The following is a 72089-nucleotide window of genomic DNA, read 5'->3' as shown; positions in this document are numbered from 1 at the left end:
TGGCCTGCCTGGAGTTAAGCCGCTTCGCACTCCGAATGTAAGAGAGATTCTTATGGTCCGTCCAAACCACAAACGGCTGTTCCGCCCCCTCCAACCAGTGACGCCACTCTTCCAAAGCCAGCTTAACCGCCAGCAGCTCACGATTACCCACGTCATAGTTCCGCTCAGCCGGAGAAAACCGCCGCGAAAAAACCGCGCACGGATGGAGACGGCCATCATTGGGCGAGCACTGCGACAACACCGCCCCCGCACCCACATCAGAAGCATCCACCTCCACAACAAACTGTCTGGCACCATCTGGGTGGGCGAGAATGGGCGCGGAACAAAACAACTCCTTCAACCGAGCAAACGCCTGCTCGGCCTCAGGAGACCAACTGAAAACTCGAGCCGGGGACGTAAGCCGGGTGAGCGGAAGGGTGATCTGACTGAAGTTCTTAATAAATCGGCGATAAAAATTAGCAAACCCCAAAAACCTCTGCAGGTGTTTGCGCGAGGAAGGAGTCAGCCAATCCGCGATCGCTCTGATTTTACCAGGATCAGGCCCCACCTGCCCCTTAGCAAGGACATAGCCCAGGAACGACACAGAACGAGCATGAAACTCACACTTCTCCGCTTTCACAAAAAGTTTGTTTTCCAGAAGCCGCTGCAAAACGCTGCGCACCTGCTGAACATGGTCCTCAAAAGACCGCGAAAAAACAAGGATGTCATCCAAATAAACGAACACACACCGATTCAAAAAGTCCCGAAGCACATCATTAATCAATGCTTGAAACACCGCCGGCGCATTCGTCAGCCCAAAAGGCATTACCAGATATTCGTAATGTCCACGATGAGTGTTAAAGGCCGTTTTCCACTCATCTCCCTGGCGCATGCGCACCAGATGAGGTGCGCATTGTGAAGGTCCAGCTTCGTAAAAATGACCGCGTCCTGTAAAGGTTCAAAAGCAGAAGAGATCAGGGGAAGAGGGTATTTGTTCTTCACAGTAATGTCATTAAGACCCCGAAAATCAATGCAGGGTCAGAGAGATCCATCTTTCTTATCCACAAAGAAAAAACCCGCCGCCAACGGCGAAGACGACGGACGAATCAAGCCCGCCTCCAGTGACTCCATGATATACCTCTCCATGGCCGCCTTCTCCGGACCAGAGAGGTTATACAGCCGGCTGGTGGGCAAAGGAGCTCCCGGTAACAGTTCAATGCCACAATCATAAGGACGATGGGGGGGAAGCGAGAGCGCACAGCGTTTACTGAAAACCACTCCCAGATCATGATATTGTTCAGGTACAGACGAAAGATCCACCTCCTCGGGCGCCAGCTTAGACGAGCAGACAGGCGAAGGTGGAAGAGCACACTGTAAACAGTGGGACAAGCAGTGGCTACTCCAACTCTCAATTTCAGGAGGTCCAGACCAGGTCCACTGCCAGTTCAGATAGAGGGAGAGGAGGTGGAGGTGGTCAACACATACAAGTACCTCGGGCTGTAGGTGGACAACAAACTGGACTGGTCATGCAAAACGCAGCACCTGTATAAAAAAAAAGGCCAAAGCCGACTACTTCCTCAGGAGGCTGAGGTCTTTCAACATCTGCAGGAAGCTCCTGAGGATGTTTTACCAGTCAGTGGTCGCAGGAGTCCTTTTCTATGGCGTGGTGTGCTGGGGGAGCAGCACAGCAAAGAGGGACTCATCCAGACTGGAGAAACTAATCATGAAGGTGGGCTCTGTGGTCGGCATGAAGCTGGACACTCTGGTGACAGTGGCAGAGAAAAGGACATTAAAGAAACTGATGGACATTATGAACAATGCCAGGCATCCTCTGCACACGGTCGTAAACAATCAGAGGACCCTATTCAGCAACAGGCTGCTTCTCCCAAAGTCAAAAACCACCAGACTTAAAAACTCCTTTGTCCCACACGCCATCAGACTGTTTAACTCCTCACTGGAGGGGAGAGGGAGGAGAAACAGGAGGACAAAGGAGGGGGGAACAACTGAGTTGTAGGAGCTTTTCTACACTGTGCAATATTTGCAATATTTGTTTTTTGTTTTTTGTTTTGTCTTTTTTCTTATATTTGACTGTGCAATAATCACTGTGCAATATACTCACTCAAATGAGCAATCCTATTTATCCATATTGTATATTCTGTATCTATATATGTGTATATTTGTATATATGGTGTATTTATGCTTATATCCTTACTCTCATTCCCCTTAATATATCTGTAACATGCAACTTCTTACGGTGCTTTGCAACTGGAAACTGAATTTCCCGGAGGAACCCACCCGAGGGATTAATAAAGTTTCATCTAATCTAATCTAACTTGGCGTTGCAAAACGTGCAGATAGGACGCTCACTCCCATCACGTTCCGTGATACATGTGAATCTATATTGTACATATTTGTTCAACCACTTTCTTCTTTTGCCCGACATGGTTAGTATGGATTAAAACATTAACAAAAAAAAAAAAAAAAAAAAAAAAAAAAAAAAAAATCACACGAAGTACTACCATGACAGTCACATGTTGACTACTGAGCGCGCTAAATTCCCCACAGCACTGATTGGCCAAGCAGTGTAGCATGATCATCTGCAGCCAGTGATGGCCAAATGGGGCGGCCCCTAGGGTTCGGTCGAACCCAGGTTAAGAACCTCGGTTTTAAAAGCTTCTGAAATGTCCCGAGTCTCAAGTTCTGTTAACAGTAAATCCGATGGAATGAACTCATATTTAGAACAAGAACAGGGGAGTTTAGGTGTTTTAAATCCTAATGCTCAGACATTCAAACCTGTGTTACCAGAGCGACCCTGTCAGGGTGTTGATGAAAGTGATCATCAAGCGCAGGTTAAAAATATTTCTCAGCCCAAGGTCGTTTTGTTGGAACAGTCAGAGACGAAGTTACATCAAGTATTTCCAGGTGCAGTTTCGACTACTCAGATAATGTCGCAGTTGAAGGCACCATCAAAACATCTTACACCTACAGCACAAGGTAGTGAGGGTCATGATCATCTAGTTACTGGTTTGAAGAAACAAAATGAAATTACAACTTTATTGGCTGAGCAGCAGTCTCTGTTTTTGCTACCAAGGCGTGACATTCAGTTCTTTGATGGTGATCTTTTGCAATATCAACCCTTTATGAGAATTTTTGAGCACATGGTAGAGAGTCAAGCTTGGAGTGCTAAGGATTGTTTATATTTTCTCGAGCAATACACCAGAGGCCATCCAGAGAAGTGGTCAGAAGCTGTCAGTATATGCCTGCTGAGTATGGATATGCTAAAGCTAAATCTTTGCTCCATGAAAACTTTGGCAATTCGTTGAAAATTGCTGCTGCCTACATTGAAAGGGTCAATAAATGGCCACCTATAAAATCTGATGATGTGAAGGCTTTGCAGGAATATGGGTTTTTATTAAGGCAATGTTGTAATGCAATGGGAGACGTTGAGTCCTTGCATGAGTTGGATGTCTCTGCTAACATGCAAGCAGTTATAAAAAAGTTGCCTTATAAGCTCAGGGATAAATGAAGGAATGCGGTGTGCGATCTGCAGGAGAGGTTTCAACACAAAGTGGTTTTTAGCGATATTGTTGAGTTTGTCGAAAGGCAAGTGAAGATCGTAAGTGACCCATTGTTTGGAGACATACAGGATCCTCCAACAGCCATCAGAAAAGAGGCGAGGAATGTTAAGTCTTAGTTTTACCCTAAGGCTAAGAGGAGTAATTTTGCTACTACGGTGGCCAAGGTGGAAGGGAAGATTGAGCCAGTGTTGAGGTGAGAGAGTGGTTCAGTTGTGACCAAAGTTTGCTTGTTTTGTGGAGCAGGGCATATGTTGGATTTGTGTCCTTCATTTGAAAGAAAGTTACACTGTGAAAGATTATATTTTTTGAAAGAGAATGGTGTGTGTTTTAGTTGTCTGCGCATTGGGCACAGAAGCAGGGACTGCAGGAAACGTCTCCTGTGTGAAGTCTGTAATCAGAAACACCTCACACTCTTACATATCCACTCCAAGCAGAGGGAAAGTGTTTCAGTGTAAACTAAAGGAGAGGGAGAACCACCAGATGAAGGACCTTCGTGTGCTGTGCAAAGCAGTGGTGTTACTGGGGCCAGTGAACAAAACGGTGCTCTCTCCATAATACCAGTTAGAGTGAAGTCCAAGAAAGGCAATCAGTCACTGATATCCTGTGCTTTTCTAGATCCTGGGAGTTGAGTTTCATTTTGTACTGAAGGGCTCATGAATAGGCTGAAACTTTCAGGAAGGAAAACTGGCATTCTGTTGCAGACAATGAGTCAGGAGAAAATGGTCAGTTACGTTGTTTCAGATTTGGAAGTAACTGGTTTGGATTTGGATCACTACTGTGACTTGCCTGACTTATTTACACAGAAAAACATGCCTGTTCATCAATGCAGTATTCCCCGACAGAAAGATCTTGACAGATGGCCACATTTGCGCCATATTAAGATACTGGAGATAAATTCAAGGGTAGAGCTGTTGATTGGGACCAATGTGCCAAAGGCTTTAGAGCCATGGGATGTTGTTAGAAGTCAGGATGGGGGTCCCTATGCAGTAAAAACTATGCTGGGTTGGACGGTGAATGGTCCTGTCAGAGAAGATTGTAAGACTGACATTTTTGATGAGAGTGTCAATAGGACTTCTGTGGCAAGACTGGATGAACTGTGGGAACGTCAAATGAAGGCTGATTTTCCAGAATGTATTCAGGATGAGCAGTTTGCTTTGTCTAGAGAAGATCAGCAGTTTATGAAGTCAGTGGTAGACTCTGTTAAGTTGGTTGATGGTCATTATACCATTGATTTACCTTTTAGGTGCAATCAGGTAAAAATGCCAAATAATAGGAAGGCTATCGAACAGCGAACTATGGTTCATTTCATGTCATATCCTTTGGATAATATTTCCAAAGGGTATGCAGAGAATGTGCCTGCTGAAGAATTGGATCGCTGTGATGGAGGGTTGTGGTACATTCCACATCATGGGGTGCATCACCCACAGAAGAAGAAGTTGCAAGTTGTCTTTGATTGTGGTGCTTCATTGCAGGGAGTGTCTCTGAATGGACAGCTTTTGCAAGGCCCAGTTCTTACTAGCTTGCTAGTTGGGGTCATACCTAGGTTCCGTAAAGAGCCTGTTGTGCTCATGGCAGATAATGAATCCATGTTTTATCAGGTAAGAGTACAAAGAGAAGACTCAGATCTGTTAAGGTTTCTGTGGTGGCCAGTCGGAGATCATAGTCAGGATCTGGTGGAATACAGAACGAAAATACACCTGTTCGGAGCCACCTGATCCCCTAGTTGTACAAGTTGTGCCTCGAGGAAATGTGCAGAGGATAACAGAGATCAGTTCAGACTAGAAGTTGTCAATGTTCTACATAATGTTTATGTGGATGATTGCCTTACCTCTATTGGGTCTGAAGAGGAGGCAGCGTTGCTCCATTAAGAACTTATTGCTCTTTGTGCTAAGGGAGGCTTTAAGCTCACCAAATTGATTAGAAACAGACGAGCAGTACTTGCTGCCATACCTCAGCAGGAACAATTCAAGGACGTTAAGGCCTTGGGTTTGGATAGTGACGTTTTGCCAGTAGAGAGAGCACTAGGTGTACAGTGGAGTATCCAATCGGATACATTCAAGTTTGAGATCACACTTAAAAAAAACCTCTCTCAAGGAGAGGGATATTGTCTCTTGTGAGCTCGATCAATGACCCATTGGGGTTTTTGGCACCTGTTGTGTTGTCTGCTAAGTTAATCATTCAGAAACTGTGCAGAAATCATTGGGGTTGTGTTACAACCCGGCTCAAAAGCCGCAACATAACAAAGGAGACGAATACCAGCGTGTGGGTGAAAAGAAGTTTTATCTTAAAATGGAAAACCAGGTTGGCTAAAATGGCTGGTGCCACCAAGGCAAAGACTAGTGCACTGCCCGAAAGCTTGCCTCAGGTATGCTTCTATCCACACCTGACTAGGTGTGGCCAATTAGCACTAGCTAAAAACACTGAGACGATTAGAAGCTGCAGAGGGACGTAACACCTCCTCCCTTAAAAGGGTTCCTCTAGGACCCTTAAATTTATTAAAAGCCCCTCTGAAGCCTTCAGTTCCTTGACCCACAAACCTGGAATAAAAGTTAAAGCTAACAGAAGCACAGTGTTCACGTTATAGTTGGCATCTCTAAGCATGGATGGGCATGAGGATTTGAAGTTGCCACACTGAACAGACAAAAAGTAACATGTGACCAACACAAAGGAGCACAACAGTCACAAACCCAAAATGATTACCTGATCTGCTACAACACAAAACCAAAAGTAGCAACAAATAATCACAAGTGATCTGTTGTCTCCACCACACAAACAGTCACATACAAGTGGCCCTATACCACAACAAGTTACTTTAATACAAAAAGTTCAGTAAATCAAGCATACTAGTGACCAACCACAAAATGGAGAGCTATGGCCACACAATGATCACATCAAGGGTGGCTCAGCACCCCACAGTGTTATTGCCATCACCTGGCCAACAACACTCACAAGTGATCCAACAAAATAGCCATATTCCCCACAACACTAAACGGTCACATCACAAAACACTCACCTCACAAGGATCTCATTAGCATCCATCAACACTGACATATGCACACACATGGCGTACACACAATGCCAACTTAAAAACAGCCTACCTCCCTCAGCTACAGACCATAATCATGAATGGTCTCAACCTCCTACCAAGTTTGGTGCCACTGATTTACTATGTGCAACTCCCAGCCTAAAACACTAAAAACAACAAAACCCTTACTTTTCCTACCCTTGTCTTCAGTGGTGTACCAGGCTCGAGGCAACTTTAAACGCGAACTCGAGAGCAGGCAGCAGACCAGAGATATAGTCTCCTACCAAACTCTGAAGCGTACCCCCACCCAGGATAGCCACCAAACACAATAAACTAAAACAATAAAGCAAAACAACAAACAAGTGCTTCAATGGAAGGGCAGCACAGCCACCCAGCTGAAACACACTTACTAAAGGGAGTTTTCTCAATTACAGTGACCACCATCACTCACCCACTTAAAAGCAAAACAAACTGACATTCAGTCTCTACTAAAATGTCCAAATATCCCGGACGAGCCCCCACTTGTGTTACGTCTCCCCGAGGGCAAGAGGGGATAACACAACAACTCCGGAAACTCAGTACAGGTGTTATGAAAAGAAGGTTTAATGGCAGCGCTCACAAAATAAACAACCCAGACTCAAACAACAAATGTGGGGGAAAAGGGACAGTTAGGTTGTGCCAAAAAAAACACCAAAAAGACAAAACCAAAACTTAGCTGAGCTGAGCTATTATCCTAGAAAAGCAACAAACAGGAGAGAAAAACCCTAAACCTCAACTTAAAACAAGCTCAAAATTACATGGGTGGCACCAACCTACTTACCTAGTGTTTCTAACACAAAGACTCTACGTGAGTAAGTATATGGGGTCCCCAAACTTACCTAGTCTACTTTACTCCCACCACAATCATCAAACAAAAGAAAGACAGCAGGAACCCGTCACACATGTGTCAAACAATTCAAGGAGGGAAGAGAGCCGCACCCAGCCACAGGTGAGTCTCCTTATCAAGGGTTTCACTCCTGGGTTGTCCAATCAGGGCCTCCCTCCTCTAATTAGTTGGACGTCACACAGATTGACATCAGCCTGCAGTCTGCGACCTAAGGGAATGGCAAACAAAAGGGGAGGGAAAGAAAACATGCAGCCTGCAGACACGTAACAGGTTGGGATGATGTGTTGCCAGTTACTGTCGGAAAAGAATGGACAGTTTGGCGGAATGATCTTTGCCTTCTTGCAGATTTTAAGGTTAACCGGTGCTTTAAACCTAACTTTGGAGATGTTGCTTCTGCTCGGTTACATCACTTCGCAGATGCAAGAGAGGAGGGTTATGGCACAGTCTAGGGCTGTTCGATATAACGATATATATCGGATGACGATATAAAAACATCTATCGTTTCATTTTACGCTATTGTTTGTTTCGTGGTGTCGCAAAATAAACTGTTTACAGCAATATTTTTTCATCGTTTTGATGGTTACTGTAGCAGCTATATTAATTTCTTAAAGTTCTCTCTTTCTCTTATATTTTATATAGCCACACTACGGACAGACAAGCGCCTGTTTTTATGAGTTGTGGTTAGCAATAATGACGGTAAAACCATTGCGTGTCCGCTTGTTTATGTTCCACATAAACCTTTCACAATAAAGCTCAAGATCCTGTTGAGACTTTTCAAAATAAACTGAATCACGTGAAAGAGCAGATTATTTACGGGTGAGAAGTAGAAAAGAGCCGCCAGGTGCTAATAAATAAACCTTAGACTCAAACGTTAGAACAGGCTTTTCCCCGCAGCACGCCGTGTAATAAATACTCACAAAGAAAACGGCGCCGTTACAACTTATGTCTAAAAATGTATCGTTTCATGCATCGTTAAAACACTCGACTCCAGCTACATGACGCACAGCTGGAAACACTTCACACAAGTCGAGATTCACAGAATTTACAGAAAATGTTACATTGTTGTGATTTATATCGTTATCGGGACGATAGAATTCTTATATCGGGATATGAGATTTTGGTAATATCGCACAGCCCTAGCACAGTCACTTACCTGTTGTTGCCCAGCACCCAGAATCAAGTCCATTGTGCGTTTATAATGCGTAAAGCAAGAGTGGCTCCACTGAAACAAACTTCCATTCCTCGCATGGAGTTGACAGCTGCATTGGTTGCGAGTAGAATGGATAAGATGTGGAGAAAAGAGCTGCAAATGCATTTGCAGGAGTCAGTATTTTGGACTGATAGTACCTCGATGTAGCAGTATATTAGAAATGAAACCTCAAGGTTTAAAGTATTTGTCCCAAACCGGGTGACCGAGATACTTAAAGTGTCCAAACCTTCTCAGTGGAGATATGTTAATACATCATGAAATCCAGCTGATCTGGCTTCTAGGGGAGTCAAGGTGCAATCCTTTTTGAAGGATGATTCCTGGTTAACAGGGCCAAAGTTTCTTGCTGAACCAGAAATTAATTGTCCAGTGAACCTTGATTTTGGAAAGATCTCTTCAAATGATCCAGAGATTAAAATGGCCACTTTAGTTAATGCTGTTGATGCAAATGAATACAAAGATGGTGCAATGAAGTTCATCACTTATTTTTCTTCTTGGCATCGTCTGAAAAGGATGGTTGCATGGATTCTTAGATTCAAGAGTTTGCTGCTAGAACTTAGTAATAAGGAGAAACAGCTGAAAGAGAGCTTTAAGTCTAGTGTGACCAAAGAAAATATTGAGGAAAAGCTTAAAAGAGAGTTGCAGACTGTCAAGCCAATGAAGCTGCTGCAGGACAGGAGTGATGTGGTGGATAGAAGGGGTCCTGGTGATGATACAGGCAGCAGAGTTCTGGATGCGTTGGAGCTTGTGGATCGATTTTTGAGTAAGAAGTGAAATCCGGGAAAGTAACAAGGCTATGGACAATAATGGCTGTGGCATGTGGGGTGAGAAAAGGACGGAGACGATTAATGTTGCACAATTGAAAATTTGCAGACCAAGTGACATTATTAAAGTGTGAATCGAAAGATAGAGTACTGTCGAGGATGACAGCCAAGCTTTTCACAGAGGAAGAAACGAAGACCGGCGAGTTATTGATAGTAACAGAGAAACTGTTGGTTCTGGATAATGTTGATTTAGTGCCTACCAAGAGGAGCTCGGATTTATTACTATTCAGTTTGAGAAAATTAGAAGAGAACCATGAATTTAGTTCGGCTAAGCAGAGGGTGAGGGAGGATGGGGGAAGAGCAGAATCAGTTTTAGTGGACAGATAAAGCTGGGTGTCATTGGCATAACACTGAAACAGGATATTGTATTTACGGAAAATGTGTCCAAGCAGAAGGTAGATAATGAAAAGAAGGGGCCCCAAGACAGATCTCTGGGGTAATTTTGACCCACCGTTCTTAGTTATCTTGTGTTTTCGTATTTTGTTCTTTATTTATTCTATGATTCATAGGTTGTTCAGTAATGTTTATGAGATTTCCCCTCGTGACCTTACCCCATGTGTTTCCACACATCTGTGAGTCCCCATGCCTCGTTTCTCCTCCTTGTGTTTTATCTCATGTTTCCCCCAGTCTGTTATGTCTGTGCTCTCCCCCTGTTCTCTCCTCCCCTCCTGTCTGGGCCCCTGTGTACCTCCTGTTTTACTTTGACAGTCTCCTCTCAGTATGAGTCAGTGTTGTGTTATTTAGAACTACAAATTAAATTTCTTTTAGCAATTACTGTTTTTTAATGTCACAATTCCAACCCTGCTCCTTGATCCGAGTGACCCGAAATTGGCACTCTGGTGGAGTTACTTTGTGTGTGAGAGTGTGTGTTTATAAGTAGTTTTAAACCTTGTGATCCACAAAACAGCATAACAGTAAAAGAAGAACTGACTGTGTTACAGTCAGTGCGGGAGCAGCGGCTTCGCTCATGCGCGATTCATTTGCCGTTTGGACGCACAGGTGTGAACGTCTCCTGCCCTGATAGCAGCTGGGGGAGGACTATCCTCTGCCAGTGAGCGCTTTGGCACGGGTGAGGTGCCCAAGGCAGCACCGCTGCTTGTTGAGAGTAAGAGCGATATGCGTTTTCACGTCAAACAGTCGTCATAAATAAGTCTCCAGTAATACCAGAAAAAGTCGCCAGATTTGTCGCTAGTCGCTTTTTAGAAAAAAAGTCGCTAAATTGGCAACACTGCTGGGAGGTAGGCTTAGTAGAGCAGCTATGCCTGTAAAGGCAAGGCATCCCACTATTATAGCTAAGGGTCTTCATATTTCTGACCTTGTGCTTCCTTGTGCCATGAAGAGGCCGCTAGAAAAGCTGCAACCACCAAGTACCTGCAGAGGGTCAGGCAAGTCCTGAGGAGTCAGCTGAATGGTAAGAACAAGATCCGGGCCATCAACACGTACGCCCTGCCCGTGATCAGGTACCCTGCTGGGGTAATAGGCTGGCCAAAGGAGGAGATAGAAGTCACTGACATCAAGACAAGAAAGCTCCTTACCATGCATGGAGGGTTTCACCCCAAGTCCAGCACCCTGAGGCTGTACGCTAAGCGGAAGGAAGGGGGCCGGGGACTGGTGAGTGTCAGCACCACAGTCCAGGATGAGACAACGAACATCCAAGAATACATTGGGAAGATGGCCCCAACTGACCGAGTGCTCAGTGAATACCTCAGGCAGCAGAAACCCAAGAAAGAGGAGGGAGACGAGGAACCATCATGGAAGGACAGGCCCCTGCACGGTATGTACCACCGGCAGATAGAGGAGGTGGCTGATATCCAGAAATCCTACCAGAGTTTGGACAAAGCTGGACTGAAAGACAGCACAGAGGCACTAATCATGGCAGCACAGGAACAAGCTCTGAGCACAAGATCCATAGAGGCTGGGGTCTATCACACCAGGCAAGACCCCAGGTGCAGGCTGTGTAAAGATGCCCCAGAGACAATCCAGCACATAACAGCAGGGTGCAAGATGCTAGCAGGCAAGGCATACATGGAACGCCATAACCAAGTGGCCGGCATAGTGTACAGGAACATCTGTGCCGAGTATAACCTAGAAGTCCCGAGGTCAAAATGGGAGATGCCCCCAAGGGTGGTGGAGAATGACCGAGCTAAGATCCTGTGGGACTTCCAGATACAGACGGACAAAATGGTGGTGGCTAACCAACCGGACATAGTGGTGGTAGACAAACAGAAGAAGACGGCCGTAGTGATCGATGTAGCGGTTCCGAATGACAGCAATATCAGGAAGAAGGAACACGAGAAGCTGGAGAAATACCAAGGGCTCAGAGAAGAGCTCGAGAGGATGTGGAGGGTGAAGGTAACGGTGGTCCCCGTGGTAATCGGAGCACTAGGTGCGGTGACTCCCAAGCTAGGCGAGTGGCTCCAGCAGATCCCGGGAATAACATCGGAGATCTCTGTCCAGAAGAGCGCAGTCGTGTGTGTGTGTGTGTATATATATATATATATTAGGGGTGCAACGATACACAAAATTCACGGTTCGGTTCGATACTTTGGTGTCACGGTTCGATATTTTTCGATACAAAAAAAATGTTCATGCCTTTTTAATTTGTCATTTATTAAAATTATAAATATATATTTTAACTCATAAGTAGAGTTTTTAAATTTAATGTTGCTGAAACAACAAAGTAATAAAAAAATAAATCTATTTGATGGAGAAATCACTTATCCTTGGAAAAGAGAGTTTATTACAGAGAAATGGCTCTTTCCAAAATAAAAGCTATACTCTACGCTTCTTCTGGGCTATATTCTCAGCAGCATATTAAACATATCAGGTCCCCATAAGGAGAATCATGTGCTAACGGCTGTCTAAATGACTCGGGTAAAGTTTGTAGCATGCGTGCTTGTTGTTTTTGTCTGCTTCCACTTGTCTTTGCACTAGGATGCTGTCGGAGTAAATGTGCAGTCATATTCATTGTTGTCCCACTAGTACTGTCAGCGTTAATCTGAAATTACGTTAACGCCACAACACTGCAAATCCCCGTTAACGAGCTACCGCGGATCGCCTCATGCGTGGGGCTGGACAGCCAACACGTTAATAAGAAAAAATAAAAGAAAAAAAACACCCCGGACCGGGCCGCCTGGCCACCCTTTATTTGGGTGGACCTCCCCCAGGCTCCGAAAGCCTGGCCAGCCCACGTGATGGGTTGGCACCGCCCCCCAGGCGGATAAATTATAAAAGAAAAAAAACACCCGGCACCGGGCCGCCTGGCCACCCTTTATTTGGGTGGACCTCCCCCAGGCTCTGAAAGCCTGGCCAGCCCTCCTGATTGATTGAAGCTTTTATTTGTCACTTGCAGTTTGTCACTTGCAGTTGCCTGCAGTGAAATGGGACCTTTCTGACCGTACATACAATACACAGACAGGTCAGAAGAGGAAGCATAGATGAAACAATGAAATGTATAACACAAAAAGGCAGTCGAGGAGGAAAATGAAATGCTGCTCATCCTGATCAATAATGGGGGATGACAATGAGAACAGAAACGACATGATGAGGTGGCACCGCATCCCAGACGCGCAAATGAACGTAGAAAATACCCGGACCGGGCCGCCTGGCCACCCTTTATTTGGGTGGACCTCCCCCAGGCTCCGAAAGCCTGGCCAGCCCTCGTGATGGGTTGGCACCGCCCCCCAGGCGGATAAATTATAAAAGAAAAAAAAAACCCGGACCGGGCCGCCTGGCCACCCTTTATTTGGGTGGACCTCCCCCAGGCTCCGAAACCCTGGCCAGCCCATGTGATGGGTTGGCACCGCCCCCCAGGCGGATAAATTATAAAAGAAAAAAAACACCCGGCACCGGGCCGCCTGGCCACCCTTTATTTGGGTGGACCTCCCCCAGGCTCCGAAAGCCTGGCCAGCCCATGTGATGGGTTGGCACCGCCCCCCAGGCGGATAAATTATAAAAGAAAAAAAACACCCGGCACCGGGCCGCCTGGCCACCCTTTATTTGGGTGGACCTCCCCCAGGCTCCGAAAGCCTGGCCAGCTCACGTGATGGGTTGGCACCGCCCCCCAGGCGTATGAACGAAAACAGAAAAAACACACACAGGGCCACCTGGCCACCCTTTATTTGGGTGGACCTCTCCCAGGCTCTGAAAGCCTGGCCAGCCCTCGTGATGGGTTGGCACCGCCCCCCAGGCGTATGAACGAAAACAGAAAAAACACACAGGGCCGCCTGGCCACCCTTTATTTGGGTGGACCTCCCCCAGGCTCCGAAAGCCTGGCCAGCCCTCGTGATGGGTTGGCACCGCCCCCCAGGCGGATAAATTATAAAAGAAAAAAAACACCCGGCACCGGGCCACCTGTCCACCCTTTATTTGGGTGGACCTCTCCCAGGCTCTGAAAGCCTGGCCAGCCCTCCTGATTGATTGAAGCTTTTATTTGTCACTTGCAGTTTGTCACTTGCAGTTGCCTGCAGTGAAATGGGACCTTTCTGACCGTACATACAATACACAGACAGGTCAGAAGAGGAAGCATAGATGAAACAATGAAATGTATAACACAAAAAGGCAGTCGAGGAGGAAAATGAAATGCTGCTCATCCTGATCAATAATGGGGGATGACAATGAGAACAGAAACGACATGATGAGGTGGCACCGCATCCCAGACGCGCAAATGAACGTAGAAAATACCGGACCGGGCCGCCTGGCCACCCTTTATTTGGGTGGACCTCCCCCAGGCTCCGAAAGCCTGGCCAGCCCACGTGATGGGTTGGCACCGCCCCCCAGGCGGATAAATTATAAAAGAAAAAAAACACCCGGCACCGGGCCGCCTGGCCACCCTTTATTTGGGTGGACCTCCCCCAGGCTCCGAAAGCCTGGCCAGCCCTCGTGATGGGTTGGCACCGCCCCCCAGGCGGATAAATGATAAAAGAAAAAAAACACCCGGACCGGGCCGCCTGGCCACCCTTTATTTGGGTGGACCTCCCCCAGGCTCCGAAAGCCTGGCCAGCCCTCGTGATGGGGTGGCACCGCCCCCCAGGCGGATAAATTAGAAAAGAAAAAAAAAAACCCGGACCGGGCCGCCTGGCCACCCTTTATTTGGGTGGACCTCCCCTAGGCTCCGAAAACCTGGCCAGCCCTCCTGATTGATTGAAGCTTTTATTTGTCACTTGCAGTTTGTCACTTGCAGTTGCCTGCAGTGAAATGGGACCTTTCTGACCGTACATACAATACACAGACAGGTCAGAAGAGGAAGCATAGATGAAACAATGAAATGTATAACACAAAAAGGCAGTCGAGGAGGAAAATGAAATGCTGCTCATCCTGATCAATAATGGGGGATGACAATGAGAACAGAAACGACATGATGAGGTGGCACCGCATCCCAGACGCGCAAATGAACGTAGAAAATACCCGGACCGGGCCGCCTGGCCACCCTTTATTTGGGTGGACCTCCCCCAGGCTCCGAAAGCCTGGCCAGCGCACGTGATGGGTTGGCACCGCCCCCCAGGCGGATAAATGATAAACGAAAAAAAACACCCGGCACCGGGCCGCCTGGCCACCCTTTATTTGGGTGGACCTCCCCCAGGCTCCGAAAGCCTGGCCAGCCCCAGTGATGGGTTGGCACCGCCCCCCAGGCGGATAAATTATAAAAGAAAAAAAAAATACCCGGACCGGGCCGCCTGGCCACCCTTTATTTGGGTGGACCTCCCCCAGTCTCCGAAAGTCTGGCCAGCCCTCGTGATGGGTTGGCACCGCCCCCCAGGCGTATGAACGAAAACAGAAAAAACACACACAGGGCCACCTGGCCACCCTTTATTTGGGTGGACCTCTCCCAGGCTCCGAAAGCCTGGCCAGCCCTCCTGATTGATTGAAGCTTTTATTTGTCACTTGCAGTTTGTCACTTGCAGTTGCCTGCAGTGAAATGGGACCTTTCTGACCGTACATACAATACACAGACAGGTCAGAAGAGGAAGCATAGATGAAACAATGAAATGTATAACACAAAAAGGCAGTCGAGGAGGAAAATGAAATGCTGCTCATCCTGATCAATAATGGGGGATGACAATGAGAACAGAAACGACATGATGAGGTGGCACCGCATCCCAGACGCGCAAATGAACGTAGAAAATACCCGGACCGGGCCGCCTGGCCACCCTTTATTTGGGTGGACCTCCCCCAGGCTCCGAAAGCCTGGCCAGCCCACGTGATGGGTTGGCACCGCCCCCCAGGCGGATAAATTATAAAAGAAAAAAAACACCCGGCACCGGGCCGCCTGGCCACCCTTTATTTGGGTGGACCTCCCCCAGGCTCCGAAAGCCTGGCCAGCCCACGTGATGGGTTGGCACCGCCCCCCAGGCGTATGAACGAAAACAGAAAAAACACACAGGGCCACCTGGCCACCCTTTATTTGGGTGGACCTCTCCCAGGCTCTGAAAGCCTGGCCAGCCCTCCTGATTGATTGAAGCTTTTATTTGTCACTTGCAGTTGCCTGCAGTGAAATGGGACCTTTCTGACCGTACATACAATACACAGACAGGTCAGAAGAGGAAGCATAGATGAAACAATGAAATGTATAACACAAAAAGGCAGTCGAGGAGGAAAATGAAATGCTGCTCATCCTGATCAATAATGGGGGATGACAATGAGAACAGAAACGACATGATGAGGTGGCACCGCATCCCAGACGCGCAAATGAACGTAGAAAATACCCGGACCGGGCCGCCTGGCCACCCTTTATTTGGGTGGACCTCCCCCAGGCTCCGAAAGCCTGGCCAGCCCTCGTGATGGGTTGGCACCGCCCCCCAGGCGTATGAACGAAAACAGAAAAAACACACACAGGGCCACCTGTCCACCCTTTATTTGGGTGGACCTCCCCCAGGCTCCGAAAGCCTGGCCAGCCCTCGTGATGGGTTGGCACCGCCCCCCAGGCGGATAAATTATAAAAGAAAAAAAAAACCCGGACCGGGCCGCCTGGCCACCCTTTATTTGGGTGGACCTCCCCTAGGCTCCGAAAACCTGGCCAGCCCTCGTGATGGGTTGGCACCGCCCCCCAGGCGTATGAACGAAAACAGAAAAAACACACAGGGCCACCTGTCCACCCTTTATTTGGGTGGACCTCCCCCAGGCTCCGAAAGCCTGGCCAGCCCACGTGATGGGTTGGCACCGCCCCCCAGGCGGATAAATGATAAAAGAAAAAAAACACCCGGACCGGGCCGCCTGGCCACCCTTTATTTGGGTGGACCTCCCCCAGGCTCCGAAAGCCTGGCCAGCCCTCGTGATGGGTTGGCACCGCCCCCCAGGCGTATGAACGAAAACAGAAAAAACACACACAGGGCCACCTGTCCACCCTTTATTTGGGTGGACCTCCCCCAGGCTCCGAAAGCCTGGCCAGCCCTCGTGATGGGTTGCTACCGCCCCCCAGGCGGATAAATTATAAAAGAAAAAAAACACCCGGCATCGGGCCGCCTGGCCACCCTTTATTTGGGTGGACCTCCCCTAGGCTCCGAAAGCCTGGCCAGCCCTCGTGATGGGTTGGCACCGCCCCCCAGGCGTATGAACGAAAACAGAAAAAACACACACAGGGCCGCCTGGCCACCCTTTATTTGGGTGGACCTCCCCCAGGCTCCGAAAGCCTGGCCAGCCCTCGTGATGGGTTGCTACCGCCCCCCAGGCGGATAAATTATAAAAGAAAAAAAACACCCGGCATCGGGCCGCCTGGCCACCCTTTATTTGGGTGGACCTCCCCCAGGCTCCGAAAGCCTGGCCAGCCCTCGTGATGGGTTGGCACCGCCCCCCAGGCGTATGAACGAAAACAGAAAAAACACACAGGGCCACCTGTCCACCCTTTATTTGGGTGGACCTCCCCCAGGCTCCGAAAGCCTGGCCAGCCCTCGTGATGGGTTGGCACCGCCCCCCAGGCGTATGAACGAAAACAGAAAAAACACACACAGGGCCACCTGTCCACCCTTTATTTGGGTGGACCTCCCCCAGGCTCTGAAAGCCTGGCCAGCCCTCCTGATTGATTGAAGCTTTTATTTGTCACTTGCAGTTTGTCACTTGCAGTTGCCTGCAGTGAAATGGGACCTTTCTGACCGTACATACAATACACAGACAGGTCAGAAGAGGAAGCATAGATGAAACAATGAAATGTATAACACAAAAAGGCAGTCGAGGAGGAAAATGAAATGCTGCTCATCCTGATCAATAATGGGGGATGACAATGAGAACAGAAACGACATGATGAGGTGGCACCGCATCCCAGACGCGCAAATGAACGTAGAAAATACCCGGACCGGGCCGCCTGGCCACCCTTTATTTGGGTGGACCTCCCCCAGGCTCCGAAAGCCTGGCCAGCCCTCGTGATGGGTTGGCACCGCCCCCCAGGCGGACAAATTATAAAAGAAAAGAAAAACCCGGACCGGGCCGCCTGGCCACCCTTTATTTGGGTGGACCTCCCCCAGGCTCCGAAAGCCTGGCCAGCCCTCGTGATGGGTTGGCACCGCCCCCCAGGCGGATAAATTATAAAAGAAAAAAAAAAAACCCGGCACCGGGCCGCCTGGCCACCCTTTATTTGGGTGGACCTCCCCTAGGCTCCGAAAACCTGGCCAGCCCTCGTGATGGTTGGCACCGCCCCCCAGGCGTATGAACGAAAACAGAAAAAACACACAGGGCCACCTGGCCACCCTTTATTTGGGTGGACCTCCCCCAGGCTCTGAAAGCCTGGCCAGCCCTCCTGATTGATTGAAGCTTTTATTTGTCACTTGCAGTTTGTCACTTGCAGTTGCCTGCAGTGAAATGGGACCTTTCTGACCGTACATACAATACACAGACAGGTCAGAAGAGGAAGCATAGATGAAACAATGAAATGTATAACACAAAAAGGCAGTCGAGGAGGAAAATGAAATGCTGCTCATCCTGATCAATAATGGGGGATGACAATGAGAACAGAAACGACATGATGAGGTGGCACCGCATCCCAGACGCGCAAATGAACGTAGAAAATACCCGGACCGGGCCGCCTGGCCACCCTTTATTTGGGTGGACCTCCCCCAGGCTCCGAAAGCCTGGCCAGCCCTCGTGATGGTTGGCACCGCCCCCCAGGCGTATGAACGAAAACAGAAAAAACACACACAGGGCCACCTGTCCACCCTTTATTTGGGTGGACCTCCCCCAGGCTCCGAAAGCCTGGCCAGCCCTCGTGATGGGTTGGCACCGCCCCCCAGGCGGATAAATTATAAAAGAAAAAAAACACCCGGCATCGGGCCGCCTGGCCACCCTTTATTTGGGTGGACCTCCCCCAGGCTCCGAAAGCCTGGCCAGCCCACGTGATGGGTTGGCACCGCCCCCCAGGCGGATAAATTATAAAAGAAAAAAAACACCCGGCACCGGGCCGCCTGGCCACCCTTTATTTGGGTGGACCTCCCCTAGGCTCCGAAAACCTGGCCAGCCCTCGTGATGGTTGGCACCGCCCCCCAGGCGTATGAACGAAAACAGAAAAAACACACACAGGGCCACCTGGCCACCCTTTATTTGGGTGGACCTCCCCCAGGCTCTGAAAGCCTGGCCAGCCCTCCTGATTGATTGAAGCTTTTATTTGTCACTTGCAGTTTGTCACTTGCAGTTGCCTGCAGTGAAATGGGACCTTTCTGACCGTACATACAATACACAGACAGGTCAGAAGAGGAAGCATAGATGAAACAATGAAATGTATAACACAAAAAGGCAGTCGAGGAGGAAAATGAAATGCTGCTCATCCTGATCAATAATGGGGGATGACAATGAGAACAGAAACGACATGATGAGGTGGCACCGCATCCCAGACGCGCAAATGAACTTAGAAAATACCCGGACCGGGCCGCCTGGCCACCCTTTATTTGGGTGGACCTCCCCCAGGCTCCGAAAGCCTGGCCAGCCCTCGTGATGGTTGGCACCGCCCCCCAGGCGTATGAACGAAAACAGAAAAAACACACACAGGGCCACCTGTCCACCCTTTATTTGGGTGGACCTCCCCCAGGCTCCGAAAGCCTGGCCAGCCCACGTGATGGGTTGGCACCGCCCCCCAGGCGGATAAATTATAAAAGAAAAAAAACACCCGGCACCGGGCCGCCTGGCCACCCTTTATTTGGGTGGACCTCCCCTAGGCTCCGAAAACCTGGCCAGCCCTCGTGATGGTTGGCACCGCCCCCCAGGCGTATGAACGAAAACAGAAAAAACACACACAGGGCCACCTGGCCACCCTTTATTTGGGTGGACCTCCCCCAGGCTCTGAAAGCCTGGCCAGCCCTCCTGATTGATTGAAGCTTTTATTTGTCACTTGCAGTTTGTCACTTGCAGTTGCCTGCAGTGAAATGGGACCTTTCTGACCGTACATACAATACACAGACAGGTCAGAAGAGGAAGCATAGATGAAACAATGAAATGTATAACACAAAAAGGCAGTCGAGGAGGAAAATGAAATGCTGCTCATCCTGATCAATAATGGGGGATGACAATGAGAACAGAAACGACATGATGAGGTGGCACCGCATCCCAGACGCGCAAATGAACGTAGAAAATACCGGACCGGGCCGCCTGGCCACCCTTTATTTGGGTGGACCTCCCCTAGGCTCCGAAAACCTGGCCAGCCCTCGTGATGGTTGGCACCGCCCCCCAGGCGTATGAACGAAAACAGAAAAAACACACACAGGGCCACCTGTCCACCCTTTATTTGGGTGGACCTCTCCCAGGCTCTGAAAGCCTGGCCAGCCCTTCTGATTGATTGAAGCTTTTATTTGTCACTTGCAGTTTGTCACTTGCAGTTGCCTGCAGCGAAATGGGACCTTTCTGACCGTACATACAATACACAGACAGGTCAGAAGAGGAAGCATAGATGAAACAATGAAATGTATAACACAAAAAGGCAGTCGAGGAGGAAAATGAAATGCTGCTCATCCTGATCAATAATGGGGGATGACAATGAGAACAGAAACGACATGATGAGGTGGCACCGCATCCCAGACGCGCAAATGAACGTAGAAAATACCCGGACCGGGCCGCCTGGCCACCCTTTATTTGGGTGGACCTCCCCCAGGCTCCGAAAGCCTGGCCAGCCCTCGTGATGGGTTGGCACCGCCCCCCAGGCGGATAAATTATAAAAGAAAAAAAAAAACCCGGACCGGGCCGCCTGGCCACCCTTTATTTGGGTGGACCTCCCCCAGGCTCCGAAAGCCTGGCCAGCCCACGTGATGGGTTGGCACCGCCCCCCAGGCGGATAAATGATAAAAGAAAAAAAACACCCGGCACCGGGCCGCCTGGCCACCCTTTATTTGGGTGGACCTCCCCCAGGCTCCGAAAGCCTGGCCAGCCCACGTGATGGGTTGGCACCGCCCCCCAGGCGGATAAATTATAAAAGAAAAAAAAAAAACCCGGACCGGGCCGCCTGGCCACCCTTTATTTGGGTGGACCTCCCCCAGGCTCCGAAAGCCTGGCCAGCCCTCGTGATGGTTGGCACCGCCCCCCAGGCGTATGAACGAAAACAGAAAAAACACACAGGGCCGCCTGGCCACCCTTTATTTGGGTGGACCTCTCCCAGGCTCTGAAAGCCTGGCCAGCCCTCCTGATTGATTGAAGCTTTTATTTGTCACTTGCAGTTTGTCACTTGCAGTTGCCTCCAGTGAAATGGGACCTTTCTGACCGTACATACAATACACAGACAGGTCAGAAGAGGAAGCATAGATGAAACAATGAAATGTATAACACAAAAAGGCAGTCGAGGAGGAAAATGAAATGCTGCTCATCCTGATCAATAATGGGGGATGACAATGAGAACAGAAACGACATGATGAGGTGGCACCGCATCCCAGACGCGCAAATGAACGTAGAAAATACCGGACCGGGCCGCCTGGCCACCCTTTATTTGGGTGGACCTCCCCCAGGCTCCGAAAGCCTGGCCAGCCCACGTGATGGGTTGGCACCGCCCCCCAGGCGGATAAATTATAAAAGAAAAAAAAACACCCGGCACCGGGCCGCCTGGCCACCCTTTATTTGGGTGGACCTCCCCCAGGCTCCGAAAGCCTGGCCAGCCCTCGTGATGGTTGGCACCGCCCCCCAGGCGTATGAACGAAAACAGAAAAAACACACACAGGGCCACCTGTCCACCCTTTATTTGGGTGGACCTCCCCCAGGCTCCGAAAGCCTGGCCAGCCCTCGTGATGGGTTGGCACCGCCCCCCAGGCGGATAAATTATAAAAGAAAAAAAACACCCGGCATCGGGCCGCCTGGCCACCCTTTATTTGGGTGGACCTCCCCCAGGCTCCGAAAGCCTGGCCAGCCCACGTGATGGGTTGGCACCGCCCCCCAGGCGGATAAATTATAAAAGAAAAAAAACACCCGGCATCGGGCCGCCTGGCCACCCTTTATTTGGGTGGACCTCCCCTAGGCTCCGAAAACCTGGCCAGCCCTCGTGATGGTTGGCACCGCCCCCCAGGCGTATGAACGAAAACAGAAAAAACACACACAGGGCCACCTGGCCACCCTTTATTTGGGTGGACCTCCCCCAGGCTCTGAAAGCCTGGCCAGCCCTCCTGATTGATTGAAGCTTTTATTTGTCACTTGCAGTTTGTCACTTGCAGTTGCCTGCAGTGAAATGGGACCTTTCTGACCGTACATACAATACACAGACAGGTCAGAAGAGGAAGCATAGATGAAACAATGAAATGTATAACACAAAAAGGCAGTCGAGGACGAAAATGAAATGCTGCTCATCCTGATCAATAATGGGGGATGACAATGAGAACAGAAACGACATGATGAGGTGGCACCACATCCCAGACGCGCAAATGAACGTAGAAAATACCCGGACCGGGCCGCCTGGCCACCCTTTATTTGGGTGGACCTCCCCTAGGCTCCGAAAGCCTGGCCAGCCCTCGTGATGGGTTGGCACCGCCCCCCAGGCGTATGAACGAAAACAGAAAAAACACACACAGGGCCGCCTGGCCACCCTTTATTTGGGTGGACCTCCCCCAGGCTCCGAAAGCCTGGCCAGCCCTCGTGATGGGTTGGCACCGCCCCCCAGGCGTATGAACGAAAACAGAAAAAACACACAGGGCCACCTGTCCACCCTTTATTTGGGTGGACCTCCCCCAGGCTCCGAAAGCCTGGCCAGCCCATGTGATGGGTTGGCACCGCCCCCCAGGCGTATGAACGAAAACAGAAAAAACACACACAGGGCCACCTGTCCACCCTTTATTTGGGTGGACCTCCCCCAGGCTCTGAAAGCCTGGCCAGCCCTCCTGATTGATTGAAGCTTTTATTTGTCACTTGCAGTTTGTCACTTGCAGTTGCCTGCAGTGAAATGGGACCTTTCTGACGGTACATACAATACACAGACAGGTCAGAAGAGGAAGCATAGATGAAACAATGAAATGTATAACACAAAAAGGCAGTCGAGGAGGAAAATGAAATGCTGCTCATCCTGATCAATAATGGGGGATGACAATGAGAACAGAAACGACATGATGAGGTGGCACCGCATCCCAGACGCGCAAATGAACGTAGAAAATACCCGGACCGGGCCGCCTGGCCACCCTTTATTTGGGTGGACCTCCCCCAGGCTCCGAAAGCCTGGCCAGCCCTCGTGATGGGTTGGCACCGCCCCCCAGGCGGATAAATTATAAAAGAAAAAAAACACCCGGCATCGGGCCGCCTGGCCACCCTTTATTTGGGTGGACCTCCCCCAGGCTCCGAAAGCCTGGCCAGCCCACGTGATGGGTTGGCACCGCCCCCCAGGCGGATAAATTATAAAAGAAAAAAAACACCCGGCACCGGGCCGCCTGGCCACCCTTTATTTGGGTGGACCTCCCCTAGGCTCCGAAAACCTGGCCAGCCCTCGTGATGGTTGGCACCGCCCCCCAGGCGTATGAACGAAAACAGAAAAAACACACACAGGGCCACCTGGCCACCCTTTATTTGGGTGGACCTCTCCCAGGCTCTGAAAGCCTGGCCAGCCCTCCTGATTGATTGAAGCTTTTATTTGTCACTTGCAGTTTGTCACTTGCAGTTGCCTGCAGTGAAATGGGACCTTTCTGACCGTACATACAATACACAGACAGGTCAGAAGAGGAAGCATAGATGAAACAATGAAATGTATAACACAAAAAGGCAGTCGAGGAGGAAAATGAAATGCTGCTCATCCTGATCAATAATGGGGGATGACAATGAGAACAGAAACGACATGATGAGGTGGCACCGCATCCCAGACGCGCAAATGAACGTAGAAAATACCGGACCGGGCCGCCTGGCCACCCTTTATTTGGGTGGACCTCCCCCAGGCTCCGAAAGCCTGGCCAGCCCACGTGATGGGTTGGCACCGCCCCCCAGGCGGATAAATTATAAAAGAAAAAAAAACACCCGGCACCGGGCCGCCTGGCCACCCTTTATTTGGGTGGACCTCCCCCAGTCTCCGAAAGCCTGATCCAGCCCTCGTGATGGGTTGGCACCGCCCCCCAGGCGGATAAATTATAAAAGAAAAAAAACACCCGGAACCGGGCCGCCTGGCCACCCTTTATTTGGGTGGACCTCCCCCAGGCTCCGAAAGCCTGGCCAGCCCACGTGATGGGTTGGCACCGCCCCCCAGGCGGATAAATTATAAAAGAAAAAAAACACCCGGCACCGGGCCGCCTGGCCACCCTTTATTTGGGTGGACCTCCCCTAGGCTCCGAAAACCTGGCCAGCCCTCATGATGGGTTGGCACCGCCCCCCAGGCGGATAAATGATAAAAGAAAAAAAACACCCGGACCGGGCCGCCTGGCCACCCTTTATTTGGGTGGACCTCCCCCAGGCTCCGAAAGCCTGGCCAGCCCACGTGATGGGTTGGCACCGCCCCCCAGGCGTATGAACGAAAACAGAAAAAACACACACAGGGCCACCTGGCCACCCTTTATTTGGGTGGACCTCTCCCAGGCTCTGAAAGCCTGGCCAGCCCTCGTGATGGGTTGGCACCGCCCCCCAGGCGTATGAACGAAAACAGAAAAAACACACAGGGCCACCTGGCCACCCTTTATTTGGGTGGACCTCCCCCAGGCTCTGAAAGCCTGGCCAGCCCTCCTGATTGATTGAAGCTTTTATTTGTCACTTGCAGTTTGTCACTTGCAGTTGCCTGCAGTGAAATGGGACCTTTCTGACCGTACATACAATACACAGACAGGTCAGAAGAGGAAGCATAGATGAAACAATGAAATGTATAACACAAAAAGGCAGTCGAGGACGAAAATGAAATGCTGCTCATCCTGATCAATAATGGGGGATGACAATGAGAACAGAAACGACATGATGAGGTGGCACCGCATCCCAGACGCGCAAATGAACGTAGAAAATACCGGACCGGGCCGCCTGGCCACCCTTTATTTGGGTGGACCTCCCCCAGGCTCCGAAAGCCTGGCCAGCCCTCGTGATGGGTTGGCACCGCCCCCCAGGCGGATAAATTATAAAAGAAAAAAAAAAACCCGGACCGGGCCGCCTGGCCACCCTTTATTTGGGTGGACCTCCCCCAGGCTCCGAAAGCCTGGCCAGCCCACGTGATGGGTTGGCACCGCCCCCCAGGCGGATAAATGATAAAAGAAAAAAAACACCCGGCACCGGGCCGCCTGGCCACCCTTTATTTGGGTGGACCTCCCCCAGGCTCCGAAAGCCTGGCCAGCCCACGTGATGGGTTGGCACCGCCCCCCAGGCGGATAAATTATAAAAGAAAAAAAAAAACCCCGGACCGGGCCGCCTGGCCACCCTTTATTTGGGTGGACCTCCCCCAGGCTCCGAAAGCCTGGCCAGCCCTCGTGATGGTTGGCACCGCCCCCCAGGCGTATGAACGAAAACAGAAAAAACACACAGGGCCGCCTGGCCACCCTTTATTTGGGTGGACCTCTCCCAGGCTCTGAAAGCCTGGCCAGCCCTCCTGATTGATTGAAGCTTTTATTTGTCACTTGCAGTTTGTCACTTGCAGTTGCCTCCAGTGAAATGGGACCTTTCTGACCGTACATACAATACACAGACAGGTCAGAAGAGGAAGCATAGATGAAACAATGAAATGTATAACACAAAAAGGCAGTCGAGGAGGAAAATGAAATGCTGCTCATCCTGATCAATAATGGGGGATGACAATGAGAACAGAAACGACATGATGAGGTGGCACCGCATCCCAGACGCGCAAATGAACGTAGAAAATACCCGGACCGGGCCGCCTGGCCACCCTTTATTTGGGTGGACCTCCCCCAGGCTCCGAAAGCCTGGCCAGCCCTCGTGATGGTTGGCACCGCCCCCCAGGCGTATGAACGAAAACAGAAAAAACACACACAGGGCCACCTGTCCACCCTTTATTTGGGTGGACCTCCCCCAGGCTCCGAAAGCCTGGCCAGCCCTCGTGATGGGTTGGCACCGCCCCCCAGGTGGATAAATTATAAAAGAAAAAAAACACCCGGCACCGGGCCGCCTGGCCACCCTTTATTTGGGTGGACCTCCCCTAGGCTCCGAAAACCTGGCCAGCCCTCGTGATGCTTGGCACCGCCCCCCAGGCGTATGAACGAAAACAGAAAAAACACACACAGGGCCACCTGGCCACCCTTTATTTGGGTGGACCTCCCCCAGGCTCTGAAAGCCTGGCCAGCCCTCCTGATTGATTGAAGCTTTTATTTGTCACTTGCAGTTTGTCACTTGCAGTTGCCTGCAGTGAAATGGGACCTTTCTGACCGTACATACAATACACAGACAGGTCAGAAGAGGAAGCATAGATGAAACAATGAAATGTATAACACAAAAAGGCAGTCGAGGAGGAAAATGAAATGCTGCTCATCCTGATCAATAATGGGGGATGACAATGAGAACAGAAACGACATGATGAGGTGGCACCACATCCCAGACGCGCAAATGAACGTAGAAAATACCGGACCGGGCCGCCTGGCCACCCTTTATTTGGGTGGACCTCCCCCAGGCTCCGAAAGCCTGGCCAGCCCACGTGATGGGTTGGCACCGCCCCCCAGGCGGATAAATTATAAAAGAAAAAAAAACACCCGGACCGGGCCGCCTGGCCACCCTTTATTTGGGTGGACCTCCCCCAGGCTCCGAAAGCCTGGCCAGCCCACGTGATGGGTTGGCACCGCCCCCCAGGCGTATGAACGAAAACAGAAAAAACACACAGGGCCGCCTGGCCACCCTTTATTTGGGTGGACCTCCCCCAGGCTCTGAAAGCCTGGCCAGCCCTCCTGATTGATTGAAGCTTTTATTTGTCACTTGCAGTTTGTCACTTGCAGTTGCCTGCAGTGAAATGGGACCTTTCTGACCGTACATACAATACAGACAGGTCAGAAGAGGAAGCATAGATGAAACAATGAAATGTATAACACAAAAAGGCAGTCGAGGAGGAAAATGAAATGCTGCTCATCCTGATCAATAATGGGGGATGACAATGAGAACAGAAACGACATGATGAGGTGGCACCGCATCCCAGACGCGCAAATGAACGTAGAAAATACCCGGACCGGGCCGCCTGGCCACCCTTTATTTGGGTGGACCTCCCCCAGGCTCCGAAAGCCTGGCCAGCCCTCGTGATGGGTTGGCACCGCCCCCCAGGCGGATAAATTATAAAAGAAAAAAAACACCCGGCATCGGGCCGCCTGGCCACCCTTTATTTGGGTGGACCTCCCCTAGGCTCCGAAAGCCTGGCCAGCCCTCGTGATGGGTTGGCACCGCCCCCCAGGCGTATGAACGAAAACAGAAAAAACACACACAGGGCCGCCTGGCCACCCTTTATTTGGGTGGACCTCCCCCAGGCTCCGAAAGCCTGGCCAGCCCTCGTGATGGGTTGGCACCGCCCCCCAGGCGTATGAACGAAAACAGAAAAAACACACAGGGCCACCTGTCCACCCTTTATTTGGGTGGACCTCCCCCAGGCTCCGAAAGCCTGGCCAGCCCATGTGATGGGTTGGCACCGCCCCCCAGGCGTATGAACGAAAACAGAAAAAACACACACAGGGCCACCTGTCCACCCTTTATTTGGGTGGACCTCCCCCAGGCTCTGAAAGCCTGGCCAGCCCTCCTGATTGATTGAAGCTTTTATTTGTCACTTGCAGTTTGTCACTTGCAGTTGCCTGCAGTGAAATGGGACCTTTCTGACCGTACATACAATACACAGACAGGTCAGAAGAGGAAGCATAGATGAAACAATGAAATGTATAACACAAAAAGGCAGTCGAGGAGGAAAATGAAATGCTGCTCATCCTGATCAATAATGGGGGATGACAATGAGAACAGAAACGACATGATGAGGTGGCACCGCATCCCAGACGCGCAAATGAACGTAGAAAATACCCGGACCGGGCCGCCTGGCCACCCTTTATTTGGGTGGACCTCCCCCAGGCTCCGAAAGCCTGGCCAGCCCTCGTGATGGGTTGGCACCGCCCCCCAGGCGGATAAATTATAAAAGAAAAGAAAAACCCGGACCGGGCCGCCTGGCCACCCTTTATTTGGGTGGACCTCCCCCAGGCTCCGAAAGCCTGGCCAGCCCTCGTGATGGGTTGGCACCGCCCCCCAGGCGGATAAATTATAAAAGAAAAAAAAAAAACCCGGCACCGGGCCGCCTGGCCACCCTTTATTTGGGTGGACCTCCCCTAGGCTCCGAAAACCTGGCCAGCCCTCGTGATGGTTGGCACCGCCCCCCAGGCGTATGAACGAAAACAGAAAAAACACACAGGGCCACCTGGCCACCCTTTATTTGGGTGGACCTCCCCCAGGCTCTGAAAGCCTGGCCAGCCCTCCTGATTGATTGAAGCTTTTATTTGTCACTTGCAGTTTGTCACTTGCAGTTGCCTGCAGTGAAATGGGACCTTTCTGACGGTACATACAATACACAGACAGGTCAGAAGAGGAAGCATAGATGAAACAATGAAATGTATAACACAAAAAGGCAGTCGAGGAGGAAAATGAAATGCTGCTCATCCTGATCAATAATGGGGGATGACAATGAGAACAGAAACGACATGATGAGGTGGCACCGCATCCCAGACGCGCAAATGAACGTAGAAAATACCCGGACCGGGCCGCCTGGCCACCCTTTATTTGGGTGGACCTCCCCCAGGCTCCGAAAGCCTGGCCAGCCCTCGTGATGGGTTGGCACCGCCCCCCAGGCGGATAAATTATAAAAGAAAAAAAACACCCGGCATCGGGCCGCCTGGCCACCCTTTATTTGGGTGGACCTCCCCCAGGCTCCGAAAGCCTGGCCAGCCCACGTGATGGGTTGGCACCGCCCCCCAGGCGGATAAATTATAAAAGAAAAAAAACACCCAGCACCGGGCCGCCTGGCCACCCTTTATTTGGGTGGACCTCCCCTAGGCTCCGAAAACCTGGCCAGCCCTCGTGATGGTTGGCACCGCCCCCCAGGCGTATGAACGAAAACAGAAAAAACACACACAGGGCCACCTGGCCACCCTTTATTTGGGTGGACCTCTCCCAGGCTCTGAAAGCCTGGCCAGCCCTCCTGATTGATTGAAGCTTTTATTTGTCACTTGCAGTTTGTCACTTGCAGTTGCCTGCAGTGAAATGGGACCTTTCTGACCGTACATACAATACACAGACAGGTCAGAAGAGGAAGCATAGATGAAACAATGAAATGTATAACACAAAAAGGCAGTCGAGGAGGAAAATGAAATGCTGCTCATCCTGATCAATAATGGGGGATGACAATGAGAACAGAAACGACATGATGAGGTGGCACCGCATCCCAGACGCGCAAATGAACGTAGAAAATACCGGACCGGGCCGCCTGGCCACCCTTTATTTGGGTGGACCTCCCCCAGGCTCCGAAAGCCTGGCCAGCCCACGTGATGGGTTGGCACCGCCCCCCAGGCGGATAAATTATAAAAGAAAAAAAAACACCCGGCACCGGGCCGCCTGGCCACCCTTTATTTGGGTGGACCTCCCCCAGTCTCCGAAAGCCTGATCCAGCCCTCGTGATGGGTTGGCACCGCCCCCCAGGCGGATAAATTATAAAAGAAAAAAAACACCCGGAACCGGGCCGCCTGGCCACCCTTTATTTGGGTGGACCTCCCCCAGGCTCCGAAAGCCTGGCCAGCCCACGTGATGGGTTGGCACCGCCCCCCAGGCGGATAAATTATAAAAGAAAAAAAACACCCGGCACCGGGCCGCCTGGCCACCCTTTATTTGGGTGGACCTCCCCTAGGCTCCGAAAACCTGGCCAGCCCTCATGATGGGTTGGCACCGCCCCCCAGGCGGATAAATGATAAAAGAAAAAAAACACCCGGACCGGGCCGCCTGGCCACCCTTTATTTGGGTGGACCTCCCCCAGGCTCCGAAAGCCTGGCCAGCCCACGTGATGGGTTGGCACCGCCCCCCAGGCGTATGAACGAAAACAGAAAAAACACACACAGGGCCACCTGGCCACCCTTTATTTGGGTGGACCTCTCCCAGGCTCTGAAAGCCTGGCCAGCCCTCGTGATGGGTTGGCACCGCCCCCCAGGCGTATGAACGAAAACAGAAAAAACACACAGGGCCACCTGGCCACCCTTTATTTGGGTGGACCTCCCCCAGGCTCTGAAAGCCTGGCCAGCCCTCCTGATTGATTGAAGCTTTTATTTGTCACTTGCAGTTTGTCACTTGCAGTTGCCTGCAGTGAAATGGGACCTTTCTGACCGTACATACAATACACAGACAGGTCAGAAGAGGAAGCATAGATGAAACAATGAAATGTATAACACAAAAAGGCAGTCGAGGACGAAAATGAAATGCTGCTCATCCTGATCAATAATGGGGGATGACAATGAGAACAGAAACGACATGATGAGGTGGCACCGCATCCCAGACGCGCAAATGAACGTAGAAAATACCGGACCGGGCCGCCTGGCCACCCTTTATTTGGGTGGACCTCCCCCAGGCTCCGAAAGCCTGGCCAGCCCTCGTGATGGGTTGGCACCGCCCCCCAGGCGGATAAATTATAAAAGAAAAAAAAAAACCCGGACCGGGCCGCCTGGCCACCCTTTATTTGGGTGGACCTCCCCCAGGCTCCGAAAGCCTGGCCAGCCCACGTGATGGGTTGGCACCGCCCCCCAGGCGGATAAATGATAAAAGAAAAAAAACACCCGGCACCGGGCCGCCTGGCCACCCTTTATTTGGGTGGACCTCCCCCAGGCTCCGAAAGCCTGGCCAGCCCACGTGATGGGTTGGCACCGCCCCCCAGGCGGATAAATTATAAAAGAAAAAAAAAAACCCCGGACCGGGCCGCCTGGCCACCCTTTATTTGGGTGGACCTCCCCCAGGCTCCGAAAGCCTGGCCAGCCCTCGTGATGGTTGGCACCGCCCCCCAGGCGTATGAACGAAAACAGAAAAAACACACAGGGCCGCCTGGCCACCCTTTATTTGGGTGGACCTCTCCCAGGCTCTGAAAGCCTGGCCAGCCCTCCTGATTGATTGAAGCTTTTATTTGTCACTTGCAGTTTGTCACTTGCAGTTGCCTCCAGTGAAATGGGACCTTTCTGACCGTACATACAATACACAGACAGGTCAGAAGAGGAAGCATAGATGAAACAATGAAATGTATAACACAAAAAGGCAGTCGAGGAGGAAAATGAAATGCTGCTCATCCTGATCAATAATGGGGGATGACAATGAGAACAGAAACGACATGATGAGGTGGCACCGCATCCCAGACGCGCAAATGAACGTAGAAAATACCCGGACCGGGCCGCCTGGCCACCCTTTATTTGGGTGGACCTCCCCCAGGCTCCGAAAGCCTGGCCAGCCCTCGTGATGGTTGGCACCGCCCCCCAGGCGTATGAACGAAAACAGAAAAAACACACACAGGGCCACCTGTCCACCCTTTATTTGGGTGGACCTCCCCCAGGCTCCGAAAGCCTGGCCAGCCCTCGTGATGGGTTGGCACCGCCCCCCAGGCGGATAAATTATAAAAGAAAAAAAACACCCGGCACCGGGCCGCCTGGCCACCCTTTATTTGGGTGGACCTCCCCTAGGCTCCGAAAACCTGGCCAGCCCTCGTGATGCTTGGCACCGCCCCCCAGGCGTATGAACGAAAACAGAAAAAACACACACAGGGCCACCTGGCCACCCTTTATTTGGGTGGACCTCCCCCAGGCTCTGAAAGCCTGGCCAGCCCTCCTGATTGATTGAAGCTTTTATTTGTCACTTGCAGTTTGTCACTTGCAGTTGCCTGCAGTGAAATGGGACCTTTCTGACCGTACATACAATACACAGACAGGTCAGAAGAGGAAGCATAGATGAAACAATGAAATGTATAACACAAAAAGGCAGTCGAGGAGGAAAATGAAATGCTGCTCATCCTGATCAATAATGGGGGATGACAATGAGAACAGAAACGACATGATGAGGTGGCACCGCATCCCAGACGCGCAAATGAACGTAGAAAATACCGGACCGGGCCGCCTGGCCACCCTTTATTTGGGTGGACCTCCCCCAGGCTCCGAAAGCCTGGCCAGCCCACGTGATGGGTTGGCACCGCCCCCCAGGCGGATAAATTATAAAAGAAAAAAAAACACCCGGACCGGGCCGCCTGGCCACCCTTTATTTGGGTGGACCTCCCCCAGGCTCCGAAAGCCTGGCCAGCCCACGTGATGGGTTGGCACCGCCCCCCAGGCGTATGAACGAAAACAGAAAAAACACACAGGGCCGCCTGGCCACCCTTTATTTGGGTGGACCTCCCCCAGGCTCTGAAAGCCTGGCCAGCCCTCCTGATTGATTGAAGCTTTTATTTGTCACTTGCAGTTTGTCACTTGCAGTTGCCTGCAGTGAAATGGGACCTTTCTGACCGTACATACAATACAGACAGGTCAGAAGAGGAAGCATAGATGAAACAATGAAATGTATAACACAAAAAGGCAGTCGAGGAGGAAAATGAAATGCTGCTCATCCTGATCAATAATGGGGGATGACAATGAGAACAGAAACGACATGATGAGGTGGCACCGCATCCCAGACGCGCAAATGAACGTAGAAAATACCCGGACCGGGCCGCCTGGCCACCCTTTATTTGGGTGGACCTCCCCCAGGCTCCGAAAGCCTGGCCAGCCCTCGTGATGGGTTGGCACCGCCCCCCAGGCGGATAAATTATAAAAGAAAAGAAAAACCCGGACCGGGCCGCCTGGCCACCCTTTATTTGGGTGGACCTCCCCCAGGCTCCGAAAGCCTGGCCAGCCCTCGTGATGGGTTGGCACCGCCCCCCAGGCGGATAAATTATAAAAGAAAAAAAAAAAACCCGGCACCGGGCCGCCTGGCCACCCTTTATTTGGGTGGACCTCCCCTAGGCTCCGAAAACCTGGCCAGCCCTCGTGATGGTTGGCACCGCCCCCCAGGCGTATGAACGAAAACAGAAAAAACACACAGGGCCACCTGGCCACCCTTTATTTGGGTGGACCTCCCCCAGGCTCTGAAAGCCTGGCCAGCCCTCCTGATTGATTGAAGCTTTTATTTGTCACTTGCAGTTTGTCACTTGCAGTTGCCTGCAGTGAAATGGGACCTTTCTGACCGTACATACAATACACAGACAGGTCAGAAGAGGAAGCATAGATGAAACAATGAAATGTATAACACAAAAAGGCAGTCGAGGAGGAAAATGAAATGCTGCTCATCCTGATCAATAATGGGGGATGACAATGAGAACAGAAACGACATGATGAGGTGGCACCGCATCCCAGACGCGCAAATGAACGTAGAAAATACCCGGACCGGGCCGCCTGGCCACCCTTTATTTGGGTGGACCTCCCCCAGGCTCCGAAAGCCTGGCCAGCCCTCGTGATGGGTTGGCACCGCCCCCCAGGCGGATAAATTATAAAAGAAAAAAAACACCCGGCATCGGGCCGCCTGGCCACCCTTTATTTGGGTGGACCTCCCCCAGGCTCCGAAAGCCTGGCCAGCCCACGTGATGGGTTGGCACCGCCCCCCAGGCGGATAAATTATAAAAGAAAAAAAACACCCAGCACCGGGCCGCCTGGCCACCCTTTATTTGGGTGGACCTCCCCTAGGCTCCGAAAACCTGGCCAGCCCTCGTGATGGTTGGCACCGCCCCCCAGGCGTATGAACGAAAACAGAAAAAACACACACAGGGCCACCTGGCCACCCTTTATTTGGGTGGACCTCTCCCAGGCTCTGAAAGCCTGGCCAGCCCTCCTGATTGATTGAAGCTTTTATTTGTCACTTGCAGTTTGTCACTTGCAGTTGCCTGCAGTGAAATGGGACCTTTCTGACCGTACATACAATACACAGACAGGTCAGAAGAGGAAGCATAGATGAAACAATGAAATGTATAACACAAAAAGGCAGTCGAGGAGGAAAATGAAATGCTGCTCATCCTGATCAATAATGGGGGATGACAATGAGAACAGAAACGACATGATGAGGTGGCACCGCATCCCAGACGCGCAAATGAACGTAGAAAATACCGGACCGGGCCGCCTGGCCACCCTTTATTTGGGTGGACCTCCCCCAGGCTCCGAAAGCCTGGCCAGCCCACGTGATGGGTTGGCACCGCCCCCCAGGCGGATAAATGATAAAAGAAAAAAAAACACCCGGCACCGGGCCGCCTGGCCACCCTTTATTTGGGTGGACCTCCCCCAGTCTCCGAAAGCCTGATCCAGCCCTCGTGATGGGTTGGCACCGCCCCCCAGGCGGATAAATTATAAAAGAAAAAAAACACCCGGAACCGGGCCGCCTGGCCACCCTTTATTTGGGTGGACCTCCCCCAGGCTCCGAAAGCCTGGCCAGCCCACGTGATGGGTTGGCACCGCCCCCCAGGCGGATAAATTATAAAAGAAAAAAAACACCCGGCACCGGGCCGCCTGGCCACCCTTTATTTGGGTGGACCTCCCCTAGGCTCCGAAAACCTGGCCAGCCCTCATGATGGGTTGGCACCGCCCCCCAGGCGGATAAATTATAAAAGAAAAAAAACACCCGGACCGGGCCGCCTGGCCACCCTTTATTTGGGTGGACCTCCCCCAGGCTCCGAAAGCCTGGCCAGCCCACGTGATGGGTTGGCACCGCCCCCCAGGCGTATGAACGAAAACAGAAAAAACACACAGGGCCACCTGGCCACCCTTTATTTGGGTGGACCTCCCCCAGGCTCTGAAAGCCTGGCCAGCCCTCCTGATTGATTGAAGCTTTTATTTGTCACTTGCAGTTTGTCACTTGCAGTTGCCTGCAGTGAAATGGGACCTTTCTGACCGTACATACAATACACAGACAGGTCAGAAGAGGAAGCATAGATGAAACAATGAAATGTATAACACAAAAAGGCAGTCGAGGACGAAAATGAAATGCTGCTCATCCTGATCAATAATGGGGGATGACAATGAGAACAGAAACGACATGATGAGGTGGCACCGCATCCCAGACGCGCAAATGAACGTAGAAAATACCGGACCGGGCCGCCTGGCCACCCTTTATTTGGGTGGACCTCCCCCAGGCTCCGAAAGCCTGGCCAGCCCTCGTGATGGGTTGGCACCGCCCCCCAGGCGGATAAATTATAAAAGAAAAAAAAAAACCCGGACCGGGCCGCCTGGCCACCCTTTATTTGGGTGGACCTCCCCCAGGCTCCGAAAGCCTGGCCAGCCCACGTGATGGGTTGGCACCGCCCCCCAGGCGGATAAATTATAAAAGAAAAAAAAAAACCCCGGACCGGGCCGCCTGGCCACCCTTTATTTGGGTGGACCTCCCCCAGGCTCTGAAAGCCTGGCCAGCCCTCCTGATTGATTGAAGCTTTTATTTGTCACTTGCAGTTTGTCACTTGCAGTTGCCTGCAGTGAAATGGGACCTTTCTGACCGTACATACAATACACAGACAGGTCAGAAGAGGAAGCATAGATGAAACAATGAAATGTATAACACAAAAAGGCAGTCGAGGAGGAAAATGAAATGCTGCTCATCCTGATCAATAATGGGGGATGACAATGAGAACAGAAACGACATGATGAGGTGGCACCGCATCCCAGACGCGCAAATGAACGTAGAAAATACCCGGACCGGGCCGCCTGGCCACCCTTTATTTGGGTGGACCTCCCCCAGGCTCCGAAAGCCTGGCCAGCCCTCGTGATGGTTGGCACCGCCCCCCAGGCGTATGAACGAAAACAGAAAAAACACACACAGGGCCACCTGTCCACCCTTTATTTGGGTGGACCTCCCCCAGGCTCCGAAAGCCTGGCCAGCCCTCGTGATGGGTTGGCACCGCCCCCCAGGCGGATAAATTATAAAAGAAAAAAAACACCCGGCACCGGGCCGCCTGGCCACCCTTTATTTGGGTGGACCTCCCCTAGGCTCCGAAAACCTGGCCAGCCCTCGTGATGCTTGGCACCGCCCCCCAGGCGTATGAACGAAAACAGAAAAAACACACACAGGGCCACCTGGCCACCCTTTATTTGGGTGGACCTCCCCCAGGCTCTGAAAGCCTGGCCAGCCCTCCTGATTGATTGAAGCTTTTATTTGTCACTTGCAGTTTGTCACTTGCAGTTGCCTGCAGTGAAATGGGACCTTTCTGACCGTACATACAATACACAGACAGGTCAGAAGAGGAAGCATAGATGAAACAATGAAATGTATAACACAAAAAGGCAGTCGAGGAGGAAAATGAAATGCTGCTCATCCTGATCAATAATGGGGGATGACAATGAGAACAGAAACGACATGATGAGGTGGCACCGCATCCCAGACGCGCAAATGAACGTAGAAAATACCGGACCGGGCCGCCTGGCCACCCTTTATTTGGGTGGACCTCCCCCAGGCTCCGAAAGCCTGGCCAGCCCACGTGATGGGTTGGCACCGCCCCCCAGGCGTATGAACGAAAACAGAAAAAACACACAGGGCCGCCTGGCCACCCTTTATTTGGGTGGACCTCCCCCAGGCTCTGAAAGCCTGGCCAGCCCTCCTGATTGATTGAAGCTTTTATTTGTCACTTGCAGTTTGTCACTTGCAGTTGCCTGCAGTGAAATGGGACCTTTCTGACCGTACATACAATACAGACAGGTCAGAAGAGGAAGCATAGATGAAACAATGAAATGTATAACACAAAAAGGCAGTCGAGGAGGAAAATGAAATGCTGCTCATCCTGATCAATAATGGGGGATGACAATGAGAACAGAAACGACATGATGAGGTGGCACCGCATCCCAGACGCGCAAATGAACGTAGAAAATACCGGACCGGGCCGCCTGGCCACCCTTTATTTGGGTGGACCTCCCCTAGGCTCCGAAAACCTGGCCAGCCCTCGTGATGGTTGGCACCGCCCCCCAGGCGTATGAACGAAAACAGAAAAAACACACACAGGGCCACCTGGCCACCCTTTATTTGGGTGGACCTCCCCCAGGCTCCGAAAGCCTGGCCAGCCCTCGTGATGGGTTGGCACCGCCCCCCAGGCGGATAAATTATAAAAGAAAAAAAAAAACCCGGACCGGGCCGCCTGGCCACCCTTTATTTGGGTGGACCTCCCCCAGGCTCCGAAAGCCTGGCCAGCCCACGTGATGGGTTGGCACCGCCCCCCAGGCGGATAAATGATAAAAGAAAAAAAACACCCGGCACCGGGCCGCCTGGCCACCCTTTATTTGGGTGGACCTCCCCCAGGCTCCGAAAGCCTGGCCAGCCCACGTGATGGGTTGGCACCGCCCCCCAGGCGGATAAATTATAAAAGAAAAAAAAAAAACCCGGACCGGGCCGCCTGGCCACCCTTTATTTGGGTGGACCTCCCCCAGGCTCCGAAAGCCTGGCCAGCCCTCGTGATGGTTGGCACCGCCCCCCAGGCGTATGAACGAAAACAGAAAAAACACACAGGGCCGCCTGGCCACCCTTTATTTGGGTGGACCTCTCCCAGGCTCTGAAAGCCTGGCCAGCCCTCCTGATTGATTGAAGCTTTTATTTGTCACTTGCAGTTTGTCACTTGCAGTTGCCTGCAGTGAAATGGGACCTTTCTGACCGTACATACAATACACAGACAGGTCAGAAGAGGAAGCATAGATGAAACAATGAAATGTATAACACAAAAAGGCAGTCGAGGAGGAAAATGAAATGCTGCTCATCCTGATCAATAATGGGGGATGACAATGAGAACAGAAACGACATGATGAGGTGGCACCGCATCCCAGACGCGCAAATGAACGTAGAAAATACCGGACCGGGCCGCCTGGCCACCCTTTATTTGGGTGGACCTCCCCCAGGCTCCGAAAGCCTGGCCAGCCCTCGTGATGGTTGGCACCGCCCCCCAGGCGTATGAACGAAAACAGAAAAAACACACACAGGGCCACCTGTCCACCCTTTATTTGGGTGGACCTCCCCCAGGCTCCGAAAGCCTGGCCAGCCCTCGTGATGGGTTGGCACCGCCCCCCAGGCGGATAAATTATAAAAGAAAAAAAACACCCGGCATCGGGCCGCCTGGCCACCCTTTATTTGGGTGGACCTCCCCCAGGCTCCGAAAGCCTGGCCAGCCCACGTGATGGGTTGGCACCGCCCCCCAGGCGGATAAATTATAAAAGAAAAAAAACACCCGGCACCGGGCCGCCTGGCCACCCTTTATTTGGGTGGACCTCCCCTAGGCTCCGAAAACCTGGCCAGCCCTCGTGATGGTTGGCACCGCCCCCCAGGCGTATGAACGAAAACAGAAAAAACACACACAGGGCCACCTGGCCACCCTTTATTTGGGTGGACCTCCCCCAGGCTCTGAAAGCCTGGCCAGCCCTCCTGATTGATTGAAGCTTTTATTTGTCACTTGCAGTTTGTCACTTGCAGTTGCCTGCAGTGAAATGGGACCTTTCTGACCGTACATACAATACACAGACAGGTCAGAAGAGGAAGCATAGATGAAACAATGAAATGTATAACACAAAAAGGCAGTCGAGGAGGAAAATGAAATGCTGCTCATCCTGATCAATAATGGGGGATGACAATGAGAACAGAAACGACATGATGAGGTGGCACCGCATCCCAGACGCGCAAATGAACGTAGAAAATACCGGACCGGGCCGCCTGGCCACCCTTTATTTGGGTGGACCTCCCCCAGGCTCCGAAAGCCTGGCCAGCCCACGTGATGGGTTGGCACCGCCCCCCAGGCGGATAAATTATAAAAGAATAAAAAAAAAAACACCGGACCGGGCCGCCTGACCACCCTTTATTTGGGTGGACCTCCCCTAGGCTCCGAAAGCCTGGCCAGCCCTCGTGATGGGTTGGCACCGCCCCCCAGGCGTATGAACGAAAACAGAAAAAACACACAGGGCCACCTGTCCACCCTTTATTTGGGTGGACCTCCCCCAGGCTCTGAAAGCCTGGACAGCCCTCCTGATTGATTGAAGCTTTTATTTGTGAAATGCTGCTCATCCTGATCAATAATGGGGGATGACAATGAGAACAGAAACGACATGATGAGGTGGCACCGCATCCCAGACGCTCAAATGAACGTAGAAAATACCCGGACCGGGCCGCCTGGCCACCCTTTATTTGGGTGGACCTCCCCCAGGCTAATCTAGCATAGAAAATGTCAATAAAAAAACGTATTTTGTTAGTGGTTGTAAGGTGACAAAATGTGTAAAAGTTCAAGAGCTATGAATACTTTATCAAGGCATTGTAACTTCACATCAGTGCACATGCATGTACACATATGCAGAGTTATATTATTAAAGAAGTTAAAAACAAACAAACTCTGCTTTAACTTTTGAAGTAGAAAAAGACTGCACGCTTTGGGAACAATATGGAATGAGCGATAATGTCACCACCATTCCATGATTTGAAAACATTTGTTTCACCTTAAATCTGTTTGTTTTTTGTTTTTGTTTTTCATAATTGCAAAACTGTAAAATCTCCCAAATCATTTCAATGGCTTTAGAGGAAGTTGCCCCTAAGCTCCAAACCCAAATTCCTGTTTAACAGGCAATTTGTTCTTTACACTAGTTTGTTCCTTGATTGTAAAATCTGGTATTTTTGCAAATTTGGCTCAGTGGGAAAACCTACAGCCAGGAGACCATTTATTGACTTTGCCCACAAACAAGCTTATGGAATATTAATAAATATCAATAAAGATTTCTGTAAGAGCAAAATCTCTCTCTCTCTGTCTTAAGTATTTGCTCCTAACCACGTCCTAACCTAGCAGACATATATAGCCTTTAATTAATCCTGCAATTTTTTTGTCAAAGACATTTCTCACCATGAAATTACCTGATAGCTTTAAACGGCGACACGTGAGCAGATTCACTGATTAATCAGAAACGTTTAGCATGAATCTGGACATTAGATTTACGCTCGAAGTTTTAAGCTTATCAGATATCACTTGGTAGAAGCTCCTTACCGTTTGAAGAAATCTGCTGTCCTCTTTTGCTTGCATCTTTTTTTTCCATCCGAGACTGAAGTTATTCCATGTTAAGTAGTTTTTCTCCGTGAGGAACACAGCAACTCATCTTACCCCTGGGCACCAGGGACTCGAGCTCCGGATCTCAGCAGAAAAGTGCCAACAAAAGATGCAGATCCCTCCAAGTATCAGTTTGTCACACTTCTGTCCTCTGTATACTCTGTGACGTCACCACTGGAACGCTAACGCCTCTGCGTAACCATGGTTACAGGGGGACGCTTTGGAGCTCTCCTGCTCAACAGCAAAAGATTTCAGGGTAATATATAAATACTCCAACTTTAAAAACAAGTAAAAGAAATATACTGTATATGTGTATAGTGTACCGCGTAAGAGTTCATTTTCTGGTTAGTTAAAAGATGACCGATGGCAGCCATACTGACGTGAGTTGTTGACGATACGTCGAGCTGTCGATAAGCTGTCTTTGTGCTCTTATATACTGTTAGCCTTGTTTCGCTGGCGTTAGTGAAACTGCTTTGAACTGGATGTAACATTGTTGAACTCTAATGCTCAATGGATAAACTCTCGATGCGACGATGTGAGAAGGTAATTGTAACCCCGTGTTAATGCTGTCGTTTGATATTGTGTAATAACCAGCACATATGCTCTTACTGAGTGAAAATACAAAAGAGTTCAGGTCTGGGTTTAGCCCCAGTGTTTTAAGATCCCAGCAACGTTCGTTGTTATGCCCACAGTTTTAAAAGATGATAGGTTTCTGGGTGCTGACTCAGGGGGACCACTTTAACTCATTGAAACCTTAATGCCATTTTAGTTTAAGACATTAAACTGGACACGTTTTGAATAAAATTTATATTAACAGAGCTATGCTAGACATAAGCAATTGTGTCAGTGTGAAGCCCGGCATATTTTAAGGTTTACAATAAACTCCAGCTCTTACTGAATCTGTAACGTTGCCTTGATCGTCCTACATCATTTTAAAATGCTGTATTTTTTTAATACTTTGTGTTGTTAGATGAGTTTTGTGTCACTGTGCACAGAGAAAAACTCACCTGATGTAGTGGTAAGGCCATGTTCACCACTAGATGGAGACAACCTGGCACAGGTATTTTCTATACGCACTAAATTTCACACTGAAAAGGCTTGCTGGAAGGTGTTTTTGCATAGAAAATAAAGAAAATATGTCTTGAGGTCTTTCCAGTGTTTTCAAAATGCGTTTTTCAGATACACATCAAAACTTCACACAGACAAACACACACACAAAACAACAAAATATATCAAATTACATGCACGTCTCATTCATTTTTTGAGAATCTCCCCACTTTTAATTTTCATGGAAAATAACTTGAGTTATTCATGACATGACATCATTTCAGATAACTTTGTCAGGTCAGTAAATAGCTGCCACATAAATCTAAATCATACATGTGTAATATAGAAAAAAGAAAAAACAGTTGTGCTGTTAGTTTATAATAAATGGGTAGGGGTGCATAGTCAGTAAAAGTTACCAAGGCTCTGCAGAGCTCCAAACCTGCTCTGCCACAAACAGAAGCATCAAAAATGTGCGCTGGGAGCTTCATGGCATGGATTTCTACAGCCAAGCAAATCTATATGTATGTGGCCAAGAACCTTAGTCCATGTAGGGCATCTTAGCACAGTTTACTTGTGTCAGTTAGGTCAGCTAGTGGGAGGGCAGAGAGGGCAGCCTCTTCATTATTTTATTGTAGAGTGACAGGAACTGCCTATGAGCTTCTAATCAGGCAGAAATATTGACAGAAAATATATAAAAGGATATACATTGATGAAAATCAAAGAAGAGAAATATTTATGTGGTGTTTGATTTTCCTGAGAACTGATTGGTTGTGATGACTCCTTCAAGTACTACATGCTACTTTGTCCTGCTAGTTAAGCCTGCTGTCTGTTCTCAGGCCTCCTCCTGCTTCACTGGCATATATCCATCACCAGAGGGATCCACTGACCTGCCTGCTGACATCAGACCACACCCCTGTGTCATGTGACCTGGCTGGAGTAGCAAAGCTGGACTCAGACCTGGCTCAGGCAAGTTCAAAGGCAGTTGTGGTAGAGAGAGCAGGGAGTATAGTAAAGCACTGGAAGGATGAGGTGGAAACAGGAAGCGTGTGGATTCAGTGGACTTGGCATCCTTCATGACCCTATCCTGACTTAGCTGCTCCTCTTCCACACTTCTGAATCCAAGCTGGGAGGCTCCAGGCTGTCAGCCTGCTGCTTCATAATCAGAGCAAACCTGAATAAACACCTCTGCTGCTTCCAAACAGCCTCTGAAAATCTGCCTTTTGTTTATTCCCTCCCACATTCTCGCCCTTGCCGTCAGGCTTCTCATCAGGGCTATCGGTCATATTGATGCTATCAGTCTCCATGCTCTCTTTACTGGCGTCTTCACAACTGCACATTCCTGAATCTAGATTCTGGAGCCTAAATTGATCAGTGTTGAGTCTCTCAGATTTCTCATAGTCTCAAATCACCTGCACTGACTCACTGTAGCTGCTGCTGCTTAGGAGGTGCTTACACTCTGCTTCATTTGGCTCCAGTTCAGATTAAGGGACAACACATGGAAAGACAGAAACAACAAATGTTTGAAAAATATTTACTGTTAGAAAACATTCAGTGAAAACAATATTGATTTTTCTGTTTGGCAAACGTCAAATCTGAGTCCCCAAAAGCCAATCAGACAGTAGAGTTGGTATAAACAGAGAGGAGATGAAGCTTCTTTTAGAAGGAGGAATGAAAATATTTAGATTCACTTAAAAGGATAATTCCACTTTCACTTTCTTGCCATTAAACTATAATTAGCTTTAATTTCACTTCAAATACATGAACTCAGAAAAGTAAGAGTGTGATTCTGGCAAAAGATTAAAAATGCTACATTTTACGGTTTAAAATCCCAGCTCACTGACCCTTCTGTATATGTGCTTCACTATTTGGATTACATTGCATTGTACAGGTAGACTATGATTGTATCTGTGGGGCTTAAAAACGATGGCATTTGTTCACACACTCACAGTAGGGCTGGTCTGGACATATTAACTGGCTCTAGGTGACAGAAAGCGCTGTAAGGACTGAGAAAAAACAGTATTAATCCCTTTTTGGTGCACATTATGACAGCTGGGATTTATGTATTGTGTATATTATGTGTTGAGGTTTTCTCTTTGCGACTGAGGTCCTTACTGGCAGTGAGATTTGTATTGAGCGTGCAGTGCAGAGTGATCAGACACACGTGCTGTTCCACAAACGGGATGTTTTTATTGTAGTCACTGCAGCAAGTGAGATCGGTGAGAAATAAACCAGGAGAGGTGGAGGGAAAAGATCAAACAACAGGTCTTAGAGTCAAAGATACAATCTGAATGAAGAGAACAAAAGGCTAACTGTGTGGAAGGCTGAGATACTCGTCACTCTGCAGACGAGCAGCAGAGACAGTTCAACAGTCCACAGAGTATTTTCCCAAAAGTCTCGGGGATCATTGAAATGTTTTCTGGCAAAACTGAGAGCAGCCTTTGTTCATTTTGCTCAGCAGGGGTTTCCATCTTAGAGTGGGGGAACCCTAAAATCAGCTGTAGTGGCTCTTTGTAGATTAACACAACTGAAATCAACAAGATGTAAGCAGGTATTTCACGAGTTGACCTGGCTGATTTCCACCCTCTACACTGACAGGTCATTGTTTACACCGTCTCTTTTTCTACATTTAAGCATCTTTAGCTAAAATTCATATTCATCTCTGTTACACTTGATGTAACAGACCACGAGCACCACAGCCATTGTGCATCAGTCACACACAGTTCTTTACTGTAAACCAACCTGATAATCCTGCACTAACCTGCAGAGGATTTTCATGGGGTCTTTAAATAACACAGTTAGTCTAAGTTAGCTTTGCAGCATGTTTCACAATATGAGAACATGAGGAAATCAATGTAAGCTTTAAATTTACATCAAATCCCACTGAGCAGTCCTTATCTTTAAATATAAGCTCTCCTCTTCCTGTCCTGTATTCTTTGTCCACCTCTGAGTGAAGTTATCTCAAACTTGCTTCTGTCCCTGTGAAATACAGCAGCTGGACTTTTAGCTATCAACACACTGTGAGACAAACTGCACAAAAACAGTTTGTGTGTTTGCTGATGTTTGTTGAGCTGATAGAAACGTTGCATTTGAAATGACCTGCCACTCCCTTTATGCTTAGGGCTTGTTAGATGCTGACGTATGGCAACCACAACTTATGGACACCTGCAGTCGTTCCAGAGCTGTGGCAAAAAAACAAAACCACACAGCGGGCCCACTTGGACCTGTTACTATGGCACACATGATCTCTTTTTACACTATGTCCCCTGGTGATTATTTGAAAGAGGACTGAAGGCTCACAGTGACAGAAACAATAACTCCCTGCAAATGTGTTAAACCAAAAGTAACGAGAAAATTTAAGCAGTCCAAAGTACAGATATGTGTTTAAAAATCCATCCATCCATCCATTTTCATCCGCTTTGTCCGGGGCCGGGTCGCGGGGGCAGCAGCCTAAGCAAAGAGGCCCAGACCTCCCTCTCCCCAGCCGCCTCCTCCAGCTTATCCGGGGGAATACCAAGGCGTTCCCAGGCCAGGCGAGAGATATAATCTCTCCAGCGTGTCCTGGGTCTGCCCCGGAGCCTCCTCCCGGTGGGACATGCCTGGAACACCTCACCCAGGAGGCGCCCAGGGGGCATCCTTGTCAGATGCCCGAACCACCTCAGCTGGCTCCTTTCGATGTGGAGCAGCAGCGGCTCTACTCTGAGTCCCTCCCGGATGGCCGAACTTCTCACCCTATCTCTAAGGGAGAGGCCAGCCACCCTTCGGAGGAAGCTCATTTCTGCCGCTTGTATCCGCGATCTCGTTCTTTCGGTCACTACCCACAGCTCGTGGCCATAGGTGATGGTAGGGACGTAGATCGACCGGTAAATTGAGAGCTTCGCTTTTACACTCAGCTCCCTCTTCACCACGACGGACCGGTGCAGCGTCCGCATTACTGCAGCTGCAGCCCCAATCCGTCTGTCGATCTCCGGCTGTGTTGGTGTTTAAAAATGTCAGGAAAAAAACTACTCCAGTAAAGTACAGATGCCTGATAGTTCTACGTTAGTACAGTAGAATATAAAGTATTTGTACTTTGTTACTTCCCCCTTGTGATGAACCTTAACTGAGGCGAGTGAGTCGTGCAGCTCTTTGGATGTTGTTCTGGGCTGAATGAGTCGTGGCTGGACGGCCGGCCACTCCTTTTTGACCACTGTTCCATGTTTTCCATTTGTGGACAATGGCTCTCCCTGTGGTTTGGTAGAGTCCCATAGCTTTAGACGTGGCTTTATAACCTTTTCCAGACCAACAAATCTCAAATGTGAATTTCTTACAGATTACAGAAAAAAGCCCTGACAGCTCATTGCTCAAACTGCACAGTTTTTTCCTTTTGTTTTTTAAACTGTAGTCGTAAAAAACTGACATTTCTGTGGTAAAAAGTGAAAAACAAACTTTTTTGTCATTTAATTGTTGTTTGCTTGATGACTTTGTGCAATATGAAAGGCAATAAAGGAGGTTTTTATTACTAGGAAAAGCTGTAAAACTTTAAAACACAGTTTAAAGTCCAAAATTCATGCTTGTTATTAATAACTTCAAGCGAGCATTCAGGCCTGTGAGACTCATTTAGACACTCAGACAGTGAGCCATGGCTCTGTGGTACACGCAGACCTCTATTCAAAGACCCTTTGTATATGTTTGGAGCTGTAATGGCACTCGATATTTGCCTTTTCCATTACTGCCAGGGCCTCGACACAAACTGTTTACATTGTATGATCATCAGTTAAAAGTTTAAGTGCAGTCGTCTTAATTTACAGGAAGTGTCCAACAGACAGACAGGATATGATGGAAATATAATGGAGCAGTGAAGTTGGAAATGATTTTGTGATTTATTTTTTTGTGAATGGGTCATCAGACAAAGTTTTTAAGACAGCCTGATAATAATAAATTACAAGAGAAGTACTTGAAGTATTAAGTAGTAAATGCATAAACAAGCTTTTCAGTGTCATTATGAAGCAGGATGTTTCTAATTTCAGAGATATTACAGAAATATAAGAAAGCTGTCCTACATATTTGTTTAATGTGCACCTTGAAGCACATATCCTGATCAAAAGACTTCAAGATTACAGATAATATTTAACCGTAAAAACATTAAAATTATGTGTAACAGCTGGGGGAAGTACAAAGGAAGGCTTCAGTCACCCCAGGCTCCCTCACGGTTCTGAAAAAAATGGGCCGCACACAAACTCGTTTCTTGTACCTCTTGGCTCATATCAGCAAATTTCACTCCTGCTGGCACTGAATAACAAGTTTCTTCTGCACTGATTTAAAGTCAAATTCAGAGTCACAAAGCCAATTAGACAATAAAGTTGGTATGCTGTGGTTGGGGGTGGGGAGTAGTGAGCTGGGTGTGTGGAGGAGGTGTGAAGTGGCTGAGGTGGAACAGCAGCATGGGGGGTGGGTGAGTCTGCAGACGATGTTTAAGACTGCCTCCTGGATGAATCAAACCTGTTAAAGAAGTGATTCAGTTCATTTGCCCACCTCACATCACCCCTGGGCAGAGAGAGAAATCACCTGTCATGTGTGTGGACTGTGGGAGAAAGCCAGAGATCCCTAAGAAAACAACCCACAAAGGCAAAGGAGAATCTTCCTGTGAGGTGATAGTGTTAACCACTGAACCACATAGTTTGTCATCCACAAATTATTGGACATGATGTGATCTAATGGGGATAATCTATTCAGCAACATAATGAGTCCAGTTGCATCTTCTGTGGTGATACATCTCCAGACCTTTACTGCTGCCTTGTTGTGGTGTCACTCTGCCTTTGGTCTTCAGCAAGGGGAATGCAGCTCAGGACATCATCTAGCCTTTCGAGCTTGTTCTATCAAAATGCCATAAAAGTTACATAATTCTAAAAACAATTCTGACTAATTAAAACTGTATATTATAGGATGGACAGGCTTATAACACAGACTCAGATACTAATGTTGTTGAACCTGTTCAAAAAATGTCAGTTTCAACTGTGCAATTATGCTTAATTACCATGGCAACCAGCAGCAGCTTCACTGAAATGAATCTTCCCACAGTGACAGTGAGCTGCAGTGGTGCTTAAACTAGAAAATTAGATGCTCATGGCTTTAAGACAGTTGCCTGCGTTGTCAGTTTAGTAGGTAAATGTTATTTCTAGCATTTTGTCATATTTTTGTTCTTCAAAAATATTGATAAATTAATGTTGGACACAAATCGCATTATCTCTGAATGAGGGAATTCTGAGGCTTTCAACTGTATCTAATAGTTTTCAGTAGATTATGTCTGCATGTTTGTTGCTATATGTTTATTTCTTCCTGTCCAAGCATTAAATCAATAAAGGGTTTAATGCTTGGACTAAATCTGTATATGTAACATAAATTATAGACAACACAAAATGCATGTGTATTCCCTGAACCTAAGTCATTTTGCATTTGCTTGCTTTTATTTGTAGCCTGAAATCAGTGACTTTTGCACACAATAAATAAAATCAGTGTCTGAAAACAGGAAGCTGGTCCTAACAAAGGGCTTTCCGAGACATGGTTTGACCACTAAATTGCATTTTTGTGGTATCAAAAAGAACTTCAAAGGTTGTGACTTACTGATCTTTTGACTGTGATATTGAGTAATGGTAGTGTTGTCCCCTACCTAAAATACTCAATAGCTGGAGATAAAGAAAATAACAGAACTAGGATTTTTCCTTTTTATGTGCACGTAACAGTGCAAACCTTGACAACTCTTAAATAAATATGTCCAAACTCAAATTCCTGTCAAAAAGTCCTGGAGAAAGTGGTGTCCGCACAGGCATTCAGCTACGCTGCTAGCAAGTTGGCTACAAGCTAAGCTAAGTAAAGACACGGTGAATGAATACTTTGACTATAAATTTGACTATAAATTAGTGAGTACACGGAGAGGGTGCTTCAGATGAAGCGCCTGAAGATTAAACGATGAAATAAGAAGTTATCCAAAAGTTTTTATTAAAGTGCTACGCAGATAAGCTACACAAAAACACCATTGTATGTTGTAACAGGAACAGGAAGTGATACTCTAACGCAGAGTCTAGTACTCTAATACTAGTACTGCAGTCAATGGCTGTATCCCACTTCAGGGTCTGCAGCCTTAAAGTACGCAGCCCTAACAGTCCTCAAGGGCCGCGTACTCAAATACCGCTAAGGCCAGAAGTGCGAGGCTTGTGATATTGGACAGTCTAGCCTCCGTCGCGCTGGCCAGGTTGCCTTGCAACCATGATATTACCCGCTGGAAACGTTTCATACAGCATTGTTTGACAGAAATGAAAGAGAAAATCTTTGGTTCATCTGTTTGTTTTTATATGAGCTGTGTTTAATTTGATAAGTATCTGAGGCTGAGACCACAGGACTGTAAAAACATAATTGTTGGGCTTCATTTCTGTACTGAACAGTCATTTTAAGATTAGCTAGTAAATAAAAATTAGCTGATGTTGTTCATGAGACTAAAGTCATCTCACTGTGGTAATGTAAATATAATATGGCCAATATTATAGCTGGTCATGGACAGCTTTAGGTATGTGAGTGAACCACCTGACATTAGAATGTGTCTCCATGTACTTCATGAGTGACCACTCAGATCTCACTCCCTCGCTATATGTGGAAGTAGACATGTATGTTGCATCCAAAATCTGCCTATCTACTATATTTCCTTATCATGAGCTAAGAATAGAGACAACAGAACACACATAACACAAACTTTCAATTTACATGTTCCACCTATGAGCCCATCCCTCAAAACACATTACAATCAAGTGACAACAAGGTCTTAAAGCTGCAGAAGATAATATTATTATTTAAAATAAATTGAGGAAAAAAATCATTGCAAGTCATTTGATCATTACATCTCACTAACATTATGTAATTGAAGGGTTCCATTTTCAAAAAGTATGTCTCTGTGAGTTTGCATGTTCACTGTGTTTCATATGAATTCTGTGATTTAGTATTTTCATTTGTTTTTTCCTCAGAGAGCTGTTGACCACATCGTGAGTGGAGTCCAGCAATATCAGGCCCTGTTAGGAGCACCTGAAACAACAAATGACTGAGAGACATTCTGGGGACCTGGATCAACTAAAGATGATGCAATGGGGGTATTTGACCAGTGTGTTGACCCTTTCATTCAAATTGCTTCCACCCATTTGCAGGACAAGACCATCAAAGAACTGTTAAAACCAGTTGAACCAGAGATTATTGTTGCAAAACATACAGTATGTTATGTGAAGTGTCGTAGCCTGGGTCTTTTGACCCAGCCTTTTGTGTTTCTTCTTATTATTATTATGTATTCTGGTTGAGACTTTCTAGTTCGTTCTGCATCTTGTCATTCCCGGCCTGTGTGTTTCCTCTGTGTAAAGCCCGTGTTTCTTAGTCTGTGTCTTTGCGTGTGTGTTGAGTTTCCTGTCTCACTGTGAAGGTCTGTGTCCTGTGTCAGTGTATTCAGTTTGCATCATCCCTGTCTCGTCAGATTCATCAGGTTCAGCTGTGTGTCCCTCCTGTGTGCAGTCTCCTCGTTTCCCTCTGTGTGTATTTATAGCATGTGTCCTCTTGTGTGCGTTACTGGTCCGTCTGTGTCCCTCCATGCTGTTCTTCCTGCTTGTCGGTCTTCGTGTTACCTCCGCGCTCCATCCTCTCGTGGTCAGGTTTGTAGTTTAGTTCTTAGTTTTTCCTGTTTAGATTATTTCTGAGTTCTGCTTCCGCTTTTGGTTGTATGTCACTCTCCTTAAAGCTCACTTACATCTCAGTCAGTGCCTGCGCTTTGGGTCCTTCATTCATACCTCACACGGCTTGCCCCGCAAACAGTGACGTGAATAGTGGAGACTCCAGAGTTCTTGCCGTTAAGGACCATTGTTTTCATTATATACCGTTGGTGAAAAGTTTAGAGCAGCTGCTATCACAGCCAAGAATGCTTGCAGTGATTGATGAGAGGCCCATGCAAGGATGGCTTTTTTCATCATTTCATTGATGGAGACATTTTTAAGTCCGCACAGCATTGCGGTTGATTTTATATACAGATAAAATGGAACTAGTTGTTAGTGATTTATTACACCTTAGGTAACATCAGTCCTAAGTACAGATCAAGACTTCCTGCTTCTGCTTGCCATGGTAAAATCAAAAGATCTTCCTTGTTGTGCTATGGATGAGATGTTTGAGAGGATTAATGGTGATTTAATTGAGCTGTGTGATGGTGTCCGAGTTGTCACTGCAAGTGGTGAGAGGACAATTCACTGGGCACTCATATCTGTGTGTGGAGACTCTCTAGCTCAGCATGAAGTGGCTGGATTCAAGGAAGGAGTGGGTTTTGCCTACAGTAAATGCAGGCACTGCGAATGCCACTCTGAAGACATGCAGGAACAATTTAATGACTATTTGTTTGTTAAAAGGACCATGGCCAGTCATTACAAGAAATGTAATGACACTGAAAAGGCAAATACTGACTTTTTGAAAGACAATTTTAATATAACGTATGGTATAAACAGGAGAAGCAAGTTAACAGAATCTCCTCACGTTGATGTAATCAAACCCCACAAGACACCATGCATGTTTTTCTTGAAGGTGTTGCCTCATATGAAGTCAAATGTGTTTTAAAGAATCTTGCGCTTTCAGGGCAAATGAACTTAGATTCATTCAACAGTGCAATTCTGTGTTTTCCTTATTCTCCTGTGGATGTGAGGGATAAGCTTTGTCCCATATCTGTCAGTATACGCTGTCATCAATGACAATAAATTGAAACAGTCAGCTGGGCAGATGCTGGTTTTCTTAAAAATCCTGCCATTTCTTATTGACAAAATTGGAGAAAATCATTACACACAAATGCTAGGTAAGATGTTAGGGATCGTAAAAATTCTGTTTTTGCCTAATATTGCTGTCTCAACTCTCTCCAGACTGAAGCTTTTAATAAAGCAACATTTAAACAACTGTTTACAGATGATTTGCCTCTTTTTCAATGTCACATTGACATGGTTTGATATGTAAGATTGATATGGGCCTGGGGCAGCCCATCCGACCCCACCGCAGAGGAAACTACACACACCCCATCATTTAATCGTATCCCAGACTACATAAGACAATAGACACCCAGTATCTCTCCCCCACCTGGAGAGCAGAGACCTCCTGCAACGATGTAACCTCCCTTCCAGTTGAAGAGGCCCCCAGTTCTGTTGATGCACCAGTCCCCGAAGCCCCAACCAGGTCATGACCACAGCCCCTGGATTGAGCCCTCCAGGAAAAACATCCCTAGGGAATCCCCAGACACCCCAAGCTGGTACCTGCCCCCAAAACAACCACAATAGCGAAGGCGGGACAAAACTATGACTCCCCACCCCCACTAGGTGATGGAGCTGATCAAAGGAGCCCAGAGGGATTGATCTAATGTGGTGGCAGAGGCTGTATCAAGATAAATATGATCTATCAGATGGTCTCCATATTGGTTAGAATTTAGATTATTTTTATTTTTAAAGTTCATGAGGACCATTTTCTTGGCAATCCATAGGGCAGTAAAAACCGTGTGGTCTGTATTCATCTCTGTAGTGACATCATCAGACACAAGCACCCTAGTTATGCCAAACGCATCAAAAGATCTGCTATGCCAAGATGACATCCCCACAGCAAATGAACAATCAGATTCAACAAATTCCATCTACAACTTGACCGAGGAAAAGCCGAAGATAAAACCGAGCTTTGCAAGACTAAATCTGAAAAACTGACTTTGCCACAAAAATGGCAATCATTTTTCCACTCAAACCACAAACTAAAATTTCAAAAGCTAAACTAACACAAACCTGAAAACACACAAAATGGCTCCTGATGTTGTGCATGTATTTTCCCTCCCTGGAGCATAAAATCCTGTTACAGAAATCGAGAAATAAGGGAAATTTTAAGCATAATGCTGCAGTTTTGCATGGTGGAATGGGACCAATGACAGTGAACAGAAGACCCAAGACTAAAGCAGTAGAGGGAAGTTTGTTTATTGCTTTTACTGTCAAGGGATGTATGTTCGGAAGGACCTTTGGAGACATGTCCGCAGATGTATTAACAAACCAAAAGATGACACGGAAAAGACCCCACAAAGTAGGGCTGAACGATTATGGAAAATAATCTAATTGTGATTTTTTGCCCCAATATTGCGATTGCGATGCGATATGCGATTATTTTTTAAGGTCTTTGTCTTCTGTATTATTAAACAAAGACAAGCAATACATCATATAGTATGGCCAATACTATATTACATTAATTTTAAACTGTTCTTTCCTGGAAGACAGACCTCTGTTATGATGACATGAGGTGATGCATGAATTGATGACTGACATTTTTATTTAACTTCTTCAATCACAACAGTATATTTGAACATAAATGGTAAATGGCCTGTATTTATATAGCGCTTTTACTAGTCCCTAAGGACCCCAAAGCGCTTTACATATCCAGTCATCCACCCATTCACACACAGGTGATGGCAAGCTACATTGTAGCCACAGCCACCCTGGGGCGCACTGACAGAGGCGAGGCTGCCGGACACTGGCGCCACCGGGCCCTCTGACCACCACCAGTAGGCAACGGGTGAAGTGTCTTGCCCAAGGACACAACGACCGAGACTGTCCAAGCCGGGGTTCGAACCGGCAACCTTCCGATTACAAGGCGAACTCCTAACTCTTGAGCCACAATCGCCCCTTTTTTTGTAAGCTAAAAATAGTTTATTTTTAGCTTACAAACATCTGAGCATAAAGTGCTGACAAGGAACCCTGGTGTAAACATTAAAATGAAAGTCAGTACAATGTGCAGATTGCAGAAATATACATAAACAAAATCAGTGGCTTTACCACACTCAGTTTTTCGACATCTGTGAACTACTAGACAGTCATTCAATTAAAAAATAATATTAAATAAATAAAACTAATAAATAAAAAATACACACATCTTACTGATCTCTGCAGTCAGTAACATTACACATAAAGTGCAAACATAATAGCAATTGTATAAACACACACACAAACACGCCTTTAAAGTTTAAAGGCGTGAAATTGGACGGTCTAGCCTTCTGAATCAGAAGGCTAGTTCTGATTAGCTAATCAGAACTAGCCTTCTGATTAGCTAATCAGAACTAGCCTTCTGATTAGCTAATCAGAAGGCTAGTTCTGATTAGCTAATCAGAAGGCTAGTTCTGATTAGCTAATCAGAAGGCTAGTTCTGATTAGCGTCACCGCTGTCTCGGTGGAGTTTAATAAACTCGGCCGTCTGCTTCTTGCTATCTAAAATATAACCAGACACTGGTGTAAATTCTCGACTGTCTCATACTTCTGTTTAATAAGTTTTCTGTTTGACGTTTAGTCAGCTGTGTGAAAACCAAGGAGGAACCCACCCGGGGGATTAATAAAGTTTTATTTTATCTAATCTAATAACTTTAATCTCAGCCAAACCGATTTACTCACGAACAAACAAAACACTGAAAAAAGCCCAACAATAACATTTTTAGGTTGTCTAAGTGACTTATATATTACGTTTAACCCGAGCAGCGAAACTCCGCGGTGATCTGAAAATGATGTGCCGGGAGTTGTGCCGCTCTCGGCCGCATCAGTAACCCTCGAGCTCCCGGCTAGCTGTCGAGCTGGTGGGTAGCAGACGCCTCTGAAAACGTCGAAGCACTTTTGCAAATATGGGATATCTTGATAAACCGAGCAGATATTTGATGTTTACACAACTACTTTCTCGCCTGAAAATATGTTAAAAGTTTATTTTGTGACCCAGAAAGATTAGTATGAGTAATTTTAAAACTTAGTAGCGGCCGCCATTGCTGGAAACTGGAGTTTGGCTGGGCCGCGCTATGAATTCTGGGATATGGTAGTAATTTGGACAGCCTTCGGCGCGTCGCTGTGACGTAATCGGTCTACAAATGCGGCCTCAGGAGGATGCAGCCCATGAATTTGGACATGTCCAGAGTATAATCGCAGCCTTTGCGGTTAGAAAATTGCACTTGATCATGTCGCGATATTATCGCAAATGCGATATATCGTTCAGCCCTACCACAAAGTAAGAATATATTCGACAGAAGCTTAGTGAAGTGGGATATTTGTTGTGTCTGCGTGCAGAACTTAGTGCATAACATGGAGAAAGCCATAATGTCTGCTAACTTCCAGAGAGTTGTGCAAGCGGTAAAGAAAGCTTCAGGTTTCGTTGAAGAGACACTGTCATTCACAAGCCTCGCACAAAAACTGGGACATACACTACACAAAATCTCTGACATTATCCATTGTCGAGCAGAGGATTAAGCCCTAATCAAGTCCATTGACACGTTCAAGAAGTTGTAAGCCTCAAATTGTCTCGCTGTGCCTTGAACACATCGAGTGAGACAAAGTATAAACATTGCCCTTCACAGAAGATGTTCAGATTCTCCCTCACTACTTTCAAAAATCTGCAGCAAATGCCTTTTGTTACTTGGAGAACGAAGCCACAGCTTTTTCTTTTTCATTAGCATTCAAGTCTCTGAATGAATACAGAATAAAGATCTTACCATTTACATAGTGCTCGAAGCAAAAGAGTAAAACAAGACAAAAAAAAAACCCTTCCATCTTAGAAGTACATTAAATTTCATAACGATAATCCAAGCAACACAGCACAGCTGGCCAAGATTTCCAAACTTCTTTTATCAATGGAGAAAAGACTTTCCATGATCCAGGGAAAATCGCTGGATGAGATTGAAATTCAAGGTTTGTATTGAAAGGAGCAAATATTAGGGCTAGGCAGGAGTTGATCATTATCCTTAATCAACAGAATTAAAACCTTAAAACACGGACAATTAACAGAATTGTCCGTGTACAATGATGGTACAGAACTCGCAACGTCGGCATGTGGTACACGTGAGCCTGTGCATGCAGTCGCTGAGTCCACAAACGCAGAGCAGGTCCAAGACACTGGAGATTGTGGTAAGTTATGACTATTTTGGTTTCAGTGGATAAAATGTGTTTGTTGCGAATATTAAAACTTAATCAAAATGTGTAACCAGCAAATGAAGTGCTACTATGGATGCCTACAGCAATGAAACTGCCGCTCCCTCTGAAGGTAAGGGAAGTTTAGGTCTAAGTACCCTTATGTGTTTTAAAATATAAATTTAAAATAGAATAAGACAGAATCAATAAAATGAGGTACAGTTGGTTCCCTAAGCTGATGGACACGTTCTTTGTAATTTTATTGTATTTCTGTCTCTGTACACCACCTACACCACCACAATGGATTTTAAAATTAATCAATCCATATGTGATTAAAAGTGTAGACTTTCAGCTTTAATTCAAGGGATTTAACAGAATCACCACATTGTAGCCATTAAATGTAGTCCATTATTTTCAGAAGCTCAAGGTTAAGGACAGCGGACAAACATTTTTAGGGCAGGGTGTCCCCTGACTATTTCAAGACATACTATGGTGCTCAGAGGATGCATGCTCAATCATTAAGGTAAGTAAATCTCAAAAGGTTGATTCTGTTCATCTGGACATATTGTTTTCAGTGGGAGGAACGTCATGAAACGCTGCGTCCAGATGAACAGAATCAACCTTTTGGGACGAACTTGGCTTAATGATTGAGCATGCATCACAAAACTTGTATTCAACTTATCTTTTTACACACTAGAACACTGAAAATGTATCAAATGTCTAAAATGAGACAATGTAATATTTAAAGCGAACATTAGCTCATTTTGATATTGATGGTAGCAACACACCTCAGAAGTTGGGAGAGGGTAGCATCCCTTCTTTTAACAACAATCAACAAATGTTTAAAACTGAGGAGATCAGTTGCTGGATATTCCAACAATTTTCTGCTTCTTCCAGATAAAAATGCTTCTCAAGCCCGTGATTCAAGAAGAGCTCCCATAAAAAAGGTGGTCCAAGGCTGAGGTTGCTGCAGTGATGAAGCATTTTAATGACCACATAAACAAAGGGAAACTGGCCACCAGAAATGAATGCAGTCATTGGAAACTGGCAGAGGAACCAGTGTTGGCAGGAAGAACAGTTCAGAACATAAAAGATTTGGTAAGAAACAGGTTTATCTGCGAAACAGCATAAAGGAGAGTGTTATATCCACTAGGATTACTGTTAATGTTAATGTACTGTAATTAACTCTGTTAATTACCTTTTTTTATTTTATTTAACTTCTTCTTTGAAATGATTAGCACGTTTGCATTAGTGGAAATAGAGAAAAGCTCTGTTTTATCACTTTGAATATTTTTTTATCACATTTGTTTGATTTTAAGACCTTTGAACTTCTCTTAGCTGTGATGTAGAGGCGACCAGGGGGTGGGACTTTAACCCCAGGTCTCATGACACATTACAGGGACTTGGAACTGAAAACTGGGTTTGTGTGTATGGTTATTCTGGAAAATGTGTTTGGTGCTTTGTGGTGCTCTTGTGGTCCTTGAGAAATGGTGCTTATAAAGTCCCTCTATAATCTGCACAAAAGAACTGCACATGTAAATGCACTATATGTATTAGCATGACATACTAATGCATACAATGTTCTATTTCTGCTTCTACAGATAAACTCGAGAAGCAACCCCAGATCGGATCAAAAGTAAAATTGTTTTTTTGGACGGTTGGGTGGATACATCATTTCCATAACTGGCCACCGAAAGGGTGTGGCCATCAACATGAGTACTGAGGAATAGAATATTTAGATGTACAATGAGATAGAGAGAAAATGAAGTATTGCACAGTGGTATTTTATAGAGGGAAAGCCCTTGGAATGGGGGGGCTGTGTTATCAGTGAATCAGAGGGGGTTGAAACGGTAGAAAAAAAAACTAAGCATGGTGCCCACATCATCCGTAAGTACGAAAACTATAAGAGTTATAGTTACCTAAGAGGCATATACATTGTTTAGTCAGCTGATCAGAGAGAATGAACATGTCTTTTGATTTATTAGGTTGAACAGCACAAGACTCAAAAGTACCATGGGCAAGCAGCGGTCCCTCTATAGGAACGAGCACGCCTGGTTGCAGCGTTACAGCTATTAGAGAAAATATTGAAGGCAGTTCGGAGGCATCTACTTTTTCCCCACAGTTCCAATGGAGGTGTTCATCATAAGCTACCAGAAATTTCAAGGCAGCCTGGGAGAAGATGAATATGGGGACTGCACCCACATTCAACATGCTATATTTCTCCAGTAGCACTTATGTAAGAAAACCTTTAATTTTTTAGACATACTATGAAGTAGGGTTGAAGTGTCATGGAATTTATTCATCTGGTTTCTTTTTAAAACATTAATTATTCTTCCCGGCCAAGCAACAGTTGGGACGTAAAACTTAACGACACAGTGGCAACATTTATGTGCTGTGATGCCATCACAGCCAAAAGGGTTTACCAAGGTTATTTAAACAAGCTAAAGTCAGACCTGTTTATGTTATACATTTATCTGTACACTTACATTTATTAATAATGAGCAATATTGCTTTGCACAGCTTAAGGACCCTGCAGAGGACACCCTCCAGAGCTGAGCACTGACAACGAATGCATTTTCAACATATGCAGCAAAGAAAGTGAAAAGGAGAGAGGACAGAGAATCTATGCAGGACAAAGACAATCAAGGATCTGACCAGGAAGAGCAGGAGTCATCAGGACCAGAGGAGCTTCTAGAAAGATGGCTCTCCCAGTGTCTGAATAACAAGGTATGTGTGCCCCGAATCCCAAAAGTGAGAGTTTTGATTGGTTGCACTCCTTTCATATATAATCTTTTAGTCCAACATGAACAAACGGCAGCACTACTAAATCCCTGCCCTGGTTCACAGAAGCTATTCACAGCTTTAGGTGAATTTGCCGTAAAACTAAGCGCCTGTGGAAAGCCACAAAACTTGAAGTTCATAAGCTCCACTATTATCTACCTTCAAAAACATGGTGAAAGATGTGAGAGCCACTTATTTCTCTGAACTACTCGCAGTAGGAAAAAGAAATCCTAAGGTTCTCTTCGACACAGTAAATAACATAGTCTCCCCCGCAACTCCGTGCACACCTGTCTTTTCAGATAAGCACTGCAATGACTTTCTAGGATTTTTCCAAGATAAAATCAGTGGAATCTTGGGATAATTTTTGATCAATCACTGTCGTTTGATGCTCATATCAAGTCTGTGACCCGCTCCTGCTTTTTTCATCTAAGAAACATTGCCAAACTCAGGACTATTGTATCCAAAGGTGAACTGGAGATGCTTGTCCATGCCTTCATCTCCTCTCGTTTAGATTACAGATTACAGCGTCAGAGTGAACTTCTTACGTGACTTCTACATTCAACACAGACGCTCTCACAACCCAAATCCCGATGTCGGTTTTGAATAAATTCACTTAAAAAATTTTTTTTTTTTTAATTACATTTATGTATGCTGTATGTATTTTGTTCATTCCTAGGTTGTCAGTGTAGATGAACCAAAATACTCTCTTTGGTCATTAACATTTGAAGCACTGGAACATGAAAAGTAACCCAAAATTATCCCTTTTCAGAAAAACAAAAACTTTTCAGAAGCACTTCAGGTTGTGAGGGCACAAAACTCTGTTTAGTCTTTCATTTTAGTGTTTTCATGTGGACGGAGATATTTTTTTTTCAAAACTTCACGTGTGGACGGGAGTTAAAACAAAACACCCTGAAAATCTCCATTTTCAAACATACTCATGTACATAGCCTTACTCTCTACAGGCAGAGGCGAAACAGAGGGGGAGACGGTCTGCGGGAAACAAAGAGAGATCTTAGTGCACGGTCCATGTGCTGGGCAGGTGAGCATATCTAGTGGAGCTGCAAGTAATCCAGCGGTCAAACACAGTGAGGTAAAGGCAACCTGTCATCTGGAGGCTTGACTGTGAGCAAAGAATTAATTCCACTAAAACAATGGCAACATTCAACTACTGCAATAACCTTCACTAATGCAGATTCACGGACAATCTGGCAATGGTGGATTGCTGGTCTTATATCTCTGCAGCCTCATTGCTCACAGGTGCAGCTAGTCGGTGGAAACGAAGGGGCCCCGCCCAGGGGTGAAGACACCAGGAACACAGGTGCTTCACCCAGACCATAACAACAGCTTTTGGCTCATTTCCATCAGCAGACCCTCTGTATAAAAAACATACAGATATCATTTACAGACCATGTATATAGAGACAAGGACAAAAACAGTGATCACATTATATTAGAACAAACAATGACAACAAGAGTGGACAACATAGGCCAATATAGAAAACAATAATGGAAACACACCAGTTATATTGCACATAAGTCCTGTCCTGATATTGCACTGACCCATTACACTAATAACTGTGTCCCTTTTTGTAATGCTATAACTCTATTTCACGTGCAATATATAACCATGATTAATTAAACATGATCACAGCCACCCTTTTAAATTACTCCTAAAAATAGGGAGGCTTGTCCTTTCCCTCACTGACAGTGGAAGACTATTCCAGAAGCTCACTCTCTGATATGACAGAGCATTCTGTGAAAAGGTGGTCCGTCTAAATGCCAATTCATAATCACCTCTCACAGTGGCTCGAGTCAGTCGAGACCCGGCAACACTGCTAGACTTTAGATTAATAAGATCACTCATTGGTGGAGGCGCCCCACCATGTATAACCTTGTAGATCAGACAGGCACATTTAAATAATTTGAAATTGATAAAATTTAAAAACTTGTATTTATCTAAAATTTGACAATGGTAGTATGACAAAGGTTTCTTGTCTAATATTTTCAATGCTCTTTTGTAGCATACTTAAATTGGCCCAATAGAAGCAAGACTCGTATAAGACCAACTTGTAATACAGTATGGAGTATGAGCCAGTATCATAGAGTAATGTAATCGCTGCTGTGTCTGTTAATGAAGTGCGAATATGTCTAAAGTTCTGTATATTAACATTTACAGTTTGCTACTTTTTAACGTTTATTTTAAAGGATAATTTCAAGTCTAGTAGCACTCAAAAAATACTTAAATTCCTCAACATTAATTAGTTCTTGTGCACCCAATCAAACTTTTATGCAGCCACGGTTGTTTTAGGTTTACTAAAACACAATGATACGTTTTTAAAAAATTACGGCACAGGCATGAGTCATTCAGCCATTTTTGTAAATCGCGTAATTCCAATGAAAGCTGATGGGCTGCAAAATTAGCAGTTTTGGCTTGTGGAAAAATTACCGTATCATTAGCATACACGATCGCGTCCACATTTTTGCACACATTGGGCAAGTCATTTACATAGAGTGAAAATAACAGGGGGCCTAGAATTGAACCCTGAGGTACACCTTTCGTACAGTGAAGATGGGGTGACTCACTATTCTTTATTTGCACGCATTGTTTTCTATCTAATAAATAAGACTGTATCCATTTAACAGTGTGATTACTAAAGTTAAATGTTGACAGTCTAGATAAGAACTCAAACGCATGCTTAAAATCAACAGAAACAGCCGCAACATAACGGCTCTTGTCTAAATAAGACTTCACCATCTGAACAAAAGCAGACAGTCGTTTCAGTTGAATGAAGAGTGTGAAATCTGAATTGCATAGGGTGCAAACCGGGTTGGAATCATTAAGATGCTCATTGATAGAATTCACAACCCACTTTTCCGCTATCTTTGAAAAGATAGGGACCAAAATACAAGATTTACAATGCTTAAAAAAACTGGTATCACAAACAAACTCATCCCTTGCTTTAGAACTTTTTAATTTTGAGATATACTTTCTATTTCATTTTCTGTAATTTTTTTGAATATTGAACTTTGAGTCTTGAGAAGAGACATCCATTTTGGGGTCGGTATTCCCCCGGTATTTTGTTGAGAGTGACGTGAATTATAAAACAATTGTGCAGTTTCATTAATGGTACTTTGGAAGAAATCATTTAACTTAGTTGCTAGGCTAGGGTGAGAGGCTCTGATACCAATTCATTGGCAAATTTAAGTTCAAGGTCTTTATCTGTTTTGTGTTATTTATCCTAGATTTCATGATGTGTCGTTGCTAGTCTTTTAGTTTTGGTTTCTCTCTCAAGTATTCCTAGCTCAGTATTTTCTGAGTTCTAGTTCTTAGGTTTGGTACCTTGCTCTGTGTCGAGTCCGTGTCTCTGTCCCTGTCATGTGCTTCCTGTTTTATTTTGATAGTGGTGTTTTGTGTTCAGCTTCTGTTCCCCGTCTGCCTGATTACTTCTAGCTGTGTCTCCCACTCCCTGATTTCTCCCTTGTGAATTTTAGTCCTGTCTTCCCAGTAGTGATGTGTCGGTCGCGAACGAAATGGCTCTTAGAGCCGGATCTTTGACGTGAACGACACGAGCCGGATCCTTATCGCGTAGTGATGGGATTTCCGGCTCTTTTTAGAGAACCGGCTCTTTCAGTTCTCCCAGACAGTTGTTGTTGCATCGTACCCTCACACAGGTGTGTAATTCCTCCGTGCTCCTGGTTAAAGTGTAATTTGTTAGTTTTTTTAGTCTTTAGTTTCGTAGGTCTCAAGTTTTCATGTTAGTTCCCTATTTCCCAGTTTATATGTTCTGTTCCCTGCATTTTGTCATCTGAGTTTTTCAGCACAGTAAAGCTGCCTCTTTCAGTTCATTCCTCCATGTTCCGAGTCCTGCGTTTAGGTCCTTGCAGCAGGCCTATGTAAGCCCAAACACAGCAAGGATTTTGACTAAGAATTCAGAAAAAACGTGATTCACCAAACCAGTTTGTTGAAGATGCACATTGTTCTGCAGTCAAGTCTCTTTGAAGTCACCATACTAATATCTGTTTAACTGGGAAAAAAACAGTTGTGAAAAAAATACACAATTAAAAAATGCTTTTAAGGTGAAGTGGCATTTATTTATTTCTGATATGGTTTTAGGTCACAACAAAAAAGACCAAGTTGGATTCACACCTATACCAATAATCGACACAGGTACCCACCCACTTGAAAAGTAAAGGCAAGTAGGCAGAGCAGTTAGTACTTCGTTTGTGCAGATTTGTGCAGGTAAAATTATCGTTTGTGCTGCTTTGACTTTTGAGATATTACACTTTATTTTATAGGTCATTCAAAGGTCAACATCCCAGACTGCTCGATAATGGACCAAAGTGGTCTACTCTTGTGCTGTAAGGAGTGTCATGGCCAGTAAGAAATGTCATGTGACAGACAGACGGCAATTAACAGTTCAATTGAACTCCAGTGTTTCATGAGAAATACAGATCTCTCCTTGCACACTTGCCACTCCAAGCGGTTCATGTCTGAAAACCTGTGTGAACAAATCGCTAAAGAGTTGTGTGAGGGCAGAATGGAACCAGCTGTATGGAGGTCAGCGCAGGCAGCAGATTTGATGGATGTTGGAGATCCTGAGCCAAGCCACTTTCCAAATTTGGCCACTCTGCGAAAAACCAAACAAGAGAGAATAGACTCGGACCCCATTGCATCTCTGCAATTATTAAAATATAGTGTTCCTCACAGTGGTAGCATCCGAGATATTGGGCTGGACAGGTTTTCTGTCATTACTGGAGTCAAACTCAGATGCATGTTTACAAGACATTGTCAAAAAAATCTCCCCCAACTGTGTGTTTGATGCAAGTTGTGAGAAAACCGCTGACACCAAATGGCCATATCTTCCTTTATCAAGGCATTCTGACAGAAAACAATTGCCTCAGTGTCTCAGTGCTGCAAATGCTGTCAGAGAAACATGATGTTAATGCCATCACAAACTGGTTGACAGAATGGATTCGTGCAGGTGCACCTGTGCCAAAGGAAGCTGGGAGTGACTTTACTCTGGGAGCTCTGGTCAAGGATTTCCCTGCTCATCCTGATCTGAAGTCCTACCTTAATGAATGCTTTCATGTCCTTCTTGGAACCCAGTCTGCCAAAGTCCCCCCTTGTTTTATCAGGGTTGATGTTGTGCACTGCATCAAGATGATATGCCAGTGGGACTGCCTGAAGAAGAAAACACATCGTGTTAAAGATTTCTTTGTCAGGTCATTAGCAAAGCTTCTTCAGTCACAATACTTGGACGATGCAAAACAGCTCCTACGTGCTATCACTGTTGTGGCCCTCAGTGAGGCAGAACGTGATGAAGGAGCCGCCCTTCCTTCAGAAAGCTGCAAGAAATACCTGAAAGCCCAAATTCCTCAAGACTCCATCATCATTCCAGATGAACAGACAGAGGAAAGTGAGAGATTGGATTCAGTTGATGAGATCCAGACTGACCTACGACACTGGGTAACAGAAATATGTGAGGAGAGCAGGTCACCTGCTGCAGCAAACGAGGATAGAGATAATATTCACTTTCTCCCTGAGATTATTCCTCATATAATAAGACTCGCAAGTTACTTGCCACTCTGGACATGAATAATGGTCCCTCTCTTCCAAAGCACCAGCATCACAGCAAGTTCAGCCACTGTTGAAGCTGAGTTCAAACACGAAAACTTGCCTGTTTGTGTCAATCCCTTTATTGCTCATCATCTTTCCTTCATCGAAGGAAATATGCGGATTTGTTCTGCAAAAGATCAAAGATGAGGCAACAATCACTGTAAGTCACAGATGCCAATTCTGGCTCCATGACGACTCGCAGTGCAGAAGACAAAATGAAAATGGATGCTCACCCATCTGTGGGATCTGATGCTGCCACAAACATTCCTCTGGCTGATGAAGATGCAGTTGAGAACTGGAGGGGCCTGGCTGTTCCACCCAAAAAAGGGAAGAGGACTTCCTACCTCTCTCCATGTACCGAATGGCTCCATGCAGATGAATCTTTTGGGGTGAAGGTGGGATTATTAAAAAGTGGAAACCTTCATCAGCCTATTATATTAGGGCAGCGGTTCTCAAACTCTTTACAATGAGTATCACCTCAGAAAATATATGGCTTTTGAAGTACCACCATTATGACCGACATTAAAATACAATAGTATAGACCTATTTAACAACATATACAGTTTACACGAGACAATTTTATTTCTTATAAGAATGTTATTTATTTTAACTGTCATAAAAAGCCGCAACTGTACTTGACTGAAACACCCATCAAGTGACAATATGAAGTGCACTGCATTTACACATTCAGGATGTGACAAATGTACTGCACTGAAACACTTAGCAAGATTGTTAACAAGTGTACTGCATGAAAACATTGACAGCAAAAGGGATATAATAACAACAGTGTCATGGTCCTGGGTCAAGCGACCCAGTATTTGAGTTCCATGTATCTTCTGTATTCATTTGCACCTAGCTTAGTTCACCTAGTTAATTTCTAGATTGCAGTTTAGTTTTGTTCCTTAGTTGTTTATGTCATCTCCCCCTGTACTAAGTCTCCCCGGTTCATGCGTCATGTCTGCGTGGTTATGTTTAGTTCTTGTCATGTCTAATCTCCATGTTTCCTGTTTTACTTTGAAAGTCTGTATTCAATGTCAGTGTATTCAGTTTCACTTCTCCTGTCCTGTCTTTAGGTTCATGTGTGTCAGCTGTGCTCCCATGTGTGGCCTCTTCCCCTGATCATCCCTCATGTGTATTTAGTCTCTGTGTTTCATACAGTCTGTGTCGCGTCGTCTGTGTTCCCACCTCCATGACCGAGTTTTCTTAGTTTGTCACAGTACTAGTTTTCCCAGTTTAGTTATAGTCTAGTTTAGTCACGCTATCCCTGCTTTGTTTGTACACTTTGTCTTCAGCCATAATAAAGGCTCGCTTTCTGTTAAGTTCACTCCCGTCTACTCACTTGTGTACGCACCTGGGTCCATTACACACACCACCACATGGCCTGTCTCTGCAGACCGTGACAAACAGCTACATGGAAACAATCAAAACATTAAAATTTTGTTGTTACTTGGTCTTCATACCTAATGAGAGGGATGTGCATGGCGTTCTGTGATGTCTGCGTCGATTGAGGTCAGCTTCAGCATCAAGTTGGATTCAGCATCAAATCTGTTTCTATATTTTGTCTTTATGAAGGCGAGTGAAGAGAAGCCCTTCTCAAAAAAAATATGTGGTCGCAAATGGGAGGAGAACGTGCACAGCCTTGTCTGAAAGTGCTGGGTATTTGCTGCGCAGCTGCATCCAAAAGTTCAAACAATGTCTGATTTCTGAAAGCAGACTTCAGTGTCTCATCACAAGATAGTTCTGTAAAGCTCTCCTGCTCAACAACTGAGAAATCCTCGGGTATGTCAGAGGCTTTAATGCTGAATGGATTTCTCATCCAGCTGTTCACTTCTGCTGTCGCTGGGAAATATTTATGGGCTCAAATTGTGGTCATAAATATTTTGTATTTGTAAATCAGGATTTGTATGTGTAAAAAGATTTTGTGTGTGGACTTAGCCAAAAAATATGTGTGAAACTCTGCACTCAAGTATCAAGCTACAAGTACGAATTTTGACCCCGTTTTTCTTCCTTTCATCTGATTGGCCAATGTCATGTCAATCACAAATTTAACTATCCAATCAGAGAACAGATGGGTTTGGCTATTGGAGGGTGCTTTATGGAGCATGTTTTTGATGTTTTAGAAAGCGACTGCTGTTTGAACGGTCATGCCGCATTAAATCCGTCTTTTACGTCACTGACACAAGACAGACGCCAATTATCAGCGCCGGAGAAGACAAACGAGAAAGCATGGCGGAAACTGTAGACGGAGCGAGTCAATGGACAGAAACTGAGGTTTTGGACTTGATTAGCACAGTGGTTCCCAATTTTTTTTTTTTTGCTAGGCCCCCCCTTGTTTTGCAAGAAAAATGTTCCCCCCTCCGGCGCGTGCACGTGCGCACAAACACATCCTCCAACCACACGCACCCATATTTTGCTCCATTGCGGTTTATTTCACACCTCAAACATTTAGTAAACAATTAAGCAAATACAAGTAATCTGCAGGTAGTAATAAAATAATCTCCAAACTCTCTTACACTGCGTCCGCACCTACACGAGTATTTTTGAAAACACAGCTGTTTCGTCCACGTAAACGGTGTGTCAAATCACCGAAAACTGAGATTTTTTTAAAACTCCTTTTTTGCGTTTACGTGTGGACGAGGAATACAGAGTTCGTCACACAACGTCAAAGGTATGTGCCTTTATTCACATCACGCTGTGGCCACGTTATTGTTTACATGAGATGAACTGCAGAATGGAGATAGAGACGAAATGCTGTTAATCTGACTGACTGCAGGTTTTACACGCAGTTACTGTCCCTCCATTTACAAAGGCAGAGGCGTCACGCTGTGATTATTTTACGTGTTGTTTTTTTTCCTGTGTAATAATGTTCAACAATGCTATCAATACATTTTTCAAAAAATGCCTCTCTGTGCAAAATGGGTTGAAAAACAAACAGCTGTGGGATCCTGTTTGTCCGGGATTTGAAGAGCCCAGCGAAAACCAATCCTGCAGGGAGACCTACCTCAGCACTTGTGCAGGTGAAACCAAAGAGAAGATTTGCTTCAGCATATTTTCTAGTCTTTGGCTTAGAATGAAGTTGGTTTGGAAACATATTCAGCGATGCTTCATCTCCTGCTTTGCGTTTCTGTGGCCCCCGTGCTAGCAGTGTCCAAGCGTTTGGTTTTTTTTCCCCCCCTTTTCATACCGCGCCCTGCAATGGATCTGCGCCCCCCCCCCCCCCCCCCCCTAGGGGGCGGGCCCCACACTTTGGGAAGGTCTGGATTAGCATATGGGGAGACAATTCTATTCAAGCTAAACTTGAAGCGTGGTATTGTAACCGGGCTGTGTTTGAGTGCATTGCCAAAGAAATGGTTGGACACAGGTGAACGTGGCTACAGTGTCAGAGGAAAGTGAAGAGCCTCAGAGCCAAGTTTAAAGAAGCTAAAGATATAAACAAACAAAGCGGACGTGGTCGAGTCACCTGCCGTTTCATGATGAGCTTGACTGTGTTTTGGGCGACAAACCCATTTGTCAGCCAATAGAGCTGATCGATAGCTCCATTGAAACAGCCGAAGAACAGCCTGAAAGTCCAGGGGCTATCGCTAGTCCAGCTTTCAGCCTCAACAGTGAAAAAGGTATGCTAACTTGTACTTTGTTGTAGTCATGTGTGGAGAATAAAATTGTGGGTGCAAGTAACGTTACATTAAACGTTCTGTATAACCCATGTCTAAACACATAACATAACTGAATAAATTACTGAACAAAAATTGAGAACATTCTATATGTCAGCAATAGCGAAATTATAAATGAAGGCTGAACTACATCAGCTGTAACCATGTACATAGCATTTTAATAGGTTGTATGATTGTATATTTGTATTTTCAAAAGGTGCCTGTACACTGGGTGATGGTACTCCTGTGTTGCTGACATTTGATTCTGCCTCAAAGGAAAGTTCATCTGCAGTCAGTGCAGATAAAGAATGCATAAAAAAGAATGCATACATATATTAAATAGAAAATTGTTGTTGCAAACTTTTCATTATCCTATTAGAAAAAACATTTTTCAAGTAAAGTGTCATGTCGAGACCTCACAAGGCAAAATAATGTATCCCTAAGAGTTCAATTTTACTCTGGATTCCTAAGCATGGATAAAGCACACACGTATCTTCTAATTAATACAACTCATTTTGTCAATGAGAGAGAAGGGAGAGATTGTAATGTAAGACATACTGTAGATTGTGCAATGTTTTTCAAATAAAAACCGTGAGCTGACCCAAATGATCAAATACACTACACTCTTAATTTCTGACCTATACTATTTTGGTGATGTTCTTATTTCTCCAAGGTGTGTACAAGAACTGCATATGAAAATTCCCTCTATCCTTGAACATAAAAATGATCCTTTTGTTGAAATAACACAAACAACTATTCTCTTTACACATACATCTGCCAAGAGCAGGAAGAGAAAGTCAAAGATGGAGTCAACTTTGGAAATATTTGCGGACACGATTACAAACGCCTTGAAGAATGATGAGTCGGAGCTTCTGTTGAAGATGCAAGCAACTCAGCATGAGCACGATCTTAAAGTTCCCTCCATGTTGACCCAGCTTATCACATGCCAACAACCACCTTTCTACCAGCAGGCAGTACAAGCTCCACATCTTTACTGCCCAACACAATCTTCACTCATTCATTCCCCTCCATACCCCATGGCTTTATCTCAGTCTCCACCATTTGATATGTCCAATCAGTCTCTGTCTTTCCAACAAGATTTAGTTCAACCTCTTCCTTTTGGTAATGCCCTTCCACCATCTCACAATCCGAGTCAGCCCTTTAGACCAGAACGACCAAACCCTCGAGATCAGGCTCAGCGTGCATCCTTTAACCAGGCCTATAAAGTCACCCTACCCTCCCCCAGATGAACAGGCTTAAACTACTTGGCTTAAACTACTACCTGGCGTCCACATATGTGGACATCACATTTTGGGTTGTCTAGATCAAAATACTTAATTTTGCTCTACAGGAGCCTGATATCCACTTAAGAGGACGTTATACTGCCACTGTTCTATCAAAATTTTAAACGAATATCCTCATATGTGGATCTCAAAAAGTCAGGTAAAAAAAAAAAATCTGGTAATTCTTTGTTTCTACATTCATCGGGTCCCAATATACCCAAAGATCAAGGAGAAATTTAAAATGCATGCCACGGAAGAGTTCGGGTCTTAATAAATAAAAAGTTTGATGTGTGTTTCATAACAAAATAACTTTTTATGAAAAAAGTTATTTTTTCATACAAAAATAACTTTGAATACTTTATTTGACATTTTGTGAATGCACCACTTAACGTTCAAGATCAGCTTTATTGACCATGAGGTGAAACCACGGCTTTTGTGCCTTGACGTTGACTATGAAAAAACTGGGTCAGCACCTCTCTGATTCCCATTGGCTGAACATCTGGTAAGATGCCTCCTTCGGTACCTCTAGATAGAATCATGCAGAACAGCTATATCAGTTTCATTGTAGGCTTCATCGTGTTTTTCACACAAACTGTGGAGTGTGCAGCATGCACTTATTATTGTGGGAACAGTGTGGCTGTCCACATCAAGATGTTTCCCAAGGCACCTCCACCGACCCTCAAGTCGGCCAAATGCACACTCCACTGTCATCCTGGCTCTGCTGTGTCGCTCGTTGAAGTATTGTTGTTCTTCAGTTAGGGTTCCTGTATCTGCGTATCCCTTCAGCAGCCAGCTTCGCAGGGGATCTGCAGGGTCACCGAGCAGCATGACTGGAACTTCAACACCCATGATTTCTTCTGTAACCTAAGATAATGTGACTACAAGGTGACACACATGAACAAGGAAGAATGGTAAAATAATTTTAATTACAATTCACTGTGTTCAAAGATACTGACTGGTGGAAATAGCTCCCCTCTCTCTGCCATTGTGTATATCTCACAATTCTTGAGAACCCTGGCATCGCGAACGCTTCCTGGCCAAACAGTGTAGATGTCAGTGAAACTGTTGGGAAGACAACGTTGGAGAAACGTCAACATTTTATTTGTACTGTGTAATCTGCAGATTCTGACAGAAATCTATAACTATCCTTTGAAGCACCACTCCTCTCTAAAACAGCAATAAGGATCATTGGGGCGATCGTGGCTCAATAGTTGGGAGGTCGCCTTGCAATCGGAAGGTTGCTGGTTCGAGCCCCGGCTCCGACAGTCTCAATCATTGTGTCCTTGGGCGAGACACTTGACCTGTTGCCTACTGGTGGTGGTCAGAGGGCCCGGTGGCGCCAGTGTCCGGCAGCCTTGCCTCTGTCAGGGTGGCTGTGGCCGCCATCACCAGTGTGTGAATGGGTGGATGATTGGATGTGTAAAGCGCTTTGGGGTCCTTAGGGACTAGTAAAGCGCTATATAAATACAGGCCGTTTACCATCATTATTAGGCCAAATGTAAATAACACAATAACTTTACTTTATAACTTAAAGCAAAATTGGGCCATCAGTCAAACGATACTGTTTGGTCTGGGTATGGGTGCAAGAAAATGCAATATGTTCTAATAAAATATATGAAAGCTGATGGTGAGGTGGGTACATTTCATTATGGAAACTTTTTCAAAAAGTTTTTAAGAGTTTTACTGCAACATATTTTTGTTACTATTATAGTATTAGTGAAAAAGTAACTGTTCACCACTACATTAAGCAACACTTGATTACTTATGAAATATTTATAAAGGGTCACTCATTGATTTAATGGTAATCATTTAAAAAATATGTTCCATAAAAAAACAATACAAGTAAAGTGAGTTTAAATGCACAGGGAAACAGATTCCTGAAAGCAGAGAAACTGAAGGAAAACAACACAAAAAGATCATCACAGTACTGTTCAAACAGTTACTTGCAACTACTACTTTTTGCTTCTATGTAGAAATGGTATTGTGGAGCTACAATACTAGAGTTTTGGCTACTCTACACAGCTCTGTATAAACGTTTGAGGCATTAAAATGTATGTTTTTTTCCTTTCAGTTTTTCATAATGAGTAGATCATAGTATGCTTACCAGAACTGATGGTCGATGATGCCCTGAAGGATGACAGAGTGCCAACCTTTGCAGTTGAATTAATCACAGTGATTGTCCCCAGGAGCAGTGATGGGAAAGTGACTCAACCCCCATCGCTGTCTGAAGCCTTCAATAACTTGCATCAGGTCATCTCCTCGAGGCTAAAAAAGAAAGCTTATAAATATCTACAAAATGAGTTGTTGTAACATGAAAGCTATTGAAATGTAAATAAAAATGTTTATCTTTAGATTTTAGAACAAAATGAATCACCTAACCTTTACATCTGGAAAAAGTATTTGTTAAAATGAAGCCAGCTAAGTGAGTCATTTCCATAAAAATTTAAAATTAGGAAAGATGGGAAACCAACCTGAAATTTACAGCAAATAGTTTTGAAGCTAAGAAACATTAAATCACTCTTAAAAGCCTTGTACTTTCTGTGAATGCATATATTTCATAAAAAACAAAAACTGCTAACAGAACCCTTTCTTGTTGTCTTTATAATAAAACATAACTTACTTGCTCTTATAAGAGCCACAGTGGAGGTGCCAGAGAGCCACATTTGGCTTTACAGCAGGTTAAAGATCCCTGGCCTAGGTGCTGTGGGATATTCAATTTTCTACATGTAAGTGGGAACCCTATGGAACGCCAGGACTGCCATAATGAATTAATTAAATACACCATTAAATAATTAATTAAATGTGGCAATAATTAATTAAAATTGGAATTAATTAATTAAATAAATAGTTATGACACATGTAATTAATTAATTATTGACACATTTAATTAATTATTTAATGATATATTTATTTATTTCATTTTGGCAGTCCCGGCGCCTGGCTCTCATCTTGAAATAATTTTATCTGTCAGCCTCACCCATCAAACTCAGGGGGCGGGGTTAACGCTGATCGAGTCAAAACCATTGCTTTGGCCTGGTGGCCATTGTTTCTAGCACACAACAACCGGCATGTGGAAGCTAACAGAACTGAGCTTTGAAAAACCCTGTGTGTGTGTCACCAAATACCGTTTTAATATTTTTTAGCCGAGAATGTAGTGGTTTAATCTTCATGTGTCTGGTCGGTTTGTCAAGATACAGCCTCTTTGCAAAAGTGCTTCGATGATTTCGGAGATGTCTGCCCAGTCTCACGGCAAAGCGTGGGATAGACCCGCTCGCCTCGCAAGCAATCCCACCGACAAAGCGCAGGCCCCGGTACACAGCTGTAGTAACCCCCGCTGACTTCTTTTACTGAGGTTATATTTATCGGTGTTTTATTTCCTGATGTTCTTATGTGTCCTACGTGTTTCAGTCGCCAATTCTGAATTATAACTAACATTAAAAACATGTTTAAGGAGGAGAGAGAGCAAATAAATCTGTTTAACATCTGATCTTTGGGTTTTTGTTCAGTAATCAGCGTGACCTGTGTATAAACACATAAAAGAGATAACGTTGGTGTTTCCGTCATGTAGTAACTGCTGGCTTTAACTGTACAAAGGTTGTTCGACACTATGAAACACATACAGACTTCATGATGTCCGGCTAATATTTTTATTGTGAATATTAATCATGCTGACCTCGCTCTGTACACCACGCAGCGAGGTCAGCATATCCACGATATCCACGATATCCTCAGCTCCATGAGTTAACACAAAGTTTCCCAGCTGACTATCTAACTGCCAACTATTCCAGAGACGTGAAAATATACAGCATAAAGAAAAGTGTAAGAGACTCAGCAGCAGATTAGAATAACAGTTATACATTTAATAAATCACCAAATGAATCCAAGAAACGAGCAAACCTG

The 72089-nt window shown here is 46.4% G+C and overlaps 1 long non-coding RNA gene across 2 annotated transcripts; it reads left to right on the top strand.

Annotated features, from left to right (window-relative positions):
- Positions 1-53138: 53138 nt before the first annotated feature.
- On the top strand, positions 53139-64609 carry LOC308404741. 2 transcript variants are annotated; one of them, XR_013973189.1, is made up of 8 exons: positions 53139-54992; positions 55757-55957; positions 56461-56746; positions 56845-57095; positions 57380-57586; positions 58603-58958; positions 61754-61832; positions 61936-64609. It is a non-coding gene; the product is annotated as an uncharacterized lncRNA (long non-coding RNA). The 2 variants fall into 2 exon arrangements; XR_013973190.1 differs by having other exon boundaries at positions 56461-57095.
- The last annotated feature ends 7480 nt before the right edge of the window (positions 64610-72089 follow it).

The sequence above is a fragment of the Rhamphochromis sp. 'chilingali' genome (assembly GCF_963969265.1).
Source record: "Rhamphochromis sp. 'chilingali' genome assembly, chromosome: 10".
Classification (NCBI taxonomy): domain Eukaryota; kingdom Metazoa; phylum Chordata; class Actinopteri; order Cichliformes; family Cichlidae; genus Rhamphochromis; species Rhamphochromis sp. 'chilingali'.
This window is presented reverse-complemented; position numbering and strand designations above follow the sequence as displayed.